Source organism: Salvelinus sp. IW2-2015, linkage group LG1 (assembly GCF_002910315.2).
Source record: "Salvelinus sp. IW2-2015 linkage group LG1, ASM291031v2, whole genome shotgun sequence".
NCBI lineage: Eukaryota > Metazoa > Chordata > Actinopteri > Salmoniformes > Salmonidae > Salvelinus > Salvelinus sp. IW2-2015.
The window spans coordinates 32,977,325-33,040,940 of record NC_036838.1 but is presented as its reverse complement, the minus strand read 5'-3'; the positions used below and the strand labels follow the sequence as shown (position 1 = coordinate 33,040,940).

Genomic DNA, 63,616 nt, shown 5'->3' with positions numbered 1-63,616 from the left:
CCCGTGGATGCAGCGGATGAACTCTCATAGCGGTGAGTATTACCAACTCCTAGAGATAAATTAGACGAGCTGGCCCGTTTTACGACTAGGGAAGCTACTTTTTATCACCCCATAAACCATTATACTACAGCAGCACCCTGTCGCCGGCAATAAAGACCTTTTATCTTGGTAGGAAATCCCTTTTCGACAAACTATCCGCTGTTCTCCGTCACAGTCCATCCCTATTTCCCTTAAAACAAAAGAGTTTATAGCATTTAACTTCATATTTTTTGTGACCCATAGCAGAGTTCACGGAATTTTAAAACGAGTATAATCTCTTCAAATATTACTCAGTAGACTGGGTTCCCCTGATAGGGAAAGTGTGTGTGTTGCGTCAGTACATAGGCTACCACAACTGTTGTTTATTTGGATAACTGCAAAACGTAGGCTAGCATGAAAAAACCGGACACGATAGGGCTATATCCTAGACTGCGAATGATTATGAATGAAGGCCTATATCGATTATTTCCGTGGGTTTTTGTGATTATGTGTGTTTGGGTAGTGCAGGGTTTCCCAAACTCGGTCCGAGGGACCCCAAGGGGTGCACGTTTTGGTTTTTGCCTACCATTATACAAATAATCAACTAATCATCAAGCTTTGATCATTTGAATCAGCTGTGTAGTGTTAGGGGAAAATTAAAACGTGCACCCCTTGACGTCCCGAGAACCGAGTTTGGGAAACGCTGGGGTAGTGACATTGCATATAGCTTACTTTAAAATATATTTCCTGATTATGCTAATTTAAATTGTGTTTCCACTCAGGAGTTGGATACGGTTCTGACAGACGAAGAGGCCGCCAAATTTACTCCCGGTACCAAACTCTAGAACTCGAAAAGGAATTCCATTTCAACCGCTACTTGACGAGACGCAGACGTATTGAAATCGCCAATGCACTCTGTCTCACCGAACGTCAGATAAAAATCTGGTTCCAGAATCGCCGGATGAAATGGAAAAAGGAAAGCAATCTAACTTCGACGCTCACCGAAAGTGGTTCGGCAGGGGTGAGTCAAGACACGGGTAAAGAGGACACAGAAGAGGCGACAGAAGAGAAGAAAGAATGAACGACTTCCTAACTTACTATATGCATCAATCCGCCGTTCTGTGAGGATAACTTAACTACCTATCAAGTAGTCTACCTATAAACTATTGTTTGGCACAATAAAGAAACTAGTGTAGTAAAATATGTGGCTGCGTTAAATGCAATGTGGACGCTACATATCTTCAGACATCAATGTTTGCCTTTTTAAATTTCTTTCTGTATTGGATATGAACATTTCACCGTGACCACATCATTTAATTCCTTACTTGACATTCCCTTATATACCCAAACTGTGTGTAACGCGAAGACATTCATCATTATATGTTCTTAAATGCTGTTTGACAGCAATGAAAAACAGTGGTTCTCAGATGTCTATACACCTATGATGTTGGCAATATGTTTTACAAAAGTAATTGTCATAAGATGTGAAGGAAGGTATAAGCGTTACATCCGCTTGAGTAACCCATTTATGTTTTTTCGTTTTGCTGTTTTGTTGTACGAAAAAACGATGCTGAATAATAACGACTCACACTACCTAAATTGTTGATATGTTTGTAAATATATGTATATCTATATTACACGCCTTAGTCCTGTGAGAGCATTCGTCCGCATCCCGCACCTTCTTTGTATTAGCTAGCCTACTTTATTTATGTTTAGATATGTACCAGTAGGCTAGCCTACATTGAGTATGTGGTCAAATCATAACTGACCGATGTGGCTTGAATTGTAGTGTTAGTTGAAAATCCAAAATAAAACAATAACAGTGATGAAGGCTATGAGATTCACTTCAAGACATATTTAATAAAACTGTTAATAAAAAAAGTTGTCGTTCATGTTTTTGCGCCCATCATACCAAGTTGGTCTAGTTCTCAATTATAGCCCTCCATGTAATATATGTACATTATCATTGTTCACGTTTTTTATTCGTCATATAACAGACCCAAAGCCAGTCACCCTATCTATATAATGGTTCTTCCACGTTATTTGTGAATTCAAAGCTTCGCCACTTAAAGAAAGGAGGAGAAAGCCTGGTAGTTACAGTTTAAAAAAAAGTTTTTACATTTGTCAGTGACTGTGTGGTATAGGCTTTCACTGAGATGTTGCTTCTACATCTGCATTGCTTGCTGTTTGGGGTTTTAGGCTGGGTTTCTGTACAGCACTTTGAGATATCAGCTGATGTACGAAGGGCTATATAAATACATTTGATTTGATTTGATTAAAGCAATATAAATTGGCACACTCATTTTGTCAAAGCAATGCAGTGAAGTATTTGAATAGTCACTTCAAATAGCTACAGAAATGTTGGAAAATGTGGATGGGGAGAGTAGAGGAAAAGCAAATCCCACAATTCGATATAAAATCACTGCCTGAGAGGCCTATCTAATTGCTACGTCTAAATAAACTTCCATTTCAGCTTACACAGTATGATTGAAAGTTTTCATACGTGTTATTAAGTAGGCCTTCTTTGTAGAAAACTTGTCCAGTCAGTCATGTGACTCATGTCACACACAAGCCAATTCAAACCATTGCCAGGAGATGTTGCAGTTGTTAAGATGACATTCTGTTTGCGCTTTACCTTTAAGATAAACCAATGATGCAACTTGAATAAAGATAACTTAGGGTTACTGTTATTATTATCACCATTATCATCAACGTTGGCATTATCATTCTAAGTAGGCTATCAGTCGTTGTAGGCTATACAATTACGCACAATTATTCACGTCGAATTCGAATTCTGGCATACCTGCCTTATCGAGAAAATTGTTCCTAGTGGTCAGTCAAGCCATTTAGAAAACAATCCCAGATAGGCCTAAAGTACGATATAAAACATATAGTGAAAATGTAATAATAATAATATTAATGGGCTAAACAGTGTACTTACAGTATAGCGACCCAAACAAGTAGAATGTTCTCATGCACTGCTATTACGTTGACTGAATATCAGCTGGCCAAAGTAATATGCCATAGCAAATGATTGTTTAGCCCATTAATATTATTATCATTACATTTTATTACTATTATCTGTTTATTGTGACAAACAATGAAATAAATGCTACTGACAACCCACTTGGCACACACGGGTTGAATCAACGTTATTTCCAAGTTGAACCAACGTGGAATAGACGTTGAATTTATGTCTGTGCCCAGTGGGAATTTTGCATAAAGTTGTGGTCAGACATTATGTAGCCACCATTGATGCTGCCTATTCTATTGCCTTTTACAGTTTGGAGACCAACTGCCTGCTCTATGCTACACTTTTAAKGATGATTTTATACCTATAGGTTGCTGGAACGAATCCCCGAGCTGACAAGGTAAACATCTGTCGTTCTGCCGCTGAGCAAGGCAGTTAACCCATTGTTCCCCGAGCGCCGAAGAGGTGGATGTCGATTAAGGCAGCCCCCTGCACCTCTCTGATTCAGAGGGGTTGGGTTAAATGCGGAAAACACATTTCATTTGAAGGCATTCAGTTGTACAACTGACTAGGTATCCCCCTTTCCTTATCCCCCTTTACTATCGGTAGTTTTGGTGGTAATCAATTCGTTYGTCTGCAACTGGTTATAACAAACTTTAACATTAGGCCTTCAATGCAGTTCTATCCTATGCACACCACACAAATGTTGTGTTGATTACTACATAGTTTGCATGTGGGGGGGCTTGTGTGTTTTATGGTCTTATCCATCCCTGGCACCAGGTGACGCTCTCGGCCTTTCGTCCAGCACTGCACCGCCAGTGCCCCAACGGGGTCCCTGCTGCCCGGATATCAGGCGTTTCTCCTATTTCCATCAATAACCTCCAAGTGTGATCTAACCAAATTTATGACTGGCCGATACGAGCACGTGATTATTTTTAAACATCCCATATTTGGGCAATGGAGAAAAAAATAAAAAATCACCCACCTATAAATCGTGGTCATTTTTAGGATAAAACCCCATGAACTTCAAAAGAGCTACAAATCAAACGCAATAATAATAACAAACCGTTACAACTGCTATCTGTAGGCCTACATATTTTACAATTATCGGGTTACATAAAAACTTGAATGCAGTAATTTAGTCCATATAAATGCTTCCATTTCGTTTCCTTAGCGTTTTCTCTTGAAATGAGCTCTTACGTAGCCAACTCATTGTTTAAGCAAACTCACGAGGCGTCAGCCTTCGCTTTGAACAACCATGGATACGGCTCTAGCCCCGAACTCAACTTGTCCGGCTACTGTGGTTTTGGAGGGCATGATCACCGGGGGTCATTCGCGTCCCCGCCGTCTTCGAGCTCCCTTGGCATGGTAGAGATGAACTCTGGGCTGCATGGCAATCCTGGCGACCTTACACCACGACCAGAGTCTTCCACAGGAGACGCTTCCCAGAGACGCCACATGAACGAGCAGACAAGCCGCCAGGGTTCTCTAAATCTCGGACTGTATTGTCGCAAACCCGAGACGGACTCGGATTTCAGCGAAATGCATATCTGCAAGACTCAAACAGGCGAGATCAAAGTCGTAACTTTGCAACCCGTCCAGCCAGTAAGACAAGGAAACCATTCTACTCAGCCACAAACCAGCGAACCGCAACCACAAATATATCCCTGGATGACTAAACTACACATGGGTCACGGTAAAGTTTCATGTATATCTTTTCTTTATTCTGTACAAAGGGAAGTTTCTTTCTCACACCCTCTCTCCTCCATGTGTGTCTCTATTTTTACCCTCCTGAGTCCATTCACAGTTTTTCTTACTTGAGTTTTATAGGCTGTATTCGGAAATAATAAAACTCGCAGTCGTAAATTTTATGACAAAGTCATCAATTGCTCGTAAAAATGTCCTGTTACACCGAAGAAGCGATCTGCGTCCAAATTTATGACGGGGTCATTGGATAAGGGAGACACAAGTCCCTTAAAAATCTCAACAAACAACGTTTTCATTCTACTTTATTTAGAATCAAAACAAGATAGTATGATAAGTAGGCCTATGATGCTTATTTTAAGGAGAGTTGAAGGGTGAGATTKTGGATTTCACTGTGCACTTTAACTGAACGTTCATAAAATTTGAATAGTCTACTTACTTGCCATGGCAACTTATTCTGTGTTATGTAACAGGGCATGTAACCTACTTTAGAGGGACAAATGATATTTCTGTAACTGTAACCACCTTGTTCTTGTTTTAATTGTAGTTATAATAATAATGATTATTATAATAACAATAATATTATTAGTAATAAGCCTACTAGTAATACAATCATTGTAGTTTCATTGAGTGAACCCGAATGGACACCTTTTGCGGGGTTTTGGTAACTCACGCAGCTCCACATTGATTACCATTTATCCAGCCATCCAGCTACCCTCATATAGGCTATATTCATTAAGCCATACAGTAACTTTAAAATGTTAAAGTAATATTTTCACAGGATATAGTCACAGAAGAGGCTGTGTTTTGCTATTCATTCTTATTAATTGATATGCTACAAGTCATTGCATGTCCATTGACAAGTTAAGACATATTTTAAGTGATAATGTTGAGAATGTTTCTATGAATTGTCACATTTCCAGTGTGGTCACAGATGATTGTTCTCTCAATTACACTCCAGAGGCTGACGGTAAAAGGTCAAGGACGAGTTACACGCGCTACCAAACTCTGGAGTTGGAGAAAGAGTTCCATTTCAACCGGTATCTGACGCGTCGTAGGCGCATCGAGATCGCCCATACTCTCTGTCTGAACGAGAGGCAGATCAAAATCTGGTTCCAGAACCGCCGAATGAAGTGGAAGAAGGACTCAAAGCTTAAAATTAAAGAGTCAATCTAAAACATGGAGCCATTTTCAAACGTTATCAACGTTCCTTAGAGATGTCATTCAAAGACTGTCAGCACCACCCATGTTTCCAAACAGTGACTTTTGTGATGCGATGTTTCAGTGTGATGAAAAATATTGAACATTCTTCGATTATGGATCTGATTATGTAATATACCTGTCATTTGGTTTGAATATTGTATTGTTTTATTTTCTATCTTTGAATATGTACTTGTTCAGCAGAGTCTTATATAACTTGTGAGAATGGAAACGCTTGAAATATATTAATTAGCGAAAATTGTAACATTTCATCACTTCCCTTTTTTTTACCTTAAAGTATTTTAAAGTTGAACGTTTTATTGTTATTATCGTATTACCACTGTACTATCACTATTGTTTTCTTCGTGAGAGGTGCCTATTATTTATATAAAAAAACATCAAGAAGGTAAATTCCTTGTAGTTTATCTTCAAACTCCTTAAGTAATTATTTTCTGTTTGTGTTTTTTATCAGCCCCGTTTAAACAACCAGGGATCTTAAGATGTAACATAGACACATTTTAGTAAATTGCGAGGGCTATATCATTCTGTGATTGTATTTAAAATAGTCCACATAAAAGGATTGGTTTTGGACATAAAGTGTGGTGAGAACAGTGATATACTTAAACCTTACTATACATTTCGTAGTTAACATGTATACTGTGAATGGGTTCCTCRTGTGAAAAGGTATATTGTATTAGGCTACATAACTTGCCAGTATAGGCAGGGGCTTCATATTTGGGGGAAACATAATATTTGGCCTGATTGTTGACTAAGATCTGACTCAATGTGCCAAGTATGATCCTGGGATTTGTTTTTAAACCACAGCATTACATTTGTCACAAATCATTATTAGCAATTTAAAATATTCTGTAAAACACGAAAAATACATGTAGTGGCAGATTACAGCTGAGAATTGGGCAATAGCCCACACATCCTACATTTCCTGCAAATGTAAGATTAATGGGGAACATGGGCAAACAAAAAGACAACCTGTAGTCTAGAATTTATGTAGGCCTAATGTGTAACTTATGTTCACTTCAATAATGATTCATTATTAATGTGCCTAAGGTTTGAAAGTGAAGAACACAAACATGGTATTCCTTTTCTTCTGAAAACGTATCTCTCCAACTAATGTGAGATTTTGGGTTGACATAAAGGTTGTCATGAGGCAGGAGACTCATTCCTCACATATACAACTTTGAAGGCCTTGTAGGTAAAACAAATTCACATATTACATTGAACATATTCTTGACCAAGTTTCTTTTCACTTTGTAGAAATAATAATAATCTATTGAGTGGTTTAACGKAGGATGATCCTCTGGAACGAAATGCACTTGAATAATTGAATTACCTATATTAACTAGAACAGTTAGCACCATAGTATAGCTTAGATTTAAATTTGCTCATCTTGATTATAGATAGCTGAAGTTTTATCGTTGAAGTGAACTGAAATCTTGAGGAGAAAGGCATTCGTGCTATGTTTGTGTTTTAAGTCATGAAATAAAGATGGGTGAATTTGGGGGGAAAAAACAGCGTCGTATGTGCTTCATATTACAACTATGTCTTTTGAATATGTCACGGGGAAAACGGTGTGTGGGAAAGTATAATGGTATACTGGAACTTTGTGCGGCTAATTCAGTAGCGGTTTGATTAGCCAACTCCAAGAAGAATTGGTTGTTTTTTTACTCTTTGGCCCTTAGCAGTTCTCAACGTGCTCGCCGGTTCACTGTCAGGCTCCACTTCCTTAGTAATTGTTTACAGTACAGACGGATGCCTGTAAAACTTTATGGCCCTGTCGTGTCATAAAACTTTACAGCTTTCCCTAACACCGCTCAAACAACGACAGTTGTTTCCTGTCTAGCGAAACAGATGCACTTTCAGGAAGGCTCTGAATACAGGAGAAAACGCTAATTCCATTTGATGTAACCAATCTGTTCATTTTGCTAAAATACTAACTTAATCACCCAAGATTGACAAAATTAATATCATTTTCATTGGGAAAAGTAAACTTTTAATCAAAGTCCCAAGCAGCAGTTGAACTAGAAATACTATATTATTCTCTTTGGCTATTTCCAGGAACATTCAACACAATATCTAACTTATGTGACAACGTAAAAGCTTTCTCTTGTCGTTTTGAATGATCCACCAACTTTGGACCCGAAACTATMATTTAAAATGTATTTGAACTCACAACAGGTCCAAACATGATTTCTTCCTTAATGTCACATGTTGTCCATATCAATGTTTCTGACGGAACTTTTCGATCAAAAACACATTTATGGAGCCACCTTTGACGGAAACATGCACTAAAGTATCACTTTTGCATCGATCATTTTAAAAACCGCTGGTTATAGAGAATTCTGGTTTGGTTTAATTATTAGGGTCAACTATCTTGTCTGTCTGTAATAGTAGCCTACATGCCTTGCCTCCATGATCCTACACCGGGAGCAGTATGACACCATGTAAATAAAAAACTCAGGAGGAACCTCTGGAGCCGTCATCACGCAGCATCAACCTTGCTGTCTCAAACATATCAACACAGGTAAACAGTGCTGGACAACCCCTCCCCTCCTCAAGCCCTTTCACATGTGAAGGAGTCCTTTCCACAAGAGGATAAACTGGTGTCTACCTTGCAGTCTTCTGCGACTTCTTGGTACAGTATTTCCCCAACACTATTTACATGTCAAACCCTGTTCCATGTCAGAAAGAATGAAACAAACATGACTCACCTCTTCATTATTGTGGTTATAGTTCCCCCAAGAAGTCGTACGTCTGACATACCTATCGGGTATGTCAGTTTCAGACTTGACGCGTAGAGTAGTTTTTTTTTTGTTCTATTGGATAGCGTCCTTTTTTGTTTCCGTCTGTCTGTCTTTTGTACTTTTAAACTTTTGGAGGTTGTGTATGCAGAAGGGCCTAGGGCGCTGACCCTGAGTGGCTCGCGGGGAACACGTGATGCCATTAAAGTAAGTTTTATGGTTTGGGAGAGCTGACAACCCAGTCCTCGATATATTTACATCATATGTAATCTTAACTGTCGTGAATCGCAGCTGTTGGACGCTCGTATCTGAGTGGACGGTGGTGTATGAGGCGTTTAGTAAGGACCATCTAGCCCTCAATACTCTGCACTCTCATCGTTTGACTCAGGCAAATGGTTCCCAGACGGTGCAGTAAGTTAATAATCTTGTTTATCTTGCTGGTAATGAAATAGACACCTGCCCCTTGTAACACCAGGGGGGTTAATTAATACTGTTATTTTAATGTTAGCCTGATAAATGCCTTGGTGATCTGGCGCGAATGGTTTTCAATTAGGCTCTTTACATGTTGGCATTTTCTCTCAACTCAGATTACTTTTAAAGGTAGACTATTTGCATGTGGTATAGATGTGATGCTGTGGGGGTTAACAGTTCAGTATAGGCTAAGTGCGTTTCATTTAGGTCTTTGTAGCTTGTAGCATATCGGAAGCCCCCTGTGTTCTCTCGACGTGTGTGGAGTTGTCGTTACATAATTAGACTTCAACATTGCAATGTGATTGTCTTTGAGTTAATTTTGTTTCGTTGATGCAGCAAACAATCAGCTTTGATTCAGCAATCACCATTTATACAGGGTTAATAGCTTAATGTTTTTAAGGGAACATGAACATAAAACAAAATGGGTTGATTAGTAATGAACAAATAATAACTCCTTTAAAAATTCAACATGGAAGCAAGGCAATTGTAGGCTATCAACTTAATTTMAAAAGTTAATCACAGCTCACTGTATTGAATAGTATTGTGTCTGTGTCTGTGTGAGTGGGGTGGGGGTGTGGGTGGGGGGTAGTCTACAAAGGAACCATTCTGCTGCTATCAGGCTACTTAGAAGCTAGGTTTCAATCCAACTTGTCGACAGATATATATTCTACAAACCGCATAAAGGTGTATAGTCTACATGATGAGATTATTATGGATAAGCGGCAGTCAGGCAGAATAAGACCCTCTATATTTATTGGCAAGGAGCATCAACATCACAGTGCACTTTCACCACCCTGTGAAGTTCATCATAATTTAATTTCAGAAATATTCTAATAAACTGCATGGTTTCCCGAGTCTTAGTGGGAGGACACACCATATCATCGTGTGACTCCAAGTTTTCTTCGACATTATGGTTATTATTTCAATATTTGAGCATAAAGGCGTTTCCACCGCCATTTCTCGCACAATTAATTTTACGACAAAAACAGCTCACCATCTCGAATGAACAAATTATTTGTCGCATTTATAAAATTGTACCGACACTCTCTGTTTCCATCACAGCTGTCGTGATTTAAAAAAAAATAAGCTATGACTTTACTCGCATAAAAACTTTGAATGGTAACGTGGTTTGTRATAGCAATTATTCAATCTCAAAGTTTGTAGCGAGCATACCAGCCGGTTGGACCATTAAAYCCTGTGATGCCTRCCAGTATCGCAGGCACCCATTCATTCATTAGAGACTCCCGGTCCTTACTGAACACAGGAACAGATTGTGCAAGTCTAATTTTCCGGCCCTCTGAATTTAACTTAAAAAATCCCAGCTGGGTAGGCCTAGTGGTTTGCTTGTGTTTAACGTTAGATGGTGGCTTGCTGTTAGTTCAATAGACAGGTTTTACAAGTGGTGATTTGTTTCATTCTTTGTTTGATGTTTGTTTTGAATRGTTTCCCCCAGAGGCTGTATGGAAGTTTCCATGAGTAGCCTAGCTTAGGCTTCACCAGTAGCCCAGGAAATGTAGACAGGAGCTAATTTCTGAATGAATTGAATATCAACAAAAATGTCAATATTGCTGGAATACATTTTTTACATGACAGATACAGTCAGGGCCAGATCCATATTATGGTTYAGGATATAACGATTGGGTCATGTGATGTCATGTCTGTTTGACTACTCTCTACAGACTGCTGCAATTCTGGCCTCATTAAACCTCTACGGGTTCAGTGTCCCGTAGTAACAGCAAACTTTCCAGGACATAGACATGTCTTATATGGGCAGAAAACTTAAATTCTTGTTAATCTAACTGCACTGTCCAATTTACAGTAGCTATTACAGTGAAAAGATACCATGCTATTGTTTGAGGAGAGTGCACAACAACAGAAAACTTTTATCACASCAACTGGATTGATACATTCACCTCTGAAGCTAAATCATGTTCTTACATTCAGTAATCTTGCTCTGATTTGTCATCCTGAGGGTCCCAGAGATAAAATGTAGTATAGTTTTGCTTGATAAAATATATTTTGAAATTCAAATGTGTGAACTGGGTTCTACAGTTTGAGCCCCTGCTGTCTCTGGCTCCACACCCACTCCACCCGGCCATCTAGAAGTGCGAAAGTTAGTATATAAGCTAATGATCCATCATGTATGACATTCCTGGGAGTGTGTAAACTTACATTTTGTATTACCATATCATTTTTGTAGGTTCTCTGTAGTTATGAACTTGAAAATGTATCTATTGACCAATTCGGCACATTTGGGTAGATATTGTTCAGTATTGCAATGTTTCACTGGATCAATCTGAAACKTTGCACACACACTGCTGCCATCTAGTGGTCACAATCTAAATTGCGCCTAAACTGCAATATTATATTATGGCCTTTCTCTTGCATTTCAAAGATGATGGAACAACAAAGAACATAGAAAACGCATGTTTTTTTGTTTGTATTATCTTCCAGATCTAATGTGTTATATTCTCCTAAATWAATTTCACTTTTCCACAATCTTCAAAGTGTTTCCTTTCAAATGTTATCAAGCATATGCATATCCTTGCTTCAGGTCCTGAGTTACAAGCAGTTATATTTGRGTATGTCATTTTAGGCAAAAAWAAAWAAAAAAGGGCCTGATCCTTTTTAACATAACATTGGACAGGTATCTGTGATATTCAATGTTATAATGAGACTTTAAAAAATACTACAGGCCACCGCTATACATTTTGAATGATCTTGACTCTAAAATGAAAAGTTGAGTTTGTTATGAGGTTCCGCAAGGGTGTAATATGGTCATGTTGGGCATGCTTATAGCATTGTGTAATTGAAGCAACAACAAAACTGCTGGCTTCAAATCAAATGTTATTTGCCACATACACATGGTTAGCAGATGTTAATGCGAGTGTAGTGAAATGCTTCTGGTTCCGACAGTGCAGTAATATCTAAGTAATCTAACAGTTCCCCAACAACTACCTAATACACACAAATCTAAAAGGGGTGTAATAAATACATGGATGAACGATGGCCGAGTGAGYGGCATAGGCAAGGTGCAATAGATGGTATAAAATACAGTATATACATATGATATGAGTAATGTAAGATATGTAAGAATTATTWAAGTGGCATTGTTAAAGTGACTAGTGATCCATTTGTTAAAGTAGCCAGTGATTGGGTCCCCATGTAGGCAGCAGCCTCTCTGAGTTAGTGATTGCTGTTTAGCAGTCTGATGGCCTTGAGATAGAAGCTGTTCTTCAGTCTCTCGGCCCCAGTTTTGATGCACCTGTACTGACCTCGCCTTCTGGATGGTAGCGAGGTGAGCAGGCAGTGGCTCCGGTGGTTATTGTCTTTGATTATTTTTTTTGCCTTCCTGTGACATCGGGTGCTATAGGTGTCATGGAGGGCAGGTAGTTTGCACCTGGTGATGCGTTGTGCAGACTGCACCACCCTCTGGAGAACCTTGCGGTTGAGGGTGGAGCAGTTGCCGTACCAGGCTGTGATACAGCCTGACAGGATGCTCTCGATTGTGGATCTGTAAAAGTTAGTCAGGGTTTTGGGTGACAAGCCAAATTTCTTCAGCCTCCTGAGGTTGAAGAGGCGCCGTTGCGCCTTCTTCACCACACTGTCTGTGTGGCTGGACCATTTCAGTTTGTCGTTGATGTGTACGCCGAGGAACTTAAAACTTTCCACTTTCTCCACTGCCGTYCCTTCGATGTGGATAGGGGGGTGCTCCCTCTGCTGTTTCCTGAAGTCCACAATCATCTCCTTTGTTTTGTTGACTTTGAGTGAGAGGTTGTTTTCCTGACACCACACTCTGGGGGCCCTCACCTCCTCCCTGTAGGCTTTCTCGTTGTTGTTGTGATCAAGCCCACTACTGTTGTGTCGTCTGCAAACTTGAGRATTGAGTTGGAGGCGTGCATGGCCACGCAGTCGTGTGTGAACAGGGAGTACAGGAGGGGGTTGAGCACACACCCTTGTGGGGCCCCAGTGTTGAGGGTCAGTGAGGTGGAGATGTTGTTCCCTACCATCACCACCTGGGAGCGGCCAGTCAGAAAGTCCAGGACCCAATTGCACAGGGCGGGGTCAAGGCCCAGGGCCTCCAGCTTGATGATGAGCTCKGAGGGTACTATGGTGTTGAATGCTGAGCTGTAGTCAATGAACAGCATTCTTACATAGGTATTCCTCTTGTCCAGATGGCAYAGGGCAGTGTGMAGTGCGCAGTGTGATGGCAATTGCATCGTCTGTGGACCTGTTAGGGCGGTATGCAAACTGAAGTGGGTCTAGGGTGGCCGGTAAGGTGCAGGTGATATGATCCTTGACTAGTCTCGCAAAGCACTTCATGATGACAGAAGTGAGTGCTACGGGGCGGTAGTCATTTAGTTAAGTTATCTTTGCCTTCCTGGGTACAGCAGACTAGGATAGGGAGCGATTGAATATGTCCGTAAACACACCAGCCAGCTGGTCTACGCATGCTCTGAGGACGCGGCTATGGATGCCGTGTGGGCCAGCAACCTTGCGAGAGATTAACACGTTTAAATGTATTACTCACGTCGGCCACGGAGAAGGARGAGTGGGGGCACAGTTGTTATTAGCGAGCCGGGACGGTGGCACTGTATTATCCTCAAAGTAGGCAAAGAAGGTGTTTAGTTTGTCTGGAAGCGTGACGTCAGTGTACGTGATGTGGCTGATTTTCTTTTTGTAGTCCGTTATTTCCTGTAGACCCTGCCACATACGTCTCGTGTCTGAGCCATTGAATTGCGACTCCACTTTGTCCCTGTACCAGCATTTCGCTTGTTTGATTGCCTTGCGGAGGGAATAACTACACTGTTAATATTCAGCCATATTCCCAGACCTCTTTCCATGGTTAAATGCGGTGGTTCGCGCTTTCAGTTTTGCGCGAATGCCACTATCCATCCACGGTTTCTGGTTAAGAAATGGTTCTCGTCACTGGTACATCCTGTTTGAGTTTCTGCCTATAAGACGGTAGGAGCATGATGGCGATGTGGTCGGATTTGCCRAAGTGAGGGCAGCATCTTGCTCCTACCGTCTTATAGGAGGCAGAAAGGAGGCAGAAACTCAAACAGGATGTACAAGTGACTAGAACCATTCAATGCTGGTCTGACCAATTGGAATCCACRYGTCAAGATTGTTTTGATCACGCGGACTGGGATATGTTCCGGTCARCCTCAGAGAATAACATTGACCTATATGCTGACTCGGTGAGTGAATTTATAAGGAAGTGTATTGGAGATGTGGTGCCCAGTCTGTTTTCARTGGTCATAATCACTGCTGGTTTCCTTTATCTCTCTCTCAAATTTACCTGATTCATTAGGGTTATCATAGAAGGGGATGGCGCTGGAATTTTAAATGATCTTGACTCTAAAAGTAAAAGTTGAGTTTGTTATGAGGTTCCGCAGGGTGTAATATGGTCATGTTGGGCATGCTATATTGTTGTGTAATTGAAACATGTCTGATGATTCGTCAGAGGGCGTAGCATATGTTTTTTATAAGCGTCCAGGTTAGTGTTAAATTCCTTGAAAGCAGCAGCTCAAGCCTTTAGCTTAGTGCGGATGTTGCCTGTAATCCATGGCTTCTGGTTGGGATATGTACGGATGGTCACTGTGGGGACGATGTCATCGATGTACTTATTAATGAAGCCGGTGACGGATGTGTTAAATTCCTCAATGCCATTGGATGAGTAACGGAACATATTCCTGTTTGTGCTTGCGAAAAAGTCCTGTAGCTTAGCATCCGCTTCATCGGACCACTTCCGTATTGAGTGCGTTACTGGTACTTCCTGTTTGAGTTTGTGCTTGTAAGCAGGAATCAGAAGCATAGAGTTATGGTCAGATTTGTCAAATGGAGGACGAGGGAGAGCTTTGTATGCGTCTCTGTGTGTGGAGTAAAGGTGATCTAGAGTTTCGCCTCTAGTTGCACAGGTGACATGCTGGTAGAAATTAGGTAAGCCGGATTTCAGTTTTCCTGCATTAAAATAACAGGCCACTAGGAGCGCCGCTTACGGATGAGCATTTTCTTGTTTGGTTTTGGCCATATACAKCTTGTTGAGTGCGGTCTTAGTGGCAGCATCAGGTTGTGGTGGTAAATTTACAGCCCACTGAAAAAATATAGATGAAAACTCTCTTGGTAAACAGTATGGTTAACAGCTTATCATGAGGTTTTCTAGTGAGGTGTTCTATACGACTGTGTGATCATGCTTTCTATAGGTGATATGAGTAAACAGGTTAAAGGCAAATTTCTAAATTGTTCAAATTCATATTCATCATCTCCAGCYCCACCCCAACATCAACATATGTGAAAAAGCCACATTTCTATGTTTTGTAGTAAAAAGGATAGAGGAAGATAAATGTTTCCAATGACATCATCAACCAATTAGTAGACAATTGGTGGGCAATGCCTACTTGTAATTGGTTAAAATCATATGATGCACACTGATGATGTCATTGGAAACACTTACCTGCCTCTATYTTTTTTTTTACTACATAACATAMAAATKTGAAATTKTCACATATGTTGATGTTGGGGTGGTGCTGGAGATGAATATGAAGTGGACAATGTTCAACATTTCCCTTTAACATTCACAAGGCCATAAGGTCAGACGGCTTACAAAGACGCATACTCAGAGAATCTGCTGACCAACTGGCAAATGTCTTCACTGACATTTTCAACCTCTTCCTGACCCAGTCTGTAATACCTACATGTTTCAAGCAGACCACCATAGTTCCTGTGCCCAAGAACGCCAAGGTAACCTGTCAAAATTATTATCTTCCTGTACTCCCTGTTCACCCACAACCGCGTGGCCTCGCAAGACTCCAACACCATCATTAAGTTTGCCAATCACGATGATGATTACGATGAGACAGTCTATAGGGAGGAAGTCAGAGACCTGGCAGTGTGGTGCCAGGACAACAACCTCTCACTCAATGTCAGCAAGACAAAGGAGCTGATCGTGGACTACAGGAAACGGAGGGCCGAGCACACCCCCATTCACATCGATGGGACTGAAGTGAAGRATCTATCATGGCCCAAACACACCAACACAGTCGTGAAGAGGGTACGACAATGCCTCTTTCCCCTCAGGAGGCAGAAAAGATTTGTCATGGGCCCTCAAAAAGTTCTACAGCTGCACCATTGAGAGCATCTTGACTGGCTGCATCACCGTATGGTATGGCAACTGCTTGGCATCCGACCACAAGACGCTACAGAGGGTAGTGGGAACGGCCCAGTACATCCTTAGGATTAGCTCCCTGCCATCCAGGAAATCTATACCAGGCAGTGTCAGAGGAAGGCCCTAAAAATTGTCAGAGACTCCAGCCAGAGTGTCAAAAATCATACCCCCAAGACATGCTAACTTCCCTTGTTACTGGTAGTGGAGAGAGGTTAGCATGACTTGGGGGTATGATCTTTGACCCTCTGTAACTTTCTCACTCATCGTTATTCCATATTCATACAGGATTATCACGCTAACATTTATCTGTAAAGATGCTACAATGCATGTCAATTCCACCAATTCCTCAAAGCAGTGTTGTACCACCTGTAATTCTTCTATGCTCAAACATGTGTATTGATAACGTGATGTTTTTACTTCATTTTTAAAATAACAATAGGCCTAACCTTTAAAATGAATGATGTGCATTATATTATAGTTTCCATCAGGGCCACATTTCTCCGGATCTGTCCTCCTAATTTGAAAAACATACCCTGCATGCTATAAACATACCCTGCATGCTATATATTTCATCCATGCACCTCTGAATTATTATCACCTCTACTCACTTATCCAACCCTTAACAACATTGAGAAAAGCCTATGCCTCAGTTATTAAATCAGTGCAATCAATAATCTAGTATGCTGTCATACTCAGCTATTGCACCCCGAATACTCCTTTCAACTTTCACTTTTACATAAAAACACTTGTTAACTGAACTTATTAGTTTCTATAGTAGGCTAACTTGTTTTTTAAGGCCTAATATTGTATTTTATTGTGTTAGCTTTCAATTCTGTAGGATTTCAATACTGCATGTTTTATGAAGGATTAAAACCATTTCCCCACCATTATAAATAGTTTATTGCTTTAACAAACGATTACAATATAGGCTAATCATCTTTGAAGATTCATCATCAATATCGATCTCGAGTACACTTCAGTCCTTGGTAGGCCAGAAACACACTAATGATGTTGGGGTCAACTTTTGTGCAAGCACAGAGTATTCATTATCTGACTGCATCTCAAGTGGTGTACGTGAAGGAACTTTTAAATGATCAAAATTCAATCAATAGACACATGTAGGCTGTTTTTTCCATCATTAACATCTAACATCATTTGATTGCCAAACGGGTTTCATGGATTTGTGGAGAACTGTTTGTGAAAACTAGAGAACTGGAACATCCTGACTAGAAGAATATGAAAGAGTCTTCCAACTTGATGAATTAAACTGCTTGCTTCATATATGGCACCCCTAACGGTTCTATATAGAATGGAAATTTGTTCCATATAGAACCCTACATGGAACCCAAAGTTTCTAATACGGAACCAATTTTGGTTCAGTGAAAAATAACCCCTGGGGTTCTGATCAAAGAACCCTAAAAAAGGGTTCATACAGAACCTTTAGGGGTGCCATATGTGAAGCAAGCAATAGAATCCTTTTTGGTTCTATCCATATTTTTATTTTTCTAAGAGTGTACCTGCAAATGTCATTGTTGGTTACCTTACTATTTTCAGTGAATGCTATGGCAACAGCATTGCTCAGTAAGCGTGTCTGTTTGATTGGATAAAATAGCATGTCATTGATCTATTACTGCAATCAATTGAAAGTGCTTTTCAAGTGGGTATCACCACCAACTCACAACATTTCAGGAAATGGCTAAATGTATAGTCTCTGTCCCGCATAAAACCCATAAACCAGAGGGTTGAGGATGCAGACAGAGTAGTTTTAAGACGTTTTCCAAAAGCATGCGTTGAGTTGAAGAATCCTACATATTGCAACAGAGCCCATATGATTTCCATAGATTCAAGAAACGTCCATTTGCCATAATAAAAATAACTTAAGATTATTTAMTCAAGGGGTTCATCTTTCCATCTCTACCTATACTGAGTTATTGAATGAGGTAACAGATCTAAATGTGATTTTAAGACAAATTTAATTGGTGATTCTTCATCAATAACCCCTTGGCAGTGAACTATTGGAAYGAGTCAAACGCAAGAGGTGAAACGCCGGTCAAGCTGTCTACCAGTTAATATTAAATGTGGCTTCAGCGAGAAAGGTATGAGAGAGAAAGAGGACGGTGGGGGATGGTAAATAAAGCGATAGTCTTGTTCCCCCACATATAAGCCTATAGGAAATGACTTTATAGATAGTCAAGGGCCTCTCTTAGACTAGCCTATTTGTATCAAGCAGGCTAAGGTTCTCAAATATGAAACAAAACAGACAAAATAGCCAATTACTTCCTTTTGAAAATGCTGCTTACTCTTATTCTTCATATTAATATCATTATTGCTCGGTGAGGTTTATATTTAATCAGTGTAGCTTACATTCAAGGTATTTTTCTGGGAGTTCCTTTATTTGATGTCTTGCATAGGCATAGTCTATTTMGTTTGTTCAGTGTGCCACACTCGGGTTACCCAGCGGTCAGTATGGTAATGAAGAACACAATAAACCCTTGGGGATAATAGAAAGTCATTTTTCATCTCTACTGTCACGTGGCCGCTTTGTGTCCTCTGTTTTTCCAAACGGAATATTTATGATTAGGAAGGGGTACACAGCCGCAAGGTTACATTCAGTGCAATTTTGAAAGACATTTGACAATAAATTTAAGTTTTACGCATGCATATTCACTTGTTTGTGGTGTGTTTAAGCTATTTCTCGCGGTTCCTTTGTGTAGCTTAAGCCTATCCATTCCAGGAGTAGGCCTGACATATTAGGAGATTCAGATAAAGGCATACATTTTGTGCAACAAAAGATTTGAGGGTGGAGAGAGGCAGTGCAGAGGTCACAGGATCTTGCCTCTACTAATCTATCCCACTGTGCACACCACGTCATTTCAACGTGGAAATTTGGGTAATATTTGGTTGAGACGTTGATCAATGAGATTTCAACCTTTATTCACCCACTCAAAAAGACAGGCAGAAGTTTGATGAGTTCCCAATGTGTTATCACTATGCGTTCAACCATCTAAACGCACAGCCAAATTCCAGTAGAAAAACAATGTCTGATCTTTGGTTTAGTTGTCATCTCAATATGGTCAACCATTTAAATGCACAAAGTTCAAATGGTAATATCGTGTCAGATATTTGGTATTTATACAACTACTTAATGTGTTATCACTGTGCTTCATCTAATAGTACAACCAAATGATCTGGATTGCAGTTGAGATTACATTAAAAGTACATAGTACAACTGATACATAGTACAAGCTGTTCGAGATCCTGTACAGATTATTAAAGCAATTGTGAAGATCTCCACTGAGCTGCAACCTTTGCATGCTAGCTTGAACATTCAAGCTCTCTATGATGACATAAGAAGGCCTTTACAGTAGGCTAACCTCAATATGTGGCCATGGATGTTACTCATTTTAAGGTTGAATAAATACTGTACATTAGTTTGTAAGAAAACCTTAACTTTAGACAATTTACTGTATTACAATAGCAATATTGAATTGTGTTTGGTTGACAACACAACCAAATATCAACATTTAAAGGATTTTGAATGCCAGTTTGTCTACAAATTAATAATTGACAAGTTGGATTCCTGTCTCCATCTCAATAAAAAATCTATGTTAAAGAATAGGACTAAATCTAATCAAACTTTAAATGCACGTTAAATAAAGTTTGATTTGATTTTGGCCTATTTTTTAACTTTGATTTGTGGTTGTGATGGAGACRTAAATCCAGCATTTTTATGATTAGATTACATTTGAAATCAACCAAAGCTTTAAACCCTAGGCCTAATATATATTGCCTATTTTTAGTTGAACCCTGGGTTGAATTGAAACAATAGCTGTTGATGACTTTGCAACGTTGATTCACCAGGTTGTGCRGAGTGGGATGGGTCTAATAGTTAACACTAACGGCGTCTCAGTGTTACGGAAATGTCTTAAATGTTTGGGTTTTCTGTGTTCATCCTGTTTAGATAACACTATTCACTTCCAAAGYTATGTTGACAGAAATKTTAAATTCTATATAATTATTACCACAACTTACATTATAGAATTATGTGCACCCATTAATAGCCTATATTATATGTCAAGATATAGACCACTAGGTGTTTTGTTGTGCGTATTGACACTTCACAACCTATAGTCTGTGAGAAAGTTTACAAGCCGAATAGGCCTATATCTCCTCCTGGATGACAATGTCCTCATGCCATTGGCCTAGGCTACTTATTATTCTGAGTGGGATTTATATATATTTTTTCCCCGTTTTCACAATCACAGCTCGCAGCATTGGAATGCAGTTCAAGTCGTCTATATGCACCCTGTAGAACCGAATTTGTGTTARCAATACACAACCACAAATTCGCCTCTACGGGAATACATGGGCGATTTCAATACCTCAGCTGTGTCAAGTACAACGTCCGTCAAGAACATTTGATAATGCTTCAATGGATGTGAGCAAAATTCTAACCGTTTGAAGATGGAGAAGGAGAAGGTGATGGTGCTGCAAATAGAGAGGGGGGAGGGAGCAAGATAGAGGGAGAGAGAAGAATGATCTAAGAAATCGTAAAGCACGCGTGCAAGCGGGGATCATTTGAAGCTATTGATTTACTGCTTTTTACAGCCCAATAAAACTCAGACAACATTTAACCAGGAGCCTTCAACATCAGCGGGCGGGCAGGCGCGCGATTCTAATAAATAAGCCATGCTAACTTTTATGTGTCGTTTTTATTTTTATCCGATAAAATCTGACACAGCAATGACGCCTATTATTTAGGAAGTAGAGACAGTTAACCTGGAGGTTCAGCTCTCAGTCGCTCTGATATAGAACTGTGAGGGGGACTCCGTCTGTAACCCGCCAGGCCATTATCACTCATAGGGTCATTAGACAATAACTGCTAGTCCATTGCAAGGACAGCTGCCATGTAGGCTACTCCTACTATTAACACCCCTACCACGACCTAATGCTAGACTATTCTGTCTTCGGTCTTCACAAGACGGTAAAACATTGCAATCACAATATGGTTGTTGTTATAACAAGCCTCCAATAGCCTAAATCAAATGTTATTGGTCACATGCGCCGAATACAACAGGTGTAGACTTTACAGTGAAATGCTTACTTACGAGCTCATTCCCAACAGTGCAGTAATGGTCTAATAGTATATTACGCATAATATTATCATTATTAGCCTATTCATATCGTGAGAAGTAGCATTAGCAGTAGGCCTACTATTATCTATTAGTGGCCTAGTACTGGTAGTAGCATCATCTTCATTGGTTTAGAATGCTTGATTGATGTGTTAATTTACAAATTGTTGAATTATCCTTTTGCGTTCTGGTCTTCAACGGATTGGCTTGTCGATTATCAATACTGCCTAATTAATTAGACGTTTAGTGTGTTATGGTAAGAATGTGGTCCTGTTTCTTAAATCAATCAGTTAGCCATTGGGTTATGAGTATGACTGCGTTCTGCTGTAATGGTTTAGGAATGGAGTGCATAGTTCACATCACATTACTCCATTGCCACATTGTTCTGTTTATTTTGGTGTTTTCCGAGTCATGTCATAATACCTTTGCTCAGCCTCAGTCCCAGCCTGAGATGTATCTCTGCCCGCATACTCACACAACCTCCCACTGACCTTCGCCTCTTTCTGCCCTATTCAGTCATTTAAAATGGATCTTCATCGAAGAGGCCTAACCTCGAGAAAACACACTCACACCTATACAAAGAGTACAAAAATATTCGAATAAATATTTGGCTCCTTATCCGGGAACTACCTCGCCAGCTGCCATTGGACTGCTGTGTCACGTGGTTAAAGTAACTTTACAGGGTCGCTTGCTAGTAGGAGGGCTTTATGGACCAGAAAAACGACAAAGGTAGAAAAAWWATTTTTCACTCCAGAAATTAATGATCATGAGCTCGTATTTGATGGACTCTARCTACATCGATCCGAAATTTCCTCCTTGTGAGGAATATTCACAAAATAGCTACATCCCAGAACACAGCCCTGAATACTACAGCCGCACGAGAGACACTGTCTACCAGCATCACCACCAGGAGTTGTTTCCTCCGCGAGTGACCTACCAGGAGCGCCCGTATAACTGTGTAAGCATCCCCGAACCCGAGCCCCAGACTGGCCATGGGCTTACACACTCGGGGAATCTGCTCGCGGGGAAGGCACAGACAGCTCCACGTGAGCCCTTGCCACCGTTACCCACATCCCCTACGACCCCACCGACTGCGCCGCCTACCTGCATCCAAGCCACCCCGGAGCAACCCACCAGCTCWGCCTTGGCTAAGCAGCCTGTAGTGTACCCATGGATGAAGAAAATCCACGTCAGTACCGGTAGGCAATCTGTGTTGTTATTCTAATAACTCTCCCTCCCTCCCTCTCGCGCTCTCTCTTCCACTATTTCACCCTTATTTTACCTAGATCGCCTGCCTATAACCGGCTCGTGCTACGTACGTTGTGAGAGAGCAGCCCCTTTGAAATGGCACATATGAGGAGGATTTACGAGTCAGCATTGGCAATTACACCCGCCATAAATTTTATAGCGGAGGGACTAGTCTGGACAACCGTATTGCCATGTGGCTTTTTGTGTTRTGTAGGCTATGTGTCARAGGGAGGAGAGAGTGAGAGAGAAAAAGAGGGATACGAATATTTTTTTTATTTGTAATGTTGAATAAATAATTCAGCTGCTCCCTCGCTGTGGAGAAAGTGCTACCCATTATATAGACCATGAGTCGAGTCCCTGACTGTGAAATATTTGATTGGGGTCTAGATAATAGTGATTCCACTCTCCATTTTCCGCGCTATTTCTTTTCCTATTTCAATTTACGCCAGTCTTGCTTCCCTCCTTTTCCTTCTGCTTTTCATTTCCTTTCTCCTCTCTTTTCTATTTACCTCTCCAAACCTCTCAGCGAATCCCAATTACAATGGAGCAGACGCAAAGCGGTCCAGAACAGCTTACACTCGCCAGCAGGTCTTAGAACTGGAGAAGGAGTTTCACTATAACCGCTACCTAACTCGGCGAAGACGCATCGAGATTGCCCACACCCTGGTTCTCTCCGAGCGCCAGATCAAAATTTGGTTTCAGAACCGAAGGATGAAGTGGAAAAAAGACCATAGGCTACCCAACACGAAAGTGAGATCCTCCTCCAACACTAGCGTTATCTCCGGGTCCAACACAGCGTCAACAACAGCCAGCACTCTCCAGCGTGCGGTGGGCTCCAACACTGTGCCAGCTTCAGAGGAACTCTCTCGAGTGTCCGTAGTCGAACGAAACCAGGATATTACAAGGTTATAGACAAACAATAATATCTAACAAATAGGAAGAAAAAACAACGGATTATTTATAAAATACATATTATTTTTTATATATTTGTTCCTCGTAGTGTTCTTGTGCGTAAACGGGGTTTTCCTCTCAGTCCACAGTTATTCACGATTGCATGTTACATAGCATGGATTACTGTAGATATCAATGCATTATTACGGTTATCAGGGTTCATTTATTTATGATAGGAATTGTTAMATTTTTTTGTAAAACATTTTTGACGAACAATAATGGACATTATCAATGAATTTGAATGTCAATAGATCTACATGCACAATAGTTTTATTTATTCTCTGAAAAAGAATGGTAGGGTCATTTATTTATTTTTTAATCTCAGAAGTGACAGTAACAATAGCAAGTATACGTACCATTAAAACAATATATTGCAATAGCCTACATGTGAATCAGTGAAATGTTGTGAATAATTTTTCAGCACAACCTCTTATCAGGAAAAGAAAATCTTAGGTAATGAGTGTAGTGTGTTTTGTGATTACTTTTTTTGTGATTTAGCTTTATTTGAATTGATCAGATGCAACAAAATACGTTTAGTGTATTTGTGATAGTCGCAGTGGTCAATAAAACAGTGTCGAGTAGTTTAAAATACGTTTGTCATCTTTATTTACGTATTTAGCACAAAAATCTATTCTATATACATATGGCCTACACTGTGGTTTGAAAGTTCATCCATGTAAGAGATGGGAAACCGTTGAGCGTTCCAACGAAGAAGTGCTCGGACCCTAAAGTGGTAGTCCTATATGTCATCGGAATAACTTCTTTTGGAACAATTATATTCTTCTGTGAGTGAGAAGGGCAAAGAGTTTTCCGAGTCATCTCACAAGAATAGCCCTTTCAGAAAACACCAAAAGGTAGAAAATATTTTCCCCAAATTCAGATTAACATCAYGCACTCTTAAAACATACCCCCCCTAAATAGTTTGGGGTATAGGCCACTATTCAATTATTGTGGAGGTACATTTGTCCATATAGGCTATAGGCTAAAAGTCTCAGTGCCCATATACCTTACACAGTGGTCAATACTTTATTCATCACCAACTAACCAATCAAATCAAATTATATTAATCACGCTTTGCAAACAACAAGTCTAGACTAACAGTGAAATGCTTACTTATGGGCCTTTCTCAACAATGCAGAGAGAAAGAAAATAGCGAAATAATAGAAAAGTAAAACACATAATAATAAAAGTAATAATAAATACACAATGAGTAATGATAACTTGGCTATATACATTGGGTACCAGTACCAAATCAATATGCAGGGGTATGAGGTAATTGAGGTAAATGTACASTACCAGTCAAAAGTTTGGATACACCTACTCATTCAAAGGTTTTTCTTTATTTTTACTATTTTCTACATTGTAGAATAATAGTGAAGACATCAAAACTTTGAAATAACACATATTGAATTATGTAGTAACCAAAAAAGTGTTAAACAAATCAAAAATATTTTATATTTGAAATTCTTCAAAGTAGCCACCCTTTGCCTTGATGACAGCTTTGCACACTCTTGGCATTCTCTCAACCAGCTTCATGTCAATCTGGAAGTTTCTTCAAGTGCAGTCGCAAAAACCATCAAGCGCTATGACGAAACTGGCTCTCATGAGGACCGCCACAGGAAAGGAAGACCCAGAGTTACCACTGCTGCAGAAGTTCATTAGAGTTACCAGCCTCAGAAATTGCAGCCCAAACAAACGACTTCCCASTCAAGTAACAGACACATCTCAACATCCTCTGTTCAGAGGAGACTGCGTGAATCAGGCCTTCATGGTCGAATTGCTGCAAAGAAACCACTTCTAAAGGACACAAATAAGAAGAAGAGACTTGCTTGGGCCAAGAAACACCAGCAATGGTCATTACACCGATGGAAATTGCAGAGTAGGCAAATGGATGATTTCCGCATGTGTGGCTCCCACCGCGAAGCATGGAGGAGGAGATGTGATGGTGTGGGGGGTGCTTTACTGTTGACACTGTGATTTATTTAGAATTCATGGCACACTTAACCAGCATGGCTACCACAGCATTCTGCAGCGATACACCATCCCATCTGGTTTGCGCTTAGTGGGACTATAATTTGTTTTTCAACAGGACAATGAACCAAAACACCTCCAGGCTGTTTAAGGGCTATTTGACCAAGAAGGAGAGTGATGGAGTCCTACCTCAGATGACCTGGCCTCCACAATCACCCGACCTCAATCCAATTGAGATGGTTTGGGATGAGTTGGAACGCAGAGTGAAGGAAAAGCAGCCAACAAATGCTCAGCATATGTGGGAACTCCTTCAAGACTGCTGGTTGAGAGAATGCCAAGAGTGTGCAAAGCTGTCAAGGCAAATCATTTTTATTGTATTTTATTTAACCTTTATTTAACTAGGCAAGTAAGTTAAGAACAAGTTCTTATTTAAAATGACCGCCTACCAAAAGGCAAAATACCTCCTGCGGGGCTGGGATTATTATATATATTTTTTAAATAACATATAAATATAGGACAAAACACACATCACGACAAGAGACAACACAACTACATAAAGAGAGACCTAAGAGAACAACATAGCAAGGCAGCAACACATGACAACACAGCATGGTAGCAACACAACATGACAACAACATGGTAGCAACACAACATGGTAGCAGCACAAAACATGGTACAAACATTATTCGGCAAAGTCAACAGCACAAAGGGCAAGAAGAGACAACAATACATCACGCAAAGCAGCCACAACTGTCAGTAAGAGTGTCCATGGTTGAGTCTTTGAATGAAGGGATTGAGATAAAACTGTCCAGTTTGAGTGTTTGTTGCAGCTCGTTCCAGTCGCTAGCTGCAGCGAACTGAAAAGATGAGCGACCCAGGGATGTGTGTGCTTTGGGGACCTTTAACAGAATGTGACTGGCAGAATGGGTGTTGTATGTGGAGGATGAGGGCTGCATTAGATATCTCAGATAGGGGGGAGTGAGGCCTAAGAGGGTTTTATAAATAAGCATCAACCAGTGGGTCTTGCGACGGGTATACAGAGATGACCAGTTTACAGAGGAGTATAGAGTGCAGTGATGGGTACCATAAGGAGCATTGGTGGCAAATCTGATGACCGAATGGTAAAGAACATCTAGCCGCTCAAGAGCACCCTTACCTGCTGATCTATAAATTATGTCTCCGTAATCTAGCATGGGCAGGATGGTCATCTGAATCAGGGTTAGTTTGGCAGCTGGGGTGAAAGAGGAGCGATTACGATAGGGGAAACCAAGTCAAGATTTAACTTTAGCCTGCAGCTTTGATATGTGCTGATAGAAGGACAGTGTACTGTCTAGCCAAACTCCCAAGTACTTGTATGAAGTGACTACCTCAAGCTCTAAACCCTCAGAGGTAGTACTCACCTGTGGGGAGAGGGGCATTCTTCTTACCAAACCACATGACCTTTGTTTTGGTTGTGTTCAGAACATGGTTAAGGGTAGAGAAAGCTTGTTGGACACTAAGAAAGTAGAGCATTTGTTGTAGAGCATTTAACACAAAATCCGGGAGGGGCCAACTGAGTATAAGACTGTATCATCTGCATATAAATGGATGAGAGAGCTTCCTACTGCCTGAGCTATGTTGTTGATGTAAATTGAGAAGTGTGTGGGGGACTGGCAAAGGGTGGCTACTTTGAAGAATCTAAAATATATTTTGATTTGTTTATCACTGTTTTGGTTACTACATGATTCCATATGTGTTATTTCATAGTTTTGATGTATTCACTATTATTCTACCATGTAGAAAATAGTACAAGTAAGAAAAACCCTTGAATGAGTAGTACAATTTGACTGGTACTGTACATATAACTAGGAATAAAGTGACAGATAATAAACAGTAGCAGCAGCGTATGTGATGAGTCAAAAAAGTTAGTGCAAAAATGGTCAAGGAAGATATTCCGGATAGCTGTTTCCTTAACTATTTAACTAACTATTTAGCAGTCTTATGGCTTGGGGTAGAAGCTGTTCAGGGTCCTATTGGTGGTTAATCCCTTCCTGTACAGGGAGTACCGGAGGGGACTAGGCACGCACCCATGAGGGGCCCCAAGGTAAGGGTCAATGTGGCGTATGTGTTGTTGCCTACCCTCACCACCTAGGAGCAGACGTCAGGAAGTCCAGGATCCAGTTGCAGAGGGAGGTGTTCAGTCCTAAGGTCCTTAGCTTAGTGATGAGCGTGGAGGGAACTATGGCGTCAATATGACTGCTGATTTAGAGGCTTAATGTCATAAAATGTGTTTCCAACCAAAGTTTGACTATAGAAGCACAGGTGACGTCCATGTTTCAATTAGGCTATCAACTATGTAATGGATCTGCGTGTGCATTTTCATAGGCCTATATGGAACTGTTTTGCACATATGGAGTATCAAACATAATTCCTCCAATTACTTGGCTGTAACTTAAATATTGTGTTATGTTATTTCAGGAAACACATTTAGCAATTCCAGTGTTTGGTAGGTGTAATCTTTGAATTGTAGAAAACACTGAATTCGTCTACTAGCCTGTTCATGCATACTCAAAGGTACCCCATATCAAACTACACTATCAAGTATGTCTGTTCAATCAAAATTGATTTTAAAATGTATAGGTGAGACTGCTATTAGCAGAGTTATAAGACCAGCGCAGCTTCGTAACCTACAGATTCACAATGAATCCTCATTTGGTATATGTAACAGTTGTTTACAATATTCCAAGGTGCATTCCAAGCCATTTTCACTTGCAAATAACACGTGGTATCTATAGGCTATCTGTAGTGCTCAAGAGAGCAGAAATAATTTAAAAAACAACATCCTTGATTGTGGATGTTTGTTCTATGACAACAAAATTATAACGCTGGAGTAATAGGTCCTTAGTGATTTATTATAATATGTTAATAAATTAATAAATTAATAACCAGCTACATGTCTACAGATTGTGCTATTAATTGCCTACGGCCCAAATACTGCTAGTTACCATCACTTACAGACTGAAGGTGTACGGTTTGAGCAATCTTAGGCCATGGCTTATTCTACTTCGTAAAGGTCCAATGCAGCCATTTTTATCTCAATATCAAATCATTTCTGGGAAACAATTAAGTAACTTAGTGGGATTGTTTTAAATTAAAATGGTTAAAAATAAATACAAATTGCTTCTTAGCAAAGAGAAATTTCTCAAGCAAGAATTTAGCTAGGACTGTCTGGAAGTGGTCTGAGTGGGGAGGGTAAAACTGAAAACTAGCAGTTATTGGCAGAGAGGTTTGGAACTGTCTTTCTTATTGGTCTACTAATTAATTTACCTCCTCATGATGCCACAAGGCAGACCAAATATACAAAACAGAGGTAAATCACGTTTTTAACTGCACTGGGCCTTTAATCCACATGTCTCCATATTCGCATGGACAACTCAACTCTTTCCTATAGAACAAAGCCACATGGTGAGGCCTTTCTAGATTTCATCCAATATGGAACAGAAAGATGCAGTGTAAAGCCTCACTCCGCCACGACTTTCAAGGAGAGTGGAACCCCACCAGATCCACCCACCGTTCGGGCTGCCATTATACTCCCGGACAGCGGTGAGAAATGAGTATGTGTGCATACCAAAACAGCAGCCTCCCCGTGATCTATTTTCTATATCACTCTGTCGCCCTATAGCGCGGCTGAAAAGGGCAATGCTATTGAACTTTTTTTCAGACGGATGGTAGAAAAGGCTGGGGTTCATGCGGGGGACACGTTTTTCTGTGCCATTAGCTTAATTTCAGTCCGGGATGCTCGGCCCTTTCAACGGTCTAACATGGCGGTCAAGCTCCCTCGACTTGTAACGTGTGTGTATGTGTGTTTGTGTGTGTGTGTTTGTGTGTGTGTCGTCAGGGGGTTGCCTTGATTGTGGATGTTTGTTCTATGGTAATTGTCCTGGGGAGAGTGTGTGTGATGTGACTTGTTAATTGTCCTGATGCTGTTGTACCTGTGACCTCTAATTACAAATATGAAGCCTATAGCTCATTATTCCATTATAACATAAATGCGTGAGTAAAGTCTGAAATTAATAGCCTATAACAATGCTTAGCTTATGATTATTAACTTGTAATAGGCCTACTACACCTTGGGCCATACATTGAAAACTTCGTATTGGCCTGTGTAAAAACATATAAGGTTTTATGGTTGGGAATGGGTTCTGTGTGCCAGAGCATGGCGCAAACAACGTCAGGATCGTAGGTTCGATTCCCACTGGTGCAACCTATAACAAAATGTATGCAACCACTATTGTAAGACACTTTAGATAAAAGTGCYTGCTAAATTACTAAAGTGTATTTTTAGGCCTATATATTTAACATAAAATCATATTAGCTAAAGACCTGTAACCAAACAGCTAGTACCCTAAATTGTGTTTTCAAAAATCTATATTTATCTCACTTTCATCCTCTGAGTATAGCAGCCTACCAAATATATAGTATATCCGAGAAAATAAGTGTTATTTGCATGTGGAAAACATATCGGATGCATTCGCGCCATTGTTGGTGCATGGCCCACTCTCTGTATGCACATCTTACATAGCGGATTTAAAACATTAAGACGTGTTTAGCATTGGGGTTATTATGTCCTAATGGGATAATCAATGGGCCTGTAGCACACGTGTTCGTTCATACATCCAGTAGCCTAAAACGTTTTACCGTATCACCTCCTATATATTCCTATATATGTTGGCGTCTTTGACGGGACAGAGAGATATGAGTGTGTCTGTTAGGCTTGAATTGACAAGTCCATTCCATTTTCATATTGGCAAAAGTAATCGATATCTATAACCACCATCATTGCATTTGCTAATAAAAAAAGCTGAGTTAGAAAAGTGTTTTAAGATACAATTGATAGGTTCTAAAAATCCATTTCGATTTATTTAGCGCAACTCCAACAGCGAAAACACAGAAGGTCGTGATAAGAGCCTAGAACTTGGCAATTTTTATTTATTTCTACAAATCTATAACAAATATTTTACAAACAGGCTGTCTGCATCACCCTTTTCGATTTGATGAATCCTTGAGGATTTCAGAATGTGTTGAACAGAGTACAAAAAAGGCCTGGTATCCGTAGACTGAGCCAAATGTTTTTCAAATATATGCAGATTATTTTTCTGTCTGTCGATTCTCTTTTTCGGCCACCTCTCTATCCCTCAAAAGGACATTTGGTTAAAAAAAAGTAATCAATTCGTATAATTGACTTCCCTTGTCATAATCATTATTACTAAATGATTGCCCCATACCTCTCACATTGGAACTTTTGATTTAGCCCTAGCTCACCCCTTGACTAGCCTACTAAATGGACGAAATACCAAGGGTTTGGTTACTGAGCTTATTCACCCATTTGGACATCTGTGTTGATATAACTAACCATGTGTAGGCTACTTTTTTTGTACTCTGTTTTTGTTTTTGTATGTCTTTGGTGAACAAGTGTGCGGTGTGGACTATGTTTTTGGCCGTATTAGGCTAAGCCCAAGTCTCTGRATTTGTCTCCTGTTTGCAGAGCAATGATAAATATTTAAAGACCCAATGACATGTTTCTTTTGAGTTCGTGTCTGGCAACGAAAAGGGCCATGACCCTACTTGAGACAGGGAAGGACACTTTAGAGGAGAGAGTATAAAAGAGAATAGGTGCAGCAGAGACCCATTCAGCGCTGTGCTATGGACCACTGGCTGTATTGGCACCAAACTAGGCTATATTAAGCAGGTACAATAGGCATGGCACATGGACAGATATTTACTCTAGCCAAGGAATCCTTTATTCAGATATGATGCGAGGAATGATGGAGAACTGGATCGAAGTTTGTCTTTTTGTAAGAGCATATATGCTTAGGCCCATCATTATTTTAGGTATAGGCCTAAATGGATTTAGTAGTATTTGGTATTTAGACCTTTCGTGTATTTTAGTAGCCTACAACAATTCGTGGGTTAGCTCGCTCCAAATGACACCATTATATCTTAAGCCTACATTTCACAAATGAGGCTGTAAGAAGTTATATCGTCATAATATCAACATTATATCAGTGTTCAAGTCAGATTTGAAATGTTCTACTAAGATTGTTTTTTAAATTTAACCTCATGTTAGCCTCATGTTGGCAAGCACACTTGATTGTTTTTTGTCTATAGGCCTAAATCCGTTTTAATACCACCAAAATCCCTGAGAAAAGTGCGATTAAAATTGCAATTAGGCCTATAGATCAATTGGTTTAAACATAAGTTACTCAAAAACATTCTGCTTTGAGTAATTCCGTATGCCTGCCTAAATAGGGATAGAACTTTCTGTGTCGCTACATGCCTGGAGGAGTCCCCAGCCTCTGGGTTGCTTTAGAACTGTGCAGTGTCTTTCCAGCATTCCTCTGTCTCACTCTGATTTATGGCACGTTTTAAAGTATTGCCCTTACGCCCCGCAAAAATGTGGAAATCTTCCACAAGACATGGAATGGTTTTGGAATAGGCCAGGCAATGTGAGCGGAAACGTAGGCTACAGCTGCAGCAGATGGCTTCCTAATTTACGCASTCTTACTTGTGATATTTCATCAAATGCCCAAGTTATTTAAAAAATGCCTTTTATTTATAGCCTTCGGTTTGGATTTGGATTTTACGCTGATAGTCTATTGGGAGTTCACGGATAGTTTCAGTATGCAGGAGAGTTAATATTAGGCTTTGTGTGCATCATGGAAGCAGCATATAGGAGCCCAGAGTTGAAACAGGGGTCGTCTGGCTATTGAACAAAAAGAACGGCACTCTCAATGGTGATGTGTTATAAATCTAGCTGCTCCCTTATTCAAATTGTGGCGCACAGCAGATGTTCCCTTCTCCCCGGATGCGCGCGCGCGTGGTCGTTGAGGACATATCCCTGTAGCCTGTCACACGTGATGTGATGAAAACTGTACACGAAACGAAACGCATATTTTCATTCGTTATCCAATGTACTGTACTTCATACATTGTAAGGAATAATTTTACTTCACAAATCCCATGCACCTATTTATAAGGGAGTTTTGCTAATCAGATAATATTTTGGTTGTCAACACGTTCTCTCAGAAAATATGTGGTCTAAGAGGAATGCCAGATTTACAGTATATTAGGCCTACTTGCTGCTTTCATGCTTACAATATTGTAAATGAATAACCAATAGGCCGTTTTAAATCATAATGGATGACAAGTAGGATATTACTGCAACCTAGACTACTTAGCCTATCTTCAATATCTTCCATGTTCATTTTGTGTATCGTGCCTTAGGACTAGATGCCTGTAGGCTAATTAGACACTTAGTTGGAATTTTATTTAGATCCATTTGTTAATAATTTAATTTCGAGGACTCACTGAAATGCCAAAGGTAAGGAAGTTCAGTTGCACAGTAGCTGGCTACTGGTTATTGGTATTACCTCAATGAATCCTCTCTGTCCACATGTGACCAACTCAGTACAGTATATGCAGTATGTGGATAGGCTTAGGGGTGTTCAGACTCAATCGCCCTATATTTTGCTCTATTATATTCCATATTTTCCCCTACTGAATGTTAATTCAAATTATATATAACAGCTTATTAGGAGGATCCAAAATGATGCCATTGACAAATAAAGTCATGTTTGACTCTCCCCCCAGGCCCATTGGTGGAAAATAATGCCCAGTACCATCTAGTCCAATTGATAAAACATATACAGTACCATCAGAAAGTATTCACACCCCTTGACTTTTTCCACATTTTGTTTTGTCACAAGGTGCGATTAAACTGTATTGAATAGTCTTTTTTTTGTCAACGATCTACACAAAATACTCTGTAATGTCAAAGTGAAAAAAAACATTCTAACATTTGCAGTAGCGGTGCGTGGGTAAAATCACAGAGGAAGCGAGAGAAAAAAAGACATATTACAACCTAGGCCTATGTGTTGTGATAATTGCATTATTTGCTATAAAACCTGTTAGTTCATATGCCTTGCTACCGTGATACATAGATAGGCCTAAGGCCGAGACAATAAGAAGACGCAGTGGCAGAATATATTCAACCACACCTTTGTTTCATCACTATTGATTTAGAACACAGCAAGTTGCAAAGAAAACAGGAGCTGCCTCCACTGTTCCAGCACCATTTCAACTTCAATATTTCAACATCATCAAATCACCTATGCTTACCCTACTGTAGAGAAATGCCAATGCCATCCTCCTCTCTTTCATGATGTAGAAATGGTCTATGACTCTGTTATAAAGACCACACTTTTAGTTTTGTTGTCCTAGGCTACYTGGCTAAAATGCTTGCTCGTTGCCCCTTTCATGAGCCAGCTAGTTAACACTAGCCTACAACATCTAGCTACAGATTGACTTCCAAACTCTCAGGCCAGGGGCACAATGTATGAATTTATGGTTGGATCAGAATCAGCATTATACTCATTGGCCAGTACGGAGAATTAAATCAAACCACAAGACCAAATCCCTATCTCCATCCCTGGCTAATTTAGGAAAGGCCCAATTTTAGCTAGCTAGCCACTGGAAGACAACAACAACAATATGCAACAATTCAATTTCTTTCAATAAAGTTTGGCTTTTGATGTGATTGGTGTGAAGCCAAATCCAAACTGGCTTCCCTTGACACTTATTTGGTGCATCAGGACCATTCACAGTTGAGCTCACTCAGTTTAGCTCAATGCTGATTGGCTATTATTTTACTTATTTTTTATCAAGAGAGGCCAAATGCTTGCTGGCTTCCCTTGCATTCAATGGTACAATGTCATACTATTTTTGACCAGACAGCATCAGATAGATGGCCTACACATACAGAGACAGAGGGGAGTTGTTTGGCTCGCAGGGATGAGATACAATAAGCCTCTTGCAAATTGAAGGAAAATTATGAAACACAGAGAGTTGAAAGATTAATTATAATAATTTTTCACCTTTTTTTCTTGGTACATTTTTTTTGTGGAAGCCTGGCTTCCATTGACATCCATGAATACATGCCACTGAACATTTGCAAAAAACAATATGAAAAATAAAACACTAATACAGTGGGGCAAAAAAGTATTTAGTCAGCCACCAATTGTGCAAGTTCTCCCACTTAAAAGATGATAGAGGCCTGTAATTTTCATCATAGGTACACTTCAACTATGACAGACAAAATGAGAAAAATAAATCCAGAAAATCACATTGTAGGATTTTTAATGAATTTATTTGCAAATTATGGTGGAAAATAAGTATTTGGTCAATAACAAAAGTTTATCTCAATACTTTGTTATATACCCTTTGTTGGCAATGACAGAGGTCAAACGTTTTCTGTAAGTCTTCACAAGGTTTTCACACACTGTTGCTAGTATTTTGGCCCTTTCCTCCATGCAGATCTCCTCTAGAGCAGTGATGTTTTGGGGCTGTTGCTGGGCAACACGGACTTTCAACTCCCTCCAAAGATTTTCTATGGGGTTGAGATCTGGAGACTGGCTAGGCCACTCCAGGACCTTGAAATGCTTCTTACGAAGCCACTCCTTCGTTGCCCGGGCAGTGTGTTTGGGATCATTGTCATGCTGAAAGACCCCTGTCTCTTATACACATCTAGATGTGTATAAGAGACAGACATATGACATTCTCCCAATCTTCTTCTGGATCATCCAAATGCTCTCTAGCAAACTTCAGACGGGCCTGGACATGTACTGGCTTAAGCAGGGGGACACGTCTGGCACTGCACGATTTGAGTCCCTGGCGGCGTAGTGTGTTACTGATGGTAGGCTTTGTTACTTTGGTCCCAGCTCTCTGCAAGTCATTCACTAGTTCCCCCGGGGGGTTCTGGGATTTTTGCTCACCGTTCTTGTGATCATTTTGAACCCCCCGGGGTGAGATCTTGCATGGAGCCCCAGATCGAGGGAGATTATCAGTGGTCTTGTATGTCTTCCATTTCCTAATAATTGCTCCCACAGTTGATTTCTTCAAACCAAGCTGCTTACCTATTGCAGATTCAGTCTTCCCAGCCTGGTGCAGGTCTACAATTTTGTTTCTGGTGTCCTTTGACAGCTCTTTGGTCTTGGCCATAGTGGAGTTTGGAGTGTGACTGTTTGAGGTTGTGGACAGGTGTCTTTTATACTGATAACAAGTTCAAACAGGTGCCATTAATACAGGTAACGAGTGGAGGACAGAGGAGCCTCTTAAAGAAGAAGTTACAGGTCTGTGAGAGCCAGAAATCTTGCTTGTTTGTAGGTGACCAAATACTTATTTTCCACCATAATTGGCAAATAAATTCATAAAAAATCCTACAATGTGATTTTCTGGATTTTTTTTTCTCATTTTGTCTGTCATAGTTGAAGTGTACCTATGATGAAAATTACAGGCCTTTTAAGTGGGAGAACCTGCACAATTGGTGGCTGACTAAATACTTTTTTGCCCCACTGTATATCTTGATTACATAAGTATTCAATCCCCTGAGTCAATGTATGTTAGAATCACTGATTACAGCGGTGAGTTTTTCTAGGTAAGTCTCTAAGTGCACACCTGGATTGTACAATATTTGTACATTATTCTTTTAAAATTCTTCAAGCTCTCTCAAGTTGGTTGTTGATCATTGCTAGACAGCCATTTTGAAGTCTTGCCATAGATTTGGAAGATTATTTAAGTCAAAACTGTAACTAGGCCACTCAGGAACATTTAATGTCTCCCAGGGTCTTGCAACTCGTGTATATTTGGCCCTGTGTTTTAAGCTATTGTCCCGCTGAAAGGTGAATTTGTCTCCCAGTGTATTTTGGAAGCAGACCAGGTTTTTCATAAGGATTTTACCTGTGCTTAGCTCTATTCCGTTTTGTTTTTATGCTAAGAACTACCTAGTTCTTACCGATGACAAGCATACCATAACATGATGTAGCCACCACCATGCTTGAAAATATGAAGAGTGGTACTCAGTGATGCGTTGTGTTGGATTTGCACCAAACATAACACTTTGTATTCAGGACATAAAGTTCATTTCTTTGCCACATTTGTTGCAGTTTTACTTTAGTGCCTTATTGCATACAGCATGCATGTTTTGGAATATTTGTATTCTCTACAGGCTTCCTTCTTTTCACTCTGTCATTTAGGTTAGTATTGTGGAGTAGCTACAATGTTGTTGATCCATCCTCAGTTTTCTCCTATCACAGCCATTAAACTCTGCAACTATTTTAAAGTCACTATTAATTGGTCTCATGGTGAAATCCCTGAGCGGTTTCCTTCCTCTCTGGCAACTGAGTTAGGATGGATGCCTGTATCTTTGAAGGGAATGGGTGTATTGCTACACCATCCAAAGTGTAACTAATAACTTCCCCATGCTCAAATGTCCACGTTCTTATTTTATTTTTACCCATCTACCAATAGGTGCCCTTCTTTGTGAGGCATTGGAAAACCTTCCTGGTCTTTGTGATTGAATCTGTGTTTGAAATGAACTGCTCGACTGAGGGACCTTACAGATAGTTGTATGCGTGGGGTACAGAGACTAGGCAGTCATTCAAAAAACATGTTACACATTATTATTGCACACAGAGTGAGTCCATGCAACTTATTATTTGACTTGTTAAGCAAATGTTTACTCCTGAACTTATTTAGGCTTGCCATAACAAAGGGGTCGAATACTTATTTACTCAAGACATTTCAGCTTTTCATTTTTAATTAATTTGTAAACATAAAAAAAACGAATTACACTTTGACATTATGGGGTATTGTATGTAGGCCATTGACACACACATCTCAATTTAATCCATTTTAAATTCAGGCTGTAACACAACAAAATATGGAAAAAGTCAAGGGGTGTGAATACTTTCTGAAGGCACTGTATTTCTGTGAGGAAAATATCAAATAGGAAATATCTATGACAATTAGCACTATACAGAGAGGTTGGGGTAGTAGTAGTAGTAATACTACTTATATTAGTAGTAATACATCATTTTAGTCAGCCTGGTCAAGCACTTAAAAATGTTATCTAGMCCATTCACCCTCTGAATGGTACATACACACACAATCCATGTCTCAATTGTCTCAAGGCTTAAAAAGTCTCCTCCCCTTCATCTGAACTGATTGAAGTGCACTTAACAAGTGACACCAATAAGGGATCATAGCTTTCAGCTGGATTTACCTGGTCAGTCTATGTCATGGAAAGAGAAGGTGTTCTTAATGTTTTGTATACTCARTGTATATGACTTTTTCTAAATGCAAAATATTAGATCAACTTACCTCTGAATCATTTGGCTAGAGTGAAATATTTTTGATATGACAGACAACATTTTTAGTTGAACAAGAGTAGTGGCAGCCAGGGAAAGTGATGGGGGGGGGGGACAATGGGTGACATAAAGTATGTTTCTGTGAGAATTACAGGGGGAAGTTACCCCAGGGGGCTAGTAACCCCACCTTACCCTACCGGTAGGACAATTTAGGACCTTTCATTTGCTATCCCAATAAACTCTAAACATATAAGGAGGACATGAGATAATAGCCATATAATAACTGCTAATAATGCCATTTATAATGCTTATATCTAGGTTAAGTGTGGATAATGCCTCATCACATTAAAACAGGCCTACTCTTCCACCAGTTTAAGACTGTCCTAATGTGATATATAATGGTGATGAAGAATTGACAATGCCTAAATGCTATTTTTTTCAATGAGAGAAGTAATTAGCCTACATAACAATTTTATTAAGATTATAATCTAGAACCTGTGTTGTCTTGAAACAAGAATTTGCCATCCTGCGAAATTGTCCAGCACAGTATTGTTGGTCTACTCAATGAAAGGCCGACTCCGTCTTATTTTCTTTTACTCAGCGTTGTTTACATCCGAAGAAAGCGATGGAGTCATAAATCTTACCCCGAATGCGCCATGACAGCGCCATTTGTATGCATGGTTCTAACCACAGCCAGTACCTTGCCCATTCACGTCTCCCCAGCTCGCCTCTTGCCTTCTCTTACCCCCAGGTCAGGCTGTACTCTATAGACTATCACACAATTTGACCCCAAGGAGAGAGGCTGTGTTTGCCTGGGGCTGAATCAAAACTACAATTCATAAGTCACTATCTGCCTGATGAATTCACTAAACAAACAATAATAAACCCATTGTAACATGTGAGAATATCGACTGCATGTCCAGTTACCAGCAGCACACAACCAGTTTTACTATTTTATTCAAATCTTCTTTAATATTCGTTTTTATTTATATTTCTTCTCGATATGCCATAGCCTAGACCAGATCCAGGGAAGGGAGGCAGGGAGACATAATGGTTTGACAGGGTGAGCTAACCGCAGGCGCGAGCGATGGGAGAAAATAATTTATTGTTGCCATCGCGGTTCACACAGAGTTCACGAGGAGCTGCTGCCTGCTTGTGCAGAGAGGAAAGGAAAGGCTCGAGCTAGACTAGCGCTCTGAAGAAAGGGAATAACAAAATAGAAAATGGAAAATGTTGATAATAATAAGGCAACCCAACGATAGCACGAATTATTATAATTACATTGTTAGTCACAACATTGTTGTTTACCCTGTAAGTAGTAGTAGTAGTATTAATAACAATACATTATTTTTTGTCACTCTGGTGAAGCAGAATTGAGAGAGCTATGGCAGAATAGTTTTGCTTAAGAATAAAGAGATTGAGAATTATATAATTGTGCAATATTTGCATGATTTATTTAATAGAAAACAAAGTGTTCACCTGAACAATAGGCCTTGTCTATAAAAYTACATTTTCTTTGAGAAAGCAGAATTTTCCATAACATTATACAAACTTGATACACTTATGATAACCTTAATGTTAGGCAAAATGACAAGCACATTTTCCTATAATGACTTTGGTTAGGCCTATATCTGTATTTTCTGATGTTCAAGACATATCAGTTATTATGAGGATTATTCAACACAGGAAATTGAGTTAAAACTTGCCTCTATTTTGTGCAGGCAGAAAAGACTTGTGTATAGTGCAATATAGTTTCCTGATATTGCTTTTCTTGTCTATAACCTCCCCAGCTTGTACTCACTTGTTCTGTCTGGGAAACCTGACAAAGCTTAAAATTAGACCTGCTAATTACAATAATACAAATCACAGCAGAATATTTAAACGGAAATGGGTTACAGAAAATGATATGCAAAAGTATTAACGCTAAACAGCTATTAGCGGACTGTTCAATTGGCACAACAAGTTAATAGAATGGAAAGCAAATGCTTGGTCTTATTTCCCACAGTGGGGAATCATTATGGGCCTAATACTAAAGACATGTATTTTGACAGTAAACATGCATTACCTTTTAATGTGGTATGAACGCAACTAGTCATTATGTTTTCATCTGATTAGCTAAATTTCCATCTAATTGGMGACAAATTTTCATACGAATATTCGAAAATCCGCATWAMAAAATATATTCTATGCATAAAAGTCTGTGGCTGATGATTTAGTTCACATAAATAAAGCTTTTGCTGTTAAATACCAGAATGTTCCCACTCTGGTATTTGCRYGTGCGCTCTCACCAACATGCTGCAGATACAGTCGGGGTACATGATGAGATTATTATGGACAGATTATTTGTATTTGTCAAAAGGCAGCCAAGCGTCTATCATCATGTCTGCAGATTTAGACTCTCGATATTTATTGGAAAGCAGCATCATACACTTTGACCACCCTTTGAAGTCTTTATAAGGGCTCGCGAGTGGCGCAGTGGTCTAAGGCACTGCATCTCAGTGCAAGAGGTGTCACTAGGCTGTGATTGGGAGTCCCATAGGGTGGTGCACAATTGCCGTCATTGTAAATGAGAATTTGTTCTTAACTGACTTGTCTAGTTAAATAAATAAAAAGATATAAGTTATGTCATCTAGTAAACTGCATGCTTTCCCGAGTCATAGTGGGAGGACCACACAATGAGGGATCTCTTGACTCAAAGTATGATGCTTATTATATCACCACCATCTCTGGCATAATACATTTTACCAACACATAAAGATCCCACCTTGTCTAGATTATTTTATTTTGTCTACATTTAAAAGGTTTACAGACAAATGTGCTGTTTCCATCAGGCCTGTCATGACATTTTTATCCTACTTGCATAAACAAGTTGAATGGAAACCTGGTTAGTAACTAGGTTTTCATCCAACTGGTGACGGATTTTCGTACGAACATTCTAAAATCACATAAAGAAAACATTTTCCCACCAGTGGTGTGTTTCCACCAAACTGACTCGATGCAGATAAAAATCAGTGCTTGATGACATACTGCACACAAAATGTACTTTTTCGCTTAAGTATTTATCTACCAAATAAAACTCTAATGTTCAATGTGTTCTATCACATTTTCAAGTCTATCGACAGTTTTGTCACAAACTGTTGATTAAATAGATTGCACCAAGTCAAACAAACTAATTACAACAACAAAAATGTCCGAAACTTCCTGTTTCCATCACAACTGTCTTGATGTTTTTTATGGTATGACTTTAGTGGCATAAAAACTGTGGATGGAAACGTGGTTRTTTAAGTGATAATGCCCGAGAAGCCGATGGTTTGGAGGATATAGGTGTTTGGAGGATATATTGTGTTTGGTCTCTGGCCGGCAAACCATGTAAATATATCCTCCAAACACCGGCTTCGATGCCATTATCCATTTTATACAACATATTCAAATAATGATTGACATACTTTCATTTTTTTTTTTTTTATACATTTATTCATACACTCCCATCCTTCCACAAGATATAGTCTAGGGTTGCTACCAAGCCGGCTGGTGTGATTCAGTCTTTTTATCCTGGATCTATGGACCCGAACCCAGTCATTCACAGTCTTTTTGTTCTGTATTTATGGAAACGACACAGTCGTTCTTTTGAAATGTTCCATTACTGGCTGGCAACGTTCTTATTTATTTAACTAGGCAAGTCAGTTAAGAACAAATTCTTATTCTGCCTTGTTAAGGGGTAGAAATCCAGATTTTTACCTTGTCAGCTCGGGGAATCAATCCAGCAACCCCAATGCTCTAACCAGTAGGCTAGTCGCTGCCCCGGTTCTTAGCCCTTGCTTGCTAGCTAGCTAACTTATAGTCACATCAAAAAGTGCAGCCAGAATAACAGCAAAGTAGGTGTATTTGCATTTGTTTAAGCTGTTTCTAGTGACATATATTTGGATACACCCATAACAATGAGCTAATGAGGCGCGATTTCACCTGGATTAGAAAATGTGCTCACTCATCAGGACACTGTTGTTCAGAAGAGCTAGCCAACAGCACAGGTAAAACAATCACTTCAAAATGAAGCTGGAAAGACTGCAAACTAGCTGCACTTGGTTTCGTTTTACCTGATTCATGATTTCAACTGGCTGAGAAATGCTACATGCATTTGCCTCCCGACAAAAGGGCCGACATGCCTCCCGACATGTTCATTACCATGGGACAGCTGGACGTCTAATTTGAATATTAAAACAACGTTGCAAATGTCGGAGAGACAGGCAGCAAGGTTTATAATCTAGAGACCCTCCCCAAAGTTTGACTTTTGTTGCATTAAGGGGAGCTCATGTCTCATTCAGGGCCTACCAAAATATTGTTTTTGGGTGGAAATTTCCTTCAAGGACTAGCATGGCCTCGTTACAGCTTTTTTTATGATAACCTCTGTGGGTAAAATTAATATATCCTTTTATTCATAATATGTTGTTAAATTCTCATTAAGTTGCATTAGAATGGGGCAGACTGGTTTTATCAGCACTACGTGGAGGCCGCAAAGGCTTGAAGGGTACATTTAAATGGAGATCATATCTGTATATGCAGTAGAGGCCGCATCAATACTGGGTTAATGCTCTCCTACATGGCATCCATCATCGGGGAGATGGAAAGAGGCTACTCTAATCCCGAACTAAGCAGTAGTCTATTTGGCCACTTTGTGTCTCTATGTTATTTTATGTTTCAGATTGAGAAAAGCAATTTTTTCTCAACATTGGGCAATATGATTTGCAACACACACACATTGTAACGATGTACGCTGAGAGTCTGGAAGCAAGTTCAGGGAGTGAATACATTTAATAAATAAACAAACATGAACAAAACAAGAAACACTAACAGCAAACTGACATGAAACAGATACAGAAACAATAACGACTGGGGAAGGAACCAAAGGCAGTGACATAAATAGGGCAGGTAATCAAGGAGGTGATTGAGTCCAGGTGAGTGTCAATAAGCGCTGGTCCGCGTGACGATGGTGAGAGGTGTGCGTAATAATCAGCAGTCTGGTGACCTAGAGGCCAGAGAGGGAGTATACGTGACACCCATGACCACAAGAACTGGTGACAATTCTATGTCAGACTGCGAGTATCAACTATTTATAACAACATTTCATATGTTGTATATATTTATCCGCTATTTCAAATTTGCTGTGGTATGTCCAAGTTTCGTCCTTGCTTTAATACATTTTGACATGTTTGACTGATGTCTCAGGCTGTTACTAAACTAAATATTGTGTAGTGATATCTGTAACCAAATTAAAACAGGGAACTATTATGTTTTCTTTCTCGAAGGAATGGACTCACCTCCTCATAAGTAGATGTCCACAAGAGAAAGGGGCCTTGGCAAATCTGAAATAAATGCAAATTGCATTTTTAAAGGTCTATGGTTGCACAAAGACAGCAAACATCTCTGAGTAGAATTGACCAATTGAATTTGTTGCACTATATCTACAGAACATCCTTCAAACCACTTAGGGGATGAACGAGTATCCTTGTTCTCTTTAGTGTGGAGGCTACAAACGTTTCCATTTACCTAACAATGTGACTCAGAGGGTGGAAGGCAGCTAGCTATATGTGGCATAAAGTCTCCCAAATATGCCATACAATTGTTATATGAAAGAGGGAAAGCCAAGTAGCTTGTCCTCTAACTTTGGTGTTGGTTCAAGGCTCTGGATGGAAAGAGGTACAGTACTAGTCAAAAGTTTGGACACACCTACTCATTCCAGGGTTTTTCCAAATTTTTACTATTTTCTACATTGTAGAATAATACTGAATACATCAAAACTATGAAATAACATATATGGAATCATGTAGTAACCAAAAAAGTGTTAAACTAACTAATTCTATTCTTCAAAGTAGCCACCCTTTGCCTTGATGACAGATTTACAAATGTTTGGCATTCAATTAACAGGTGTGCCTTGTTAAAAGTTCATTTGTTGAATTTCTTTCCTTCTTAATGCGTTTSAGCCAATCAGTGGTGTTGTGACAAGGTAGGGTTGGTATACAGAAGATAGCCATATTTTGTAAAAGACCAAGTACAAATTATGGCAAGAACAGCTCAAATAAGCAAAGAGAAACAACAGTCCATAATTACTTTAAGACATGAAAGTCAGTCAATCTGGAACATTTCAAGAACTTTTAAAGTTTCTTCAAGTGCGGTCGCAAAAACCATCAAGCACTATGACGAAACTGGCTCTCACGAGTACCGCCACAGGAAAGGAAGAYCCAGAGTTACCTCTGCTGCAGAGGATAAGTTCATTAGAGTTACCAGCCTCAGAAATTGCAGCCTAAATAAAATCTTCACAGAGTTCAAGTAACAGACACATCTCAACATCACCTGTTCAGAGGAGACTGTGTGAATCAGGCCTTCATGGTCAAATTGCTGCAAAGAAACCTGCAAAGAGATATCTGGTTCCAACCGCTGTGCCATTGTGAGACTCCGAGTAGCGAACGGATGATCTCTGCATGTGTGGTTCCCACCATTAAGCATGGAAGAGGAGGTGTGATGGTGTGGGGGTGCTTTGCTGGTGACACTGTCAGTGATTTATTTTGAATTCAAGGCACATTTAACCATCATTGCTACCACAGCATTCTGCTGCGATACGCCATCCCATCTGATTTGTGATTAGTGAGACTATCATTTGTTTTTCAAAAGCACAATGACCCAACACACCTCCAGCCTGTTTAAGGGCTATTTGACCAAGAAGGAGAGTATTAGAGTGCTGCATCAGATGACATGGCATCCACAATCACCCAACCTCAACCCAATTGAGATGGTTTGGGATGAGTTGGACAGAGTGAAGTTAAAGCAGCCAACAAGTGCTCAGCGTATGTGGGAACTCCTTCAAGACTGTTGGAAAAACATTCTAGTTGAAGCTGGTTGAGAGAATGCCAAGAGTGTGCAAAGTTGTCATCAAGGCAAAGGGTGGCTACTTTGCAGAATCGAAAATCGAAAATATACTTTGATATGTTTTTGGGATTCTACATGATTCCGTATGTGTTATTTCATAGTGTTGACATCTTCATTATAATTCTACAATGTAGAAAATAGTAAAATAAAGAAAAACCCTTGAATGGGTAGGTGTGTCCAAACTTTTGACTGGTACTGTACATCTAAAAATCACACAAGAATGCTTTGTCAAATTTCTGCAAATACAAATTATATTTTCTTTGCTTTTTGCGAATTGCTGCATTGCATCATGTCACAAAAATGTATTGACAGTCTCTAATTTGTTGATTTCGTATGTGTAACCTCTGCCCTATGTGTCTTTCTCCCCTGCCTTCTATCTCCACAGGTATGTCACCTGAAAGGCACAGTGGGGTGGATCTTGTCCGATGACAAAGTCAGCTGATGAGCCTAGCACACCTGTTCCTCTTGGACGACCACAGTACACTGAACAGGGATGTATGCTGTGAGGAACAAGGCTCTTGGGCTCCCCTTTGATATGATTCTCTAAGGGAGAATCTGAGTGCAGCAGCACTTCATTCAGTGCTCTGAGAAGGACCTAAGTGCAGAAGCTATGTCCCATCCACCTTACTACTACAGCAAATGGGGCATCCTCTGGCCCCCTAGTAAATGGAGCTTCAGCATTAGGAATCCAGAGGAGTCAACAAGGCTGAACTGTAGAGGCTTAGGCCCCCCCTAAGACTGGGAGGTCTTCCAGTGATTATAAATTAAATTATTTTGTTTGTACTGTATGTTATGACTAGTGAAGGCTGTTGGGAGCAGAGTGCTACACTCAGGTCCTTGGAAAAGGGCTTGTCATCAGCCTCTGTTGGACAACACCTCTGAGGACTGCTGTCGACCGGCATGCCAGTGAGCGCTCCAACAGCTCCATTGACCGTCACCTATTCCAGTCATGTTAATGTGATATGTGATGCTAAAGCTGGGACATTGGTAGAAGCCTCTGACAAGTACCACTGATAAGATCATTCTAAGGACACACATACACTGCCTATTTTGTAATTCTACTAACATTGTATCTGGTGGACCCATTGTGACTCCTCAAATTTCACTATCAGTGAAAGAGTTGATTTTTCATTGCTAAATTAGATTTAAATAATTATATATTTGAAATAGTGTATTAAGATATTCATATTGAATACTGTAACAATGTACATATATATATATATATATATATACAATTGAAGTCGGAGGTTTACATACACCTTAGCCAAATACATTTAAACTCAGTTTTTCACAATTCCTGACATTTAATCCTAGTAAAATTCCCTATCTTAGGTCAGTTAGGATCACCACTTTATTATAAGAATGTGAAATGTCAGAATAATAGTAGAGAGAATGATTTCTTTCAGCTTTTATTTCATTCATCACATTCCCAGTGGGTCAGAAGTTAACATACACTCAATTAGTATTTGGTAGCATTGCCTTTAAATTGTTTAACTTGGGTTAAACGTTTCGGCTAGCCTTCCACAAGCTTCCCACAATAAGTTGGGTGTAGTTTGGCCCATTCCTCCTGACAGAGCTGGTGTAACTGAATCAGGTTTGTAGGCCTCCTTGCTCGCAACACGTTTTTCAGTTCTGCCCACAAATATTCTATAGGATTGAGGTCAGGGCTTTGTGATGGCCACTCCAATACCTTGACTTTGATGTCCTTAAGCCATTTTGCCACAACTTTGGAAATATGCTTGGGGTCATTGTCCATTTGGAAGACACATTTGCGAACAAGCTTTAACTACGTGACTGATGTCTTGAGATGTTGCTTCAGTATRTCCACATCATTTTCCTGCCTCATGATGCTATTTATTTTGTGAAGTGCACCAGTCCCTCCTGCAGCAAAGCACCCCCACAACATGATGCTGCCACCCCCGTGCATCACGGTTGGGATGGTGTTCTTCGGGTTGCAAGCCTCCCCCTTTTTACTCCAAACATAACGATGGTCAGTATGGCCAAACAGTTCTATTTTTGTTTCATCAGACCAGAGGACATTTCTCCAAAAGGTATTTGTCCCCATGTGCAGTTGTAAACCGTAGTTAGGCTTTTTTATGCAGGTTTTGGAGCAGTGGCTCCAACCTTGCAGGTCATGTTGATATAGGACTCGTTTAACTGTGGATATAGATACTTTTGTACCTGTTTCCTCCAGCATCTTCACAAGGTCCTTTGCTGTTGTTCTGGGAATGATTTGCACTTTTCGCACCAAAGTCCGTTCATTTCTAGGAGACAGAACGCGTCTCCTTCCTGAGCGGTATGACGGCTGCATGGTCCCATGGTGTTTATACTTGTGTACTATTGTTTGTACAGATGAACGTGGTACCTTCAGTCATTTGAAAATTTCTCCCAAGGATGAACCAGACTTGTGGAGGTCTACAAATTGGCTGATTTCTTTTGATTTTCCCATGATGTCAAGCAAAGAGGGACTGAGGTTGAAGGTAGGCCTTGATATACATCCACAGGTATACCTCCAATTGACTCAAAGGATGTCAATTAGCCTATCAGAAGCTTCTAAAGCCATGACATAATTTTCTGGAATTTTCCAAGCTGTTTAAAGGCACAGTCAACTTAGTGTATGTAAACTTCTGACCCACTGGAATTGTGATACAGTGAATTATAAGTTAAATAATCTGTCTGTAAACAATTGTTGGAAGAATGACATGTGTCATGCACAAATTAGATGTCCTAACCGACTTGCCAAAACTGTAGTTTGTTAACAAGAAATTTGTGGAGTGGTTGAAAACGAGTTTTAATGACTCCAACCTAAGTGTATGTAAACTTCCGACTTCAACTGTATATATATATATATCCAGTACCAGTCAAAAGATTGGACTCACCTACACCTTCTTAATTTGTACTATTTTCTACATTGTAGAATAATACTGAATACATCAAAACTATGAAATAACACATACGGAATCATGCGGTAACCAAAAAAGTGTTAAACAAATCAATGTATGTTTTATATTTGAGATTCTTCAAACTAGCCACCCTTTGCCTTGATGACAGCCTTGCACACTCTTGGGATTATCTCAACCAGTTTCATGAGGTAGTCATCTGGAATGCATTTCAATGAACAGGTGTGCCTTGTTTAAAGTTCATTTGTGGAATTTCTTTCCTTCTTAATGCGTTTGAGCCAATCGGTTGTGTTGTGACAAGATAAAAAAAAAAAAGCATTCCAGGTGAAGCTGGCTGAGAGAATGCCAAGAGTGTGTTAAGCTGTTATCAAGGCAAAGGGTTGCTACTTTGAAGAATCTAAAATCTAAAATATATTTTGATTTGATTAACACTTTTTTGCTTACTACATGATTCCATGTGTGTTGTTTCATAGTTTTGATGTCTTCATTATTATTCTACAATGTAGAAAATATTAAAATAAAGAAAATCCCTTGAATGAGTAGGTGTGTCCAAACTTTTAACTGGTACTGTATATATGTCTATTATACAGCTGTGATAATGACACACCATCAAATATTATGGAAGGGATAAACTATGGAAATGACAGATTGGAAATACATTTGCTGCACAGATTGTGAAATTGTTGATTAAACTCATTAATAAAAGTATTGATGGTATTTTTCTAGTTTGTGCCATTAGTACTAAGCAATGTAAATGTGATACATGTTCAAATTAGACATGCAAATAATAACATTACTTACTGTGAGAGATAGAGGGGGATTCATGACAGTGACAAATAAAACGGTGTGTTCCTTGTTGTATGGAAATCACAGACAAAACACATAATTCCCTCAGAGAGATCAATCAAGATTGAGCTCAAAATTGGACATCTCTTCATGTCCTGAGGATATGGGGAAATGCTTTCAAAACTGGCCATTAGGTGCAACAGTGTGCGCTTTTGCCATCAAGTAGCCTTTTACTAGGGCATTGTGGATGGGGGTGGCGAATGGGCATAATTCCATGATTCTGGATCAGAAGGTTGCCTGTTTGATCCCAGTGGTAGACACAGTTTTTATATTTTTTGTTTTAACTCCCAACCCTTAACCCTTACCTTAGCCATTTGGAATGATTGCCTAAACATAATGTTTTAACCCTATCCCAAACCCATGACTCTGGATCAGACCCTTACCTTAACCATTCGGAATGAGTTCCTAAACCTAACCCTGAACTTCGAAATTTGACATTTGGAGAAATGGAAAGATACAGAGCAGCACGAGAAACAACAACGCTATGAAATGTGACGTTTGGAGCAACTTCAAAATTTGACGTTTGTAGTACATGGATGAACGTCTAATTCTGCAGTGAGACTGTGAGAGCTTGTTGACATTATCCCCATTGCAGTCAAATCTAGCTTTGTCCCTCTGTTTTCTTTCTAATTTAGTCTGATGCTGTTTTAGGTTAAAAGGTTTTGCCAAATAATGACTGCAGAACACCTGCTAGCATCTCAAATAATTTTATTTTCAGAGAATATGTAAATAATAATTGTCAAAAAATGACAGTGAATAACATAGGATGAGATTTGGGGATGCTATAACTGCTTATTTTTTCTTTCATCCATACTGCTCTCTCTCTCTCTCTCATTCCCTCTCTCTCGCTGCCTCTCTGATGGTTTCTGCAGTGGCGGCTGTGTATGCTGATGCTGTTATTGTACATACGCCACTGCATTATCATCCATCACCCACGCAGTCAGCAGTGGGCTTAATGGTGGAGATGGCCCGCTGATGGCCCCTGTTTGTGACACTAGCAAATGCCAACTCCGTGCTCCGAGCCTCGCGGTCTACCATTCTAATTCTGATATTACTGTCATACGACTATTAATCACGGCCACAGGAGAACAATTGGAGGGGGAAGAAATACACCAGCGCAATTAATGCAACTCAATCTACAAGAAATTCCACATGAAGACCYTCTCTTTCTGCAGATTTCACAAATGGAACTTGAAAACTTCAATTTAGGTCTTAGCGAAAAGAGAATTCTAGAAATTGTCTTGAAATTAATCATTCTTATTCATCGAAGGGTTTTTCATAACCCTATATTAAAAAGAAATGCAAACTACTATTGTAAATGAGAATGATGTTTTTTCCCCGTTTATCTTTAGTGCAACATTTAGCATTCCTCCGGAGGCCCTGCGGTAGGCTACTGCCATACTACTGGAGTTACAATATGGAGTAAACACCAGAACCAAATCACTCCAGAAGCCCAGAGACCTGGAACAGAGTTTACCCTATGTTCTGTATTACCTGAAGGGGTCATACTGGTGGCCCAAGTCATTGCTGAATAGCGACATTTTGGAATAATCACACTCAGATTAAAATGATTTAAATACGGGAACAGATGCAGATAGGAGAGCATTTCGGCGACACATGGCTCCAAATCCCACGGCTATTAAATCAAAGGAGAAACTCCAAGCACTTGCCACAATGCTGGAGGGAAGCCCCAATGACCAACAGCAAACAAGTTTTTCCTCTGTTTGTCTGTTTATAATTGTGTTTATTTGTTATTGCCCCAGTGGTCCAACCAAGCCTGCTGCTCAGACTTCTCACATTCTTGTTCCATTTGTATTTGTATTTTCTTTCCTACCTCAAGTCATGCTGTGGTTAAGAAAAGTAGAGTGTGAATACGGTTAAGGTTTGAATTATACTATGCGTTTGTGTGTGTGACTTCTGAAGGTCCAGAAATATTATCATTAGCTCCCTTTCAAGCCTCCAAGATGTGCCAAGAGCCTCCAAAAGATGTGAAAATCTCTCTTGCTTGAACAACAGCTGTTTTACATGCAGGCACCTGCACAGGTGGGGCTCGCTCGTGCCCTCTTGAGCCTTTTCCCCAGTCTGCCCTGTATGGAGATTGCGCGCCCGGTATCCATACATGCATGCCTTGAGAGATGCCGTCACCGGTCAGTGTGTGTAGCTACCTAGTTTAAATATCAACAGTACTGCCACAGCAGCCTAACATTTGATTAACACTTCATAACTGATTTAGCCTACATCATCATCAATATTCGGACTGGTTGGCTGATAAGCTCAGCAGAGAGAGGCAGAAAGACAGAGAGGTAAATCACAATCAGTAAAATAAATCGAGCTAGCAGATTTACATCAATCATAAACATCAAAGATCAGCTGATAGCCCACCCTCTTTTCCAGATGTCAATCATGTCTTTAGGAGGCACTGTAACTAGCTTGCTAACAACTTGTGATGATGAGTGAGTGTGTTGTTGCAGAAATAAATAAATGCGAATTTGAGCACCTGCCCCCTGAAAAGTCTGTGCATGGTCCTGTTTACACGGAATATGTTTACACGGAATAACTTGACATTAAATCAAGTGTTGTCTTGCAAAACAATCCCATTGAAATTCAAACTCTGTGTGTGCACTTGACCTATAAATACAGTGCCTTCGGAAAGTATTCACACCCCTTGACTTTTTCCACATTTTGTTACATTACAGCATTATTCTAAAAAAAAAAGTTTTTAAAATCCTCAGCAATCTACACACAAGACCTCATGATGACAAAGAGAAAAACTTTTTTTGAAATGTTTGCTAATTTATTCTACATGAAAAACAGAAATACCTTATTTACATAATTATTCAGACCCTTTGCTATGAGACTCGAAATTGAGCTCAGGTGCATTTCCAGTGATCATCCTTAAGGTGGTTCTACAACTTGATTGGAGTCTACTTGATTGGACATGATTTGGAAAGACTCACACCTGTCTATATAAGGTCCCACAGATGACAGTGCATGTCAGAGCAAAAACCAAGCCGCGAGGTAGAGGGAATTGCCCGTAGAGCTCCGAGACAGGATTGTATCGAGGCACAGATCTGGGGAAGGATACCAAAATATTTCTGCAGCATTGAAGGTCCCTAAGAACACAGTGGCCTCCATCATTCTTAAATAGAAGAAGTTTGGAGCCACCAAGACTTCCTAGAGCTGGCCATCAGGCCAAACTGAGCAATTGGGGGAGAAGGGCCTTGGTCAGGGAGGTGACCAAGATCCCAGTGGTCACTCTGACAGAGCTCTTTTTTTTCTTTTTTTCTTTCACCTTTATTTAACCAGGTAGGCTAGTTGAGAACAAGTTCTCATTTACAACTGCGACCTGGCCAAGATAAAGCATAGCAGTGTGAACAGACAACAACACAGAGTTACACATGGAGTAAACAATAAACAAGTCAATAACACAGTAAAAACAAAAAATGAGTCTACATACATTGTGTGCAAAAGGCATGAGGAGGTAGGCAATAAATAGGCCATAGGAGTGAATAATTACAATTTAGCAGATTAACACTGGAGTGATAAATCATCAGATGATCATGTGCAAGTAGAGATACTGGTGTGCAGAAGAGCAGAAAAGTAAATAAATAAAAACAGTAAGGGGATGAGGTAGGTAAATTGGGTGGGCCGTTTACAGATGGACTATGTACAGCTGCAGCGATCGGTTAGCTGCTCAGATAGCAGATGTTTAAAGTTGGTGAGGGAAATAAAAGTCTCCAACTTCAGCGATTTTTGCAATTTGTTCCAGTCACAGGCAGCAGAGAACTGGAAGGAAAGGCGGCCAAATGAGGTGTTGGCTTTTGGGATGATCAGTGAGATATACCTGCTGGAGCGCGTGCTACGGGTGGGTGTTGTTATCGTGACCAGTGAACTGAGATAAGGCGGAGCTTTACCTAGCATGGACTTATAGATGACCTGGAGCCAGTGGGTCTGGCGACGAATATGTAGCGAGGGCCAGCCGACTAGAGCATACAGGTCGCAGTGGTGGGTGGTATAAGGTGGCTCCAGGATGGCACTATGATAAACTGCATCTAGTTTGCTGAGTAGAGTATTGGAAGCTATTTTGTAGATGACATCGCCGAAGTCGAGGATCGGTAGGATCTAGGGTAAGTTTGGCRGCGTGCGTGAAGGAGGCTTTGTTGCGAAATAGAAAGCCGATTCTTGATTTGATTTTGGATTGGAGATGTTTAATATGAGTCTGGAAGGAGAGTTTACAGTCTAGCCAGACACCTAGGTAYTTATAGATGTCCACATATTCTAGGTCGGAACCGTCCAAGGTGGTGATGCTGGTCGGGCGGGCGGGTGCAAGCAGCGAACGGTTGAAAAGCATGCATTTGGTTTTACTAGCGTTTAAGAGCAGTTGGAGGCCACGGAAGGAGTGTTGTATGGCATTGAAGCTCGTTTGGAGGTTAGATAGCACAGTGTCCAAGGAAGGGCCAGAAGTATACAGAATAGTGTCGTCTGCGTAGAGGTGGATCAGGGAATCGAGTTCTAGAGTTCCTTTGTAGAGTTGGGAACCTTCCAGAAGGAAAACCATCTCTGTAGCACTCCACCAATCAGGCCTTTATGGTAGAGTGGCTAGACGGAAGCCACTCTTCAGTAAAAGGCACATGACAGCCCGATTGGAGTTTGCCAAAAATGCACCTAAAGACTCGCATACCATGAGAAACAAGATTATCTGGTCTGATGAAACCAAGATTGAACTCTTTGGCCTGAATGCCAAGCATCACATCTGGAGGAAACCTGGCACCATCCCTACGGTGAAGCATGGTGGTGGCAGCATCATGCTTTGGGGATGTTTTTCAGCGGCAGGGATTGTGAGACTAGTCAGGGTTGAGAGAAAGATTAACGGAGAAAAGTACAGAGAGATCCTTGATGAAAACCTTCTCCAAAACACTCAGGACCACAGACTCGGGCGAAGTTTCACCTTCCAACAGGGTAACAACCCTAAGCACACAGCCAAAACAACGCAGGAGTGGCTTTGGGACAAGTCCGTGAATGTCCTTGAGTGGCCTAGCCTGAGCCCGGATTTGAACCCGATCGAACATCTCTGGAGAGACCTGAAAATAACTGTGCAGCGACACTCCCCGTCCAACCATACAGAGCTTGAGAGGATCTGCAGAGAAGAATCGTAGAGAAACTCCCCAAATACAGGTGTGCCAAGCTTGTTGCGTTATACTCAAGAAGACTCGAGGCTGTAATCGCTGCCGAAGGTACTTCAACAAAGTACTGARTAAAGGATCTGAATACTTATGTGATATTTCCGGTTTTTATATTTAATAAATTAACCAAAAAAATTACAAACTTGTTTTGCTTTGTCTTTATGGGGTGTTGTGTGTAGATTGATGAGGGGGAAAAACATTTAAATACATTTTAGAATCTGGCTATAATGTAACAAAATGTAGAAAAAGTAAAGGGGTCTGAACACTTTCCGAAGGCACTGTACATGTCATAATAGCATCAAATTGGAAACATCAAGAAATATTTGTACTTATTTTTAATCATACTGCAAACCAACAGCTATACATAAAAGTCATAAAAACTACATTTCCCCAAGAGCAACACATTCCCCCTCTCTTGATCAGATATTCCATGGTGTGCTGGGACACGATTAGTCTCACTGGGGAATTTTAAATATCCCTTTTTGTTTTGTCAACTTTATGGCCCTTATTTATTTGTCTGCTTTATTATAATGGTGTTGGGGACAGAGGCATCAGTAAGGTAGATGGGTTGTAACTCACCATCAATCCGGGGAAGTTGACTTCCTGTATTGCTTACAACTGTTTCTGTTATATTAAAACAGCACATTATCAAAATCAATGGGGAGTTAACAGCACTCCCGTTAAGCAGATGATTGGTGCCAGTTAAAGCAGAGGTATGAGGAGGCTTGGGGTAAACACAAACAAACACAACACTCCGAACAAACAACTTAAGGGTCACTTTAATGTCCTTATTAATAAAACAGTCAACTAAATCAGTAGAAATAACTAGTAAGATGCCATATGTTTGGTAATAGAGAATCATTTGAATATCCTCTACATTTTTTCTCTGATTCAAGTAGCTGAAAGTATTCTTGAAATAAATGCCTCCATGAAAAATCCCTTTGATTTTAAAACTTCTCTGGGATATGTGGGACGCTAACGTCCCACTTGGCCAAAAGCCAGTAAAAATGCAGAGCGCCAAATTCAAATAAATTACTATAAAAATCTAACTTTCATTAAATCCCACATGAAAGACACCAAATTAAAGCTACACTGGTTGTGAATCCAGCCAACATGTCAGAATTCAAATAGGCTTTTCGGCGAAAGCAAACGATGCTATTATCTGAGGATAGCACCATAGTAAACAAAGAGAGAGAAGCATATTTCAACCCTGCAGGCGCGACACAAAACGCAGAAATAAAAATAATAATAATAATAATTCATGCCTTACCTTTGACGAGCTTCTGTTGTTGGCACTCCAATATGTCCCATAAACATCACAAATGGTCCTTTTGTTCGATTTATTCCGTCGAAATATATCCAAAATGTCCATTTATTTGGTGCGTTTGATCCAGAAAAACACCGGTTCCAACTTGAGCAACGTGACTACAAAATATCTCAAAAGTTACCTGTAAACATTGCCAAAACATTTCAAACTACTTTTGTAATACAACTTTAGGTATTTTTTWACGTAAATAATCGATAAAATTGAAGACGGGATGATCTGTGTTCAATACAGGATTAAAACAAACTGTAGCWAGCTTTCTGGTCATGCGCCTCTAACAAACAGTACACAACAAGTGACCCTCGTTGAAGATGGCCGTACTTCTTCATTACACAATGGAAAAACCCTCAACCAATTTCTAAAGACTGTTGACATCCAGTGGAAGCGGTAGGAACTGCAAGAAGGTCAATTAGAAATCTGTATTCCCAATGAAAATCCATTGAAAAGAGAGTGACCTCAAAAACAAAAACAAATCTGAATGGTTTGTCCTCGGGGTTTCGCCTGCTAAATAAGTTCTGTTATACTCACAGACATGATTCAAACAGTTTTAGAAACTTCAGAGTGTTTTCTATCCAAATCTACTAATAATATGCATATCTTATCTTCTGGGGATGAGTAGCTGGCAGTTGAATTTGGGTATGCTTTTCATCCAAACGTGAAAATGCTGCCCCCTATCCTAACCAGTGACATCAATTCCCTGTCAGTGTGTTTAGATCATGACATGGCTCGCTTTCAGTGTACTATGGTTCCAGGCAGGTGTTGTCCACGGCACTCTGCCCATTTAGATGGAGTAAAGGATCCCTCTCTCCTTCAATCTCTTTCTCGCTCTCTCTCAGCAGCATTCAATACTTTCACAGAGGTTGGCATGTTTGAATGAAGCGAAGGCCCAGATACAACATCACAGCTCACACCAATCATTCTCTCCCCACAGCGCAGGCAGGAGCCCAGGTAGTCCTAGCTCAACTTCAGCAGGGCTCACTGACCTCTGGTGCTAACAGTCGTCTGTCAACACCAATTCATCCCTTCGGTGATCCCAGGGTTGAGAGATTAACAAATAATTACACCTTGCGTTCCACTGGGGTCAAACGAGAGGCCCCCAGGCGCTGCATAATATCCCGGGGCCTTGTCAGGGGAGGTGAGGACGTAACGCGCTATGGGGTGAGGCTCACTACATAACAGCCCTGACCTCCCCATGTGATCGTCCCTGTTCTTAAATACCAAGGTCATTGGGATGTCGATCTGATCTGATGCAGATGAAGGCCTGGGACGCGGTTATAACTCTTCATGTAACACAGGAAAACACATGAATATATGACCTGGTGTTATATGATCTGGATCTAGGGATTCACTTATGTGCCAAACATTATTTTTTATTTCAACACTGTAATTCAGAAAGCACTCAACTCCATCCTCCCCTAATGTTTGAGAGAAGTACAATCAAGGACATCTGCTTCCGCTCTGGGATAAGGTTTCAACTGTAGAAGGTACACATACACAGAGCACAGTCAAGAGGAAGGATAATGAATTGTTAAGACACTGTTCAAGACCTTTAAAGACAATGGGTTAACAAGCTTTAACATGAACTCTAAAATATGAGAGAGAGAGAGAGAGAGAGAGAGAGAGAGAGAGAGAGAGAGAGAGAGAGAGAGAGAGAGAGAGATTTGAGGTCAGTGTGGCGTGTCCACCGCTAGCAAATGACAATGCTGCTACTTGCATCATCTCACCGAGCAGTTAGGGTGTTTGGATCTGTTGTTTGGCTGTTCTTGTCTCCACAGTGTTTGAAGGGGTTTCAGCATGCATTGATTGATTACATGACAGCATTATCACTTGACCTATGGGTCACTTCACCTGAGTACCAAGGTTGACCCACTTCACCAAGGCTCACCAATGCATTTAGCAGGTTTATCAGGAAACTAGATGTACTGTATGCGCTCATATAGGATTAGACAGACAAGTGAAAAGGCAAAGTGGTTTCTTTGGCGGTGTTGGAGGTGGAACTGCGTTAGACCTGTCAAATTCACAAGTGTCTCCCAGTATTATATCTAAAGCAGACATTGCCATTGGCTGCACTGTGGTCAGATTAACAGAAATCCCATGCAGCCTTGTTTACAAGTTCAAACACTGGAATGTGAGACGTAATCTACACCTTGATTAGATTATAGAAATCCTCATTATTTCATTTAATGAATTTTCAGTTTGAACATAACATTTTTGTATATAACCTACATTTTCTAGCTCTGAACTTCTAACGTGATGGTTCGGATGTGGCTTTGTAACAATGATCGCAAGAGTAGCTGCTCACCGATTTGACGGCTCTAACACATTTTCCACCTCTGACACCCCCCAAAAATATGCTATGCGGGTGTCTGCTATTACCTGTTAACGCTTGATCTGATTGAATCTAGGCCTTACCCAGTAAACTTAGGGCATGAGTAGGCTATGGACTGTTGGATGAGGTGCATGGAATCATCGAGACATCATGCACATTTATGATCCAATTTTAAACAAAGTTAATGACTAGTAATTAATTATTTCATGAATTAACATGAGCTGAAAATGAGTTCAGACAAAAAATGAATTATCCTCCAACCTAGGGAGGTGTGTGTGTGTGTGTGTGTGTGTGTGTGTGTGTGTGTGTGTGTGTGTGTGTGTGTGTGTGTGTGTGTGTGTGTGTGTGTGTGTGTGTGTGTGTGTGTGTGTGTGTGTGTGTGTGTGTGTGCGCGCGTGCGTGCGTGCGTGCGTGTGTGTGTGTGTGTTGGCGAGATGCAGGTCGGTTTAAGAGTGATGCAGTACTGAGTTAATTAAAGAGAAAAGGGAAGGACGAGGAAGGACACCTTTTTTTCCTGGCAGACTTTTTTTTGTGCCCTGTTTCAGATGCAGGCTATTACAAATAAACACGGTTTCCTGTGTGTCTCTGGGGCAGCTCCACTATCGACTGTGAATGAATTAATATTCAGACGGTAAACAGAAAAAGCTACCGGGAGATTTATTTATTATGCTCTGGAGAGAAACAGGAGCAGGGGAGGCAGGTGAACCCTGGACGACCCTGGGAGCTGTCACACAGACAGGATCTGCTTATTATGCAAATGTTGAAGTGAGCCTGTAGGATTCCATTAGCCCACCCAGCTGGGACCGTGGATGTGTCTCAGTGTTGTACACATGCACTGCATATTGCTGTTAATTTGCAAATGTATATCAAATCTCCCCGAAATGGCCTCCATGCAAACAGACCATATCCCATGATGGTGACACTGAGAGGAAGGGTGACGGTGATGACGATTATGATGAACATGATGATGGTGATGATGATTTTGATGATGATTGTAATTCAACAATAACAATCTCAAGTAGTAAATACATTTTAATCAAGTTTAGATGATTGTAATTTAACAATAACAAACCTCAAGTAGTAAACACATTTTAATCAAGTTTAGATGATTCAAAACACACCAATAAACAACCAAGTAGTAAATTCATTTTAATCAAGTTTAGATTGATTGTAATTCACAATAACAACCTCAAGTAGTAAATACATTTTAATCATGTTTAGATGATTGTAATTCAACAATAACAACCTCAAGTAGTAAATACATTTTAATCATGTTTAGATGATTGTAATTCAACAATAACAACCTCAAGCAGTAAATACATTTTAATTATGTTTATTGATTGTTTATTTCCATTTCTGCAATGGTAATCAAAAATAGGGAACAAGTACTGTACATATATCAATAATGAAGTACATACTGTATCTTAATTGGCTTCTCTACAGATCTTAATTGTATTCTCTCTAGCAGTCAAACACACAGGATGAGTCTACAAGACCAACACAAATGCTAACACACACACTCTCTCACACACACACACAGACACACACACACACACACACACACACACACACACACACACACACATAACAACAAAAAAGTTTACACAGGAGACAGTAGTCAACACAACAGGACTGCTGGATGAAGAGGAGCACAGGCACATCAATTAATTTACACTGTGATTATTTTTCACCATCCAGGCCTCTCCACAACTGAACCACACCCTCAGGAGTTGCTCTTGTACTTGATTCCTATAGGGAAAACACACACATGCAAGGGTTACAGCAACTCATCTATCAATCATAGGAATCACTGTGTGATCGGAAACAGGGCCCCTGGTCTGTTTATTATGAAGACTTATGTCTATTTGCACACTGTCTCTATCCGTCTTTAACTCACTACCATTCTCCATATCACCCAATCACATCAATCAAGAAGGCAATGAGAGTATACTGTGGTATTGCCATGATGAAAAACTGACACAGTAGCAAAAGAAAACAAAAGGAAGAATAGTGACAAAAGGGAAATATAATATACATTGTTTCTTCATACACTGTTGGTTGAATTTAAAGGTGTGCCATCTTGTGCATATAGGAAGGAAAGTCAATATGACTACTAGTGCTAAGCTGCCTTCTGGGTCCGTATTTCTGATGTCCTTCAGAGTAGGAGTGCTGATCTATCAGGTCCCCCGTCCCTTCATTACAATCTCAATGGGAAAACTGACCCTAAATCAGCACTCCTGAGATGCTTTATGAATATGGGCCCTGGACCCATGATGCTCCAGCAGCTTCCTGACCTGTGAACCCAGTGATGAGGGGAAATCTCACTTGACCAAATACCTTTCAGAGATCAATGACCACTGATGCTAGTGAACAGCAAGACACATGAGAAACACTCAAGTGTCAATGGCTTATAGCGACTGGCCCTGTCTCTACTACAACGCCTGACACCTGGTCTATGTGAGTGAAGACAGACATGGCATCTAAACACAATAAATAAAGGTAAGTGGCTTACATAATGAAGAACTGTTCATTTGTGAATTAGTATGATTATTACTAGACTGTGCTGGATATTTACAAATGAACGGCTGTTATAAATACATCCATTCTGTTGGAGCCTGGCATATTATTAGAAAATTGTAAAACATTCAGAAAAAAAACAAGTTCCTCAAAACCTAAAAAGGTCAAATAATGATTAGCTATATAATTTAAGATATATCTTTTTAAAAGGTTAAGAGACAGCATGGTTCATCTCTTATTCTTTTTTTGTATTAATCTCTAAAAGATATGTCAAAGGCACAACAGCCACAGTTAAACACATTAAATTGTCCCCTTATTACCAAATTAATCCAATTTACAGATTTAGCATACAGAAATGTATGCTCATGCTGAATTTAAGGTTTCAGTTCCATATAATCCATATAATTAAAACGTCTGAAAGTGTTTTGAAAAATTGAGAATGTGAATCTCTTTTTCTAAAGTTTGTCAGAATGCCTACTTTAATTGTGTTGCTAGGTCTCCTTCGATTTCAGAATGGATCTATGAGTCTTCAGTCAAAACGACATTTGGATGTTATAATTTTTTCCCCCACTGATAAAAATGTGCTTTAGTTTTATGATAACAGTTTGGAAGAGGTAGACCTCGATTAGAAATCTACATTTCACCAGATGATAATTAATAGTTTGGGGAAACATGACATGATAAACATGTGCCTATATTGTACTTCAAAATACCGTTAGAGCATTGGGCCAGTAACCGACAGGTCGCTGGTTTGAATCCCAGAGAAGGTGAAAAATCTGTCATTGTGTGATTGACAAAGGCACATAACCCTAATTGCTCCTGTAAGTTGCTCTGAAGAAGTGCGTCTGCTAAATTACTAAGATGTAATGGGGTCAAGGCACATTCGAATGGTTCCTGAAACGAACTTTTAAAACATACATTCTCGATGTGCAGGAAGTGTTTCATGAATGTATGTCTCACTGACAAATATAAACACCACAACAGAAGTTGGATCTACCAGATTCCGCCACAGCGTCATGCAGCTTACGCAATGCTGAGTCCATAATAAAGTCATGGGTCCACTATAGATCGTCATTGTCTTTAGATCACTTCAGTTAGTAGGCTAACTGTTTTTTACGAAAATATATTTACTTTCAATATTTAAATACAGATCTTCTAATAGAGAAAATAAAAAGTTGAATCGTGTTGATTTCCAGATCCTGAATAACTTTTGTCTAACTTTGGTCCTCAACTCGAAGCGAGAGGTAAGGTGCCATTACATGGACAAACCGAGGGACAATCTAAGCAGTCAACGTCATCACGGGTCCTAGGCTCGAATTACTTCTGAAGTGTATAGGCTGAGGTTGTGATTGAATTGAGGCACTTGACAGGTCAACCTGTTTCAGGTAAGGGTCGAGGGTATTTTTTTAATATGTTTAAAATTATATTTTGAACAATGAGCTGTAGACTTCATATACAACGAAGTCATAGGCTATTAATAAATCATTTGACATGTCAAGAGACAAAGGTCCAAATCCTAACTTGAGACACGCACGCGAAACTTTAACGCTTGTGCTAAATCATGCGTTGATGTCAATGGGAAATGTGTGAAAATTCGAATGACACACGCGCGTGCCTCAAAGTTAGGTTCGGCCCTTGACAAGTGTAGTACTCAACTCAAGTATCCCTAATATGGCTCCTGTCATAGTGTCGTAGGCTATAAAACGAATCTAATAGGGTAAACTGTTCTCCATTGATATCAAATGAGCAGCTATAGGCCTAATAAAGACACTTGGTCAGCGCAATCACGATACATCACATTTTGGAGCGATGCTATCCAACTATAGGATAAACCCAGTTCTTAGAGAGTTGAAGGGTCGTTGTGAGGTCTTAAAGAAACAAGTGATAGAAGGATATACAGTATAAAGAGGGCACAAATGTAGGCCTACTTGCTGTCAAGTGGTGAGCCAAGTTAGTCTAAACAGTGATAAAATGGAATGGTTTGGTGTTGTAAAAAGCTGGTCTTTGATATAAATTACCTTAAATGTTAGAAATGAACCTATATAAATTGGGCAGACCTAAAGTAGAGAGAAAGAGAAAGAGAGAGTGAGAGAGAGTGTGAGAGAGACAGAAAGGCCACAAAGGGCAGAAGAAGTGATGTAGGAAGAGATCAAGAATAAAGAGAGAGATAGCTCTGTGTGCTTTGGCCTTTCGTTGAGGTAGCAAAGAAAGGGGAGATAAAAGAAAGAGTAAGAGAGAGCAAAAGAGATAGCGGGAGAGAAGAAAGGAGATAAAGAATAGAGAGAGAGAGATAGCTCTGTGTGTTTGGGCCTATCCTGTCATTTATCAGGGCCCTGGAAAATCTACCTTCAGAGAGGCTCTGAGTGATGGTACTCACTGACCTCCTCCTCCACTCTCCATCACACCAAACCTCAGTGGGCTGCACTGCATGCCCCAGCTGGGTGCAGTCCGTTTCATAAAACATCTCAGAGTGCTGATCTTGGGTCAGTTTAGCCTTTTAGATCAGCACTCCTACTCTAAGAACCTTTGTGAATAAGGGCCCTGGGCTACTCTCAACATCCCTATGTAATAGAGAGCATAGTAAGTAACAGGTCCGTAACATGAATTGCCTACTGAAAAAAAACTGAAGTAGGCAGAAAAGCATTATTGGAATACAGATTGCATTATGTAGGCTAAATATGGATGTTGCCATGGTCCCCCCTTCAATGGAGGATACCAATTGAGGTTTAATGAGAACTTCACTTTGCCTTATTCACTCAATGGGTGTGTTTGTAAATTCGCTCTGGCTATCTACTCCGATTTCAGAGCACTCTAGTCTGAGTGTGTCAGAGCTCAGAATAAATGATGAGTTTATGAACGCTCAACACCAGTTGAATATGACCGGTGTCAGTAAACGTCAGCAAAAAAGCATAATTAAATTGTTGCCAGCAGCACAGTTACAGTCACCAACACTCTGGATAACATGAAAACAGCCTAACCAGCTCTGCTAGGGTGAGTAAAATGGTCAGAGTGAGGTGTTCTCTCATTTGTGTCTGGAAGTAACTAGCAAACTAGCCAACGTTAGCCAGTTAGCTTGGGTGCTTGACTGCAGTTGTGTGGTCAGAACAAGGTCCTCGGCCAGAGCGTCCAGTGTGGCTCTGAGCACTCTGAATTTACGAACTGACAATCTGACAACGCTCTGAATTTACGAACGCCCAGAGCGCACTCTTAGCGCACTCTGGCACTCCAGATTGAATTTATGAACACACCCAAAAGCAAATGTAACAATAACTGTAAAAAATACTTTAAAGTAGGCTCCTAGTAGTTTTGGGGGGTATCTGTACTTTAGTATTTATATTTTTGACAACTTTACTTTTTACTCCACTACATTTCTAAAGAAAAAATATATTTTTTACTTTCATACATATTCCCTGACACCCAAAAGTAGTTGCTACATTTCGAATGCTCCGGCAGGACAGCATGGTCCAATTCCACACCTATCAATATAACGCATTGTCATCCCGACTGCAAATACAAATATTTTGTTTGTAAATGACGTCTGAGTGTTGGTGTGCCGCTGGCTGTCCATAAATAAAAAATAAATAAAAACTAGAAAATAAGGAATCGTGCTGTCTGGTTTGCTTAATATAAGGAATTTGATGTAGGCCTATAGCATTTACTTTTACTTGTTACTTTTTATGTTTGTTAATTGAGTAGAATTTTTATTTTTACCAGATACTTATTTTTTAAACCAGATACTTCAAAAATATATATACTTTTAGACTTTTACTCAAGTAGTATTTTACTTGACTTGCACTTTTGCTTGAGCATTTGTTTAAGGTA

The 63,616-nt window shown here is 40.0% G+C and overlaps 3 protein-coding genes and 1 long non-coding RNA gene across 4 annotated transcripts in view; all 4 read left to right on the top strand.

Moving 5' to 3' along the window:
- The window catches only part of LOC111965950 (homeobox protein Hox-C6-like), a 3,281-nt gene extending 1,601 nt beyond the window's left edge, over positions 1-1,680 (top strand). The window contains exons 1-2 of the mRNA XM_023990384.2: positions 1-32; positions 801-1,680. The exon at positions 1-32 is cut by the window's left edge and continues 1,601 nt beyond it. Coding sequence (XP_023846152.1) covers positions 1-32; positions 801-1,099 — 331 coding nt within the window. The 3' untranslated portion in view covers positions 1,100-1,680. The remainder of the gene's footprint in view (positions 33-800) is intronic.
- A 1,524-nt stretch (positions 1,681-3,204) lies between these two features.
- LOC111965940 (homeobox protein Hox-C5-like) lies at positions 3,205-7,409 on the top strand. Its single transcript, XM_023990375.2, has 2 exons — positions 3,205-4,685; positions 5,655-7,409. The coding sequence occupies exons 1-2, from the start codon at positions 4,178-4,180 to the stop codon at positions 5,867-5,869; spliced, it is 723 nt and encodes a 240-aa protein (XP_023846143.1). The 5' UTR covers positions 3,205-4,177; the 3' UTR covers positions 5,870-7,409.
- Positions 7,410-8,928: 1,519 nt separating this feature from the next.
- On the top strand, positions 8,929-52,193 carry LOC139028024 (uncharacterized). The gene is made up of 2 exons (XR_011480159.1): positions 8,929-9,063; positions 45,081-52,193. It is a non-coding gene; the product is annotated as an uncharacterized lncRNA (long non-coding RNA).
- Positions 21,741-24,205, top strand: LOC111965915 (homeobox protein Hox-C4a-like). The gene is made up of 2 exons (XM_023990339.1): positions 21,741-22,622; positions 23,198-24,205. The coding sequence occupies exons 1-2, from the start codon at positions 22,184-22,186 to the stop codon at positions 23,581-23,583; spliced, it is 825 nt and encodes a 274-aa protein (XP_023846107.1). The 5' UTR covers positions 21,741-22,183; the 3' UTR covers positions 23,584-24,205.
- Positions 52,194-63,616: the final 11,423 nt, after the last annotated feature.

Bases quoted from the DNA above. Each gene is read 5' to 3' on its own strand.
- LOC111965940 (XM_023990375.2), top strand. From the start codon at position 4,178: ATGAGCTCTTACGTAGCCAACTCATTGTTTAAGCAAACTCACGAGGCG. The intron at 4,686-5,654 runs GTAAAGTTTCAT...ATTACACTCCAG, and splicing joins TAAACTACACATGGGTCACG to AGGCTGACGGTAAAAGGTCA.